Source organism: Esox lucius, chromosome 1 (genome assembly GCF_011004845.1).
Source record: "Esox lucius isolate fEsoLuc1 chromosome 1, fEsoLuc1.pri, whole genome shotgun sequence".
NCBI classification, from domain to species: Eukaryota; Metazoa; Chordata; class Actinopteri; order Esociformes; family Esocidae; genus Esox; species Esox lucius.
The window spans coordinates 22,990,215-23,048,378 of NC_047569.1; the positions used below are offsets into that span (position 1 = coordinate 22,990,215).

The 58,164-nt window shown below is 41.6% G+C and overlaps 2 protein-coding genes and 1 long non-coding RNA gene across 7 annotated transcripts; all 3 read right to left on the reverse strand.

The window, feature by feature from the left end:
• Positions 1 to 282: 282 nt before the first annotated feature.
• Positions 283 to 6,858, reverse strand: dusp14 (dual specificity phosphatase 14). Of its 4 annotated transcripts, none has more exons than XM_020051329.2 (4): positions 6,841 to 6,858; positions 6,371 to 6,457; positions 2,871 to 2,939; positions 283 to 2,118 (listed from the first exon to the last, which is right to left on the reverse strand). In XM_020051329.2, exons 3-4 carry the CDS (start codon positions 2,878 to 2,880, stop codon positions 1,484 to 1,486), a joined length of 645 nt encoding a protein of 214 aa, XP_019906888.2. In that variant the 5' UTR covers positions 2,881 to 2,939; positions 6,371 to 6,457; positions 6,841 to 6,858; the 3' UTR covers positions 283 to 1,483. The 4 variants fall into 4 exon arrangements, with proteins under 4 accessions (XP_019906888.2, XP_019906881.2, XP_010892968.2 ...); XM_020051322.2 differs by lacking the exon at positions 6,841 to 6,858 and adding an exon at positions 6,652 to 6,776; XM_010894666.3 differs by lacking the exon at positions 6,841 to 6,858 and having other exon boundaries at positions 283 to 2,217; positions 6,371 to 6,638.
• A 6,860-nt stretch (positions 6,859 to 13,718) lies between these two features.
• Positions 13,719 to 28,262, reverse strand: tada2a (transcriptional adaptor 2A). Its single transcript, XM_010894865.3, has 15 exons — positions 28,069 to 28,262; positions 27,426 to 27,532; positions 27,159 to 27,218; positions 25,038 to 25,129; positions 24,710 to 24,867; positions 23,186 to 23,274; positions 21,421 to 21,493; positions 21,223 to 21,286; positions 20,075 to 20,118; positions 18,072 to 18,182; positions 17,472 to 17,543; positions 16,807 to 16,939; positions 16,322 to 16,365; positions 15,877 to 15,956; positions 13,719 to 14,297 (listed from the first exon to the last, which is right to left on the reverse strand). Exons 1-15 carry the CDS (start codon positions 28,094 to 28,096, stop codon positions 14,112 to 14,114), a joined length of 1,341 nt encoding a protein of 446 aa, XP_010893167.1. The 5' UTR covers positions 28,097 to 28,262; the 3' UTR covers positions 13,719 to 14,111.
• Positions 28,263 to 30,245: 1,983 nt separating this feature from the next.
• On the reverse strand, positions 30,246 to 34,060 carry LOC105024776. 2 transcript variants are annotated; one of them, XR_829082.3, is made up of 5 exons: positions 33,858 to 34,060; positions 33,182 to 33,250; positions 32,940 to 33,049; positions 31,317 to 31,393; positions 30,246 to 30,347 (listed from the first exon to the last, which is right to left on the reverse strand). It is a non-coding gene; the product is annotated as an uncharacterized LOC105024776 (long non-coding RNA). The 2 variants fall into 2 exon arrangements; XR_829084.3 differs by lacking the exon at positions 32,940 to 33,049.
• Positions 34,061 to 58,164: the final 24,104 nt, after the last annotated feature.

A 58,164-nucleotide genomic window follows, 5' to 3' on the forward strand; every position in this document is an offset into this window, starting at 1 on the left:
ATGGCTACTTCCTCGAATCATTTCAAACTGGTTTCTTGAACATGACAATGAGTTCACTGTACTGAAATGGCCCCCACAGTTACCAGATCTCAACCTAATAGAGCATCTTTGGGATGTGGTGGAACGGGAGCTTCGTGCCCTGGATGTGCATCCCACACATCACCATCAACTGCAAGATGCTATCCTATCAATATGGGCCAACATTTCTAAAGAATGCTTTCAGCACCTTGTTGAATCAATGCCACATAGAATTAAGGCAGTTCTGAAGGCGAAAGGGGGTCAAACACATTATTAGTATGGTGTTCCTAATAATCCTTTAGGTGAGTGTATATCACAGGTGTTTTTTTAATTAATTTTAACAGTTCTAATTGCATTAGTAACCAGTTCATGATCGCAATAAAGAAACTCAACATTGTGTTATTGCCAGTGTACTGTGTAATGGCTAAGGGTTGTATCAATGCAGTTCACATTGCATTGTGCCTAAGAACAGCCCTTAGCCATTCTCTAGTGCCTTATAGCTTAAATTTGCCAAGGGTATGACAACAGTTCTTGTGTACTGCCATAATCACATTAGAAGTTTATAGTAGCAATAAGGTACTTCATGGGTTATTGGTATATGACCGATACAGAATGGCAAAGTGCTGTATCCTGTCAATTGACGTGGTGTAGTGCTTCAGAACAGTCCTTAGCTGCGGTGCATTGGTATTTTACCACATCCCTCAGGCCCCTCAGAAATATTTAGTTATTTTACAGCTGCACAATCATCCCTCAATAATAAGGGATTTTACATTAGAAATTAAGCCTCAGAATTCTTTAAATGTGTGTAAACTAACACTTTACTTGTGCACCATATCTTTACATTTTATTGATTTTAAGAGCCTCATTAATGTTAAAAAAAATTATTCTGTGCAGTTAAGAATTTTAAATGCTACCATAAATGAAGATCAGAACAGCTGCTTGGTTCTCACATTTAAGACAACAGCAATACTGCCACAATACCATCACATGACACTACATCGGGAAAGGACTTCAGTGAGTCACACCGCTGCCTGTCAGAATTGCTGAGTCTCAAGCACCGCCTACACCTGCCCAGAATGCTCCAGTTCTGTTGAGTCAGGGGGAGTTGAGCCAGCAGACATTCAGGAGCGTCGCAGCCCCGTTCAGTCTTCGTTGGTTGTGGTTCGGTCACCCCTTTGGTCCTGAGGACTCTGAACTAGGCTTGGATGCGGTGCAGTGTAGCATCACTCCAGTATCCAGTCTGCAGTATACTGACTACTTCGACTCCATCCCAAGGCACCAGCATTTATTAATTAAACGTCACAAAGACATTCACACGCACCGTCTGCATTCTGCATCTCTGGCTGGGGGAACATGCATGAACTGGCCTCCATGGAGAACTGGAGGGGAAAAGAGTCTGCCATCCACCCTGCTCACTCCCCTCAGAGTCTCCGGGCCTCCCCCATAGCGAGGGCCCAGCCATCCTCTAAAGGCCCCAGTAGGGTGCCAGGTTCCTGCGCTCCCGCTCATAGACGTCAGGTATCACGCCGTAGGGCGTCTGGACCATTTTCACAGAGTTTCTGCCGAAGAGCTTCCTCTCGTAGTCGATGAGCTGACGCCAGAAGCCCCCGTTGGGGCGGATGACGGGCCGCCGGGCCTTGACCCAGGCGTGGGCCTCGGCCAGGGACACGCGGTGATACTTCATCAGGTAGGCCAGGCACAGGGAGGCTGAGCGGCTCACCCCGGCGGCACAGTGCACCAACACGGCCCCCCGCTTCCTCCCCACACTGTGGATCTTATCGGCTATACTGTCGAAGTACAGGGAGAGGGGCGAGTGGGGCATGTCTGCCAGGGGGACCTTCACATACTCCACGTTGGGCCAGTTGAAGTTGGGCAATTCTATGGTGGCGTTGACCACGCAGGTGATGCCCTTGGACAGCAGCAGGCTGCGGTTAGACGCCACGTTGCCGCGGCTCAGGAAGAGGGTGGGGGTGATCTGGGCGATGCCCCCAAGCAGACTGCTGCTCTCCTGAAGCAGCCTGGGCACAGCTGTAGGCACCATCGAACTGCGGTGGTGGTGGAAAAAGCTGCCTTGACTGCGGGAACCCATTGGAGAATAGTCTAGAAGAGGAGAGATACTTAGAGAGCAGGAAGGATCGCGAGGTCTTCAGAAGCCTGAGGACATGTTGTAACAGCAGACCCAGACAGCCGGAGATTTACCTGAAACAAAGGGACACAACATTCCAATCTTACAGCAAATATAAAAAAAATGTAATTGCATTTGAATTTTTGCTTTATTTGGTTGGTAATGAGCATTCTCAAATGGCAAAAAAAAACAAACAAGCGTTGCCATTAAAGCCATTTGCAATGACAGACTAATGTATTGGGATCTTTAGGATGACATCGTGACAGAACAGTTCTGTTTCTGGTAAAGGCCAGAAGAGAGATGGGTGGGTGGCTCACAAATGTAACAAAATGTAATTATACGGGCTGAGGGACTTCCTGTAACAGGGCACCCAGTGGTCTGGTAAGCAAACTGTCCGTTGACCTCTACTGCCTCATATTCCTGCCTCCCCGTCTCCCCCTAGTCTTCCTCTCCCTGCACCATATGGACACGAGGCCCCTGGAGGCAGACACACCTCCATTTACTCCACAGCTGAAAATAGTGCACATTGCTTCAGTCTCAGATGGTTATAATCCTACAGCTATCTGCATTTATACTGATGTCACTTTTCGGAAGAAAGCACAGAGCTTAAGGCAGCAACATAAAAATCCTTTCTGGCCTCAGCCTCTGCAAAAGTCTGGTTAACAAACCACATAGATCAATTCAAACATTAGATATGAATTAAACGCTCCGTCTGTGCTGAAAATACCTGTCAACATGGTTATTCCCTTGGTTTCCTTCTCCACCTCAACGTGGCTGTTCCCTAAAGCTCAGTTTTCTGACACACACACACACACACACACACACACACACACCCACATCAGAATTCCACTTACCACAGTGCATGTTCTGTTTCTAGGACCCTGAGTTGTTCTCTACTGTGTATCTGAACTATTTCAGAGCTAAGACAAGCTAGCACTAATTCAGACTTTCACTATCAGAGAGCGCTTTTATTGAGACAAGTAAAGCCAAAGGCATTTGATCATCTATTTAATTATTTTTTGACGTAGTGAAGTGATCCAGCAAATGCAAGTAAAATCAAAATAGGAGACAGGCTTCTATAGTTCAATACCAAGCTCGTAATGTTTGCAGGACCACATTGGGGCCAAAAGTGTGATAGCATTATTGAATGCTTGTCCTGGCTGGGTCTTAGGCATAGTTTGGTTTCCATGATCTGATGAGTAATTGTTTTATACCTACGCTCAATTTTGCATTTTTATGAAAACAATTCCAAAAAAAGAGGGGCATCAGTTCTACAGTTAGCCCATACAAAGAAATGGATTGTATTGCAGATGCACCTCATTTTTTCCCCTAAATATTAAAACCATCAATAACTAAATTTGAGAATTTATTGTATACAGTGTTATTGTTTTTCAAATATCAATTAAGGAAAATGGTTGTGCTATGCCTCCAAAACATTAACTGTGGCTAAAACTCAACTAGGACAAAATCAAAAGACTAAAATCTTTTGGTGAGGTTGCCAGGTTTCTAAAAACATTGATCAGTATTATTACAAGGGGTACTTTTTGTATTATTATGTTTTTCCCCCTGCTCATTTCAAATAAAGTTAATAACCTTTGTGTGGTCAAATCAACTTTGCATTGCATAACAAGGATATCCTTCTGATATAGTGCATAGCAGAGGAATGCAATTGTCCCTGTCGGCTAAGGCTGCTTACCCATAAATAAAAGGATGTCCCAGTTTGAAAACGTTATCCCCCTGCCTGGATACACGGCCGGCTATGCAATTCCACCCGGACGCCTTATTCCCAAGCTGCCAATCACTCGTCTTCACTTTGCCTTTTTACACAAATTGTTGCCATGGAACATACTAAGGTGCAGCTGACTTCACAGCCTTCCTCACTGTTGCCATTGGTGAGGAACAACAAATCCCTGCAGTAGCAGCAACAAGAGTTTCAAAATGACTTGAATTACTAATCTAAACATGAGATGAGGTGGAATGCACACCGTACCCACAGGAACAGCCTTGACATTCACCCTGGACATCTGTGAAGTCTGAAGTGAGGACAAACACAAGGTTCGCCTGCTGCAGTGACCTGGTGACCGCAGCTAGACAGTACACGATTGCCAAAAGAGCAGGGTGTAGGAGGAAATGAAAGGACTGGAGCAAAGCACAAACTCCCAGCCAGGCTCTTCCTAAGTGCTGATGTGCCCTGGCACTGGCTTTGCCAGCATTTACTCCATCCACATGGCTATTTATAACTGGCCTGAGTTGAGCAGGAAAGACGATGATGCAGAGTTGAGAAGAGCAGAGTAGATGTAGGGTAGAAGGTTATGCAGAGGTTGTCACTCGGATTAACCTATAGTCTTGTTGGCAGAGAGATATCTCTGCTGTGTTCTCTCTCTGGCTCTATTCACCAGAATAAAAAAGGGAGATGGATGGAGCTGATAGAGACACATTCACAAGCCCCATTTACAAGTGGTAACCCCTTCCACCATGTTAACACATCGGTCCATTTGCCTTTTAGGCACATCAAGCACAAATGTAAGGCCTGCCACGTTGTTGGTGGTTGGCTCTATCAGACATGGCGAAAATACATTCTACATCTGCTTAGAGAACTAGTCACCCATCAGTAAGTATGCATATCAGGGCGAGTCAACACCAGGGCCATCAGAGATTTTCGGATGCACATCTCTGCTCTCACTCTGTGCATGGGAAGATTCATGTGGTCCAGTTCCACCTCCAGTAGCACAAATGGAGAACTTGAGCCATATTGCAGAGAAATCAGAGACTCCTAAAGTGGCCCTACTCCCACACAAAATGGGGACCTTCGAAACCAGATCTGATTTAGACAAGTGCGGCTAGCTTATTAGCCCATCACACCCAGGAGACGGATATAGTTGAAAACGGTAAACATTTCAGAATTAGCATGTGTCCTGCCTGCCTGGATTGAAAATGGATGTAGGCAGCAATGTGCCAGTCTCGGCATTCTACCAGACTATCATGGGGGTTGTGATTTATTTTTGTTTAAATATTTAAATACACTGTACACATTTGGGAAATGGCGTTGTAAATGTTCAGACCTAAACCCATTTGGGGTGTTGTGGGAGGATCTGTAAATAGCAGTCCAGGTTCAATAACGCACAAATGTTGCTGAGTTAAAGAAACTGCATGGAAAAATGCTCCTAAATTAAACGTTTGCTTGCAGTCTTTGCAATTAAAATTGGCACAACAAGCTAACCAATGTCTGTGAAAGCTGCCATGTTACATTTCTAGAAAGGAAGTGAACCCTTGGGGGTTCCTTTCAATCTTTTACACAGATTTTAGCAGAGACAGCTTAAGTGCTTAGATAACATATGAAGGAAAATATAATTAGGCATAATGATTACAGCTTTAGATTGCTGAAAAAAGCATTCTCCTACTTCAGAAGGATGTGCAGCCACATCTCCATCCCACCCACCCATCCATCCATCCATCCATCCATCCATCCATCCTCCTAATGCACTTTGTGCCTCCTCCAAAATAATAGGTTCCCTGGGTGGGACGAAGCGGGTGAGTGAGTGTAGTACTGTTGCCAATTAACTATTTTATATGTCTTTTTGTAGTATTACCTGGGATGATTAGTGCATGTTGTATTACCTGTAGGACTGTGAATGTGTAGCACTCAACATAGGATGTATGATTTTGTACAGTATAAAAACAGGTTGAATAGGTGAAAATGTTGTACAATTGTGAGAATAATACACAGTATAATGACACTAGGAGATAGATAACGTTTGAATTAATGGGAGTTAGTTCTGTTGAGTATTCCCTTGCTTTTCCCTCTGATAGTGGCAAACTCAATGTTACTGAATGATTATTGTATTCAAATGAATCCTATCTTTATGTGGCGTATCAGCATAGGGTCGTGTGTATGACGTGTTGAACATAATTCCAGGAGACTATAGTAAATCTAGAACTTGTGATTTATTGGATGCCTTTTTGCCTTATAAATCAATCTCTAGAACGGTTTATTTGATTCTCGTAAACTAGCTTAACAGAGTTAGACAACAGGTTTTCCTCTCTTGTCTAGACTAATGGCATTTTCATCTGTCACAGTAGCATACCAAGCTTCCCTGCCTTCTATAAGATATTGCAAAAGAAAAATAAACACATTAGGCATTACATTGTGAGTTACGTAAATTACCCGCACTAAAATAAGGCAACATATTTGTTTAGTGGGCTAAATAAAGGAGAAAACCAACTTACCAAACCACTTTACTTTGCCAGAGGATTTTCCAAGCGTGTATCTCGCACCACTTCAAGCATGCGGTTGCAGATCTGATGAGTCAAACTCTGAACATCAGGTAAAGAAGATAAATCACACAAACGTAGTTTTGTACGAATACAATATTAATGAGTAAGTACGTAACAATATCACTAAAATGTCAGAGGCAGTAGAGAGAACTCCGTGCATGAAGGGGCTTCAAACTGCTTTTCCAACGCTCACGCAGCAACTGTGTAGCTAAGGAAAATATTCAGTAACCTACGCGAGTAGATTGAAGCGCCTCCCCTCTGAACAACGCAATATGAGTCAATATCAGATAAAGAGAGATGCTACACATTTACCACACTGAAATAAATGTTTGGATTGTTGTGGGAATAATTTGTAAAAGTGTTTCTTTTCTATCGTTAAATAGATCAGAAATATGTTAATTGATGGGGTGAAAATGTCTCACTTAGCTAAATAATCTTGTTCGATAAAGGGACAGTTCGAAATGTACGGGGGCGCTCACTCCTGTATAACGTTACAAACGCCGGCTGCAGGCAATGATCTGCCAGGGTGAATGTTCAACAGTGTGTATACAATCATAAAAAATATACGCAACAAATATTTTGGTCAAGACCACAAACCAAGCATAACTGCCTACCAATAAGAAGGTAAGGTAACATATGTGCTTTCCTACATTACTATGTATTTCATTCATATTTTGGTTGATATACAAATTGCCAGTAATGCTTGACACTTATAATGTAGAATAATTATTATTAAAAGGGATATCACTAATTTAGCTGTAGTTTGCTGAACTGTTGCCAGTATTGCATAAGAAACATACAACCGCTGTCAAAATAATTTATTTTCAAAATTTCCCAATATAGCAAACATACAAAAACATGTTTCTCTTAAGAGACATTTTAAGCCAACCTTTCTTTCACCAGCTTACTACATAGGTAGGCCTACTATATGTTAATAATATCTGTGAACACATTGATGGAGAATGAAAAGCTAACGGAAATGTATTCGCCATTGTTTGCTAACAAAAAGTGAATTGATTGAACTCAACTCAATCAATCAAATTTATTTATAAAGCCCTTTTTACAACAGCAGTTGTCACAAAGTGCTTTCCAGAGACACCAGGCCTTAAACCCCAAGGAGTAAACAACAGTAGTGTTGAATTAAAGTGGCTAGGAAAAACTCCCTAAGAAGGACGAATTTTAGGAAGAAACCTAGAGAGGACCCAGGCTCAGAGGGGTGACCAGTCCTCTTCTGGCTGTGCCGGGTGAACTCAAGCCCCTGAACTCATTTGGGAAGGAGAAGCGTTCACAGCTAGTAGTAGTAGGCCAGATGTGAGTAGGCTACGATGCATATATGCAGTATAGACAGAAGGGCTAGACAGTAGAAAGGGATGTTGCAGCCTTTATTTAAACTCGCTCTCAGTTTTAATGTGCTTCATGGTCAAAACAATAAACAAGCCCAAATAAGCATGTACATGTTGGAAACAAGCCCAAGAAAAACAGCAACCAATAACAGACAATAATTACAAGTGATTTTCTGAAAAAGAAGCCCAAAGTCGCAATAAGCAGACATGGCAACCCAACGTTAGGCTTGAGTGATTCATAAAACTGCAAGGGGCAAGCATACAGAACTTGACTTTCTGAACCAAGACACTATATTAAAGCCATAAAATAATGTTATAAGTAAACTAAGACAGCCCACACCTGTTATGTCCCACAGAAAGCCGATGAAGCCGGGTGTGCAGAACCTAGGAAAGTATGTGGGCAATATTTGAATCAAGCACCAACTACCAAGATCTTGTTGGGAAATATTTACACGTTGTAGCATGTTTTTCTTAGGAAACACTGACTCTGAATTGATTATGCAATAACTTATTTCACCTTCGATCACACTTAAAAAATAAATGAATAAAGGTTTGTCAAAGGCTAACATCTGAAAACATTTTTCACTATGTAACATCTACATTTGTGGGCGCTCCCAAATGGCAACCTAATGTTTCACATATATGCATCTGATGGGCTACCTGGCATCCCATCTACAGTATGATGCTAGGGTTTGTTGCTTGTCAGAACAGCTAGCAGTGGCAACTATGTCGCAGGATCACGTTTCTGTAAAGCTACTGTTTACACAGTCCACACTACATTATAGATGCCATTATCAGGGACACTGATAACCAAGTCTCCCAAGTGCCATCCTGTCTCACATATAGTACACTACTTTTGAAAGTAGTCAATAGAGTGCCTGGAGGAATAAGCAGTGGGGATACAAACCCGGAATCAGAGTTGTTTCCAAAAATGGTGACTTATTTACTATGCATAATATTTTTTGACCAAGTCTTATAAGGGTGCAATTTGGACCCTGTGCAAAAGTAGTGCATGTATAGATTAGGGTAGGCCTACATTTTGGGATTGAAAAGCTTGTGTCACTGTTCCACTATCTAAAATATATTTCAATGTTATATTGGAAAGGAGAGTGTCAGTGTTTATCAAAGAGTCGTATGGAAAATGCGTGAGGAGTGGAGCATATTGTGATAGCGTAGTAAAATAGTACTGTCTACAAAAGAGATAAAAACCAACTGAAGAAAAAAAAAAAAGCGGGAGAGAGACTGGGTATGCATCCCTAATGGCACATTAGTGCACTATACGGGGAATAGGGTATCATTTATGAAACAGACGGAGCTGTACAAAGGGGAGAGTATGTGCCAGCGCTGAAGCCTGTAGGGAGAGGGACTCGATTGAGATGGAAATGTCAGATGACTCACAGGCATTCCAGTGAGATGATGAGGTGGTTTAGTTAGGATGGTTCTTAAGCTTCCTGCGATAGATCTGAAAAAATTCATATGTAAGCCCATTACTGTCATAAAATACATTGTTGATATAAGATAAGCGCTGCAAAATAAACTAAAATAATATATTTTTTGTTGGACAAGCTGCTTTTCTGTTTGACAATTTGTTTTCTGCATAATAGCAGTGAAGGCACAGTCTAGGAAAAAACATCAAGGGATTTCATTTTTCCTGGACTGGGCTTCATCTGTGTACTTGAAGTTGTCCCTTTATCATCATATAAATGATCTATGGGAGCCCCATCTTAAACACCAGTCCATATGGTACCTTCCAAAAGGAAAAATAAGGCCAAAGACTTAAATGAGTTTGAACTTGTCTTAAGGAAGTCTTCATGGTCAGAAATAATGTGCAATATAACAAATCTGGACCTCACTGACCAGAGATGTAGGAGATGCAAAGCTATGTCGGTTTGCTTATTCAACCAACTGAAAGGAAATCTCTCTCTTTTTACAGAATAACACTGTGATCCAATCCTGGTCAAAATCGATACATAAGGGAATGTGTCAGTGGGTAAGAGAGGAGAATAAAACTGTTTTGTATACCAAGATAATTGTCTTTTAGCAATCACACCTTTTAGTAAACATCTGAGTTTTTCTCTTTTACAAAGTCAATATGTTGACTGTAGGATAATATGTTGATCGTTTTGTTCCCTGTTGCTCAGGTGAGCAAGGAGGATGCAAGAAAATGCCACAACTTATAGCAGATTTCTGAGTGAGGAAGCAAAGCTTTAAGCGCAGACAAATATACCTGACCAACCATTGGAGTGTCAAACATTTCATTAACAAATACACATTAATGACTACACTGGTTCTTAGAAATGGTTCTTGGAGTATCCCTTACTTTGAAACTGTGAGGCAACCCCTTTAATTACGAAGCACTATTTATTCCTGTTAGTCAAAGAACCATATGAAAAACTTACCTTCAAAAATCTATCCTGAAAGGTTCTTCAAATGGTTCTTTGAGGAACCACAATTTATTTTTTTGAAGAAACCTTTTATTGGATTGTTCTTAGAAGAACGTATAGTCGTTTTCCCAGTTTCAATGTGAAGAACCTCTAAAGACTAGAATAACCTTTTCTTTTTGGTGTACTAGCGGACATATACTGTAACTGCTGGACAACAATCCAGTATGTTATCATTATCTTGTCAGAGGAGCCCATAAGAACCTTGAATTACATTATTCAATCAAGAACATTAAAACAAATTATGTAATTCAGGAAAAACGTCTGACGTAATAGCTAACCTATTTCAGTGTCCCAGTGAGAGGGAGCTAATGCGGAAATAGAAGTGTTGCACCAGAAATGTTGACTGGCCAGAGAAAGGAGACTGGCTTTAAGTGTGGGGGTCAGCCAGGGAGCTTCAGTTGTTTAGGCAGGCATGTCTAGATAGTATGGCATATTTCCGCCAAATTATATATTTTTGATACAGTACAGTCTTTATAGTGGAATAAAAGGCTTATGTAATGACAGCTTAGTAGGAATAAATTGAGGCTGTGGTAATTATGATCAATGAGAAAGTAAACAAAATTTTGCAATCTGTTTCAACCTAGTCTTACCCTAACATAGCCACGATACCAACCTAAAGAGACACTTCTAGATTTACTGTCATTCAGTTTCAGGGCTGCCACTGACCCATTCTCCCTTTGGCAGGGAGGTGGTAATACTAGGACAAGGCATATGGTGGAACGAGTTTTGTGGTCCGTGATGGAATGGAGATGTGCTGGACCTGTGTTTGAGGTCTAAATTAAGGCTTGGATGCCACTGATCCCTCAGGCACCCCTTTGCCTGCATCGTTCCAGCTGTGAATGGAGTAAATAGACCACAGTTCGTAAGTGTTTGCTGTGGCAACTTGCAAGCAGAAGAGGCTGGGCTCAGCATGGTGTCTCCCTGTCAATGGGATTTGGAATACGCCCACATCAAACAACACATTTAGCTGCTGCTAGCTATTGCCCTTTAACATAAAAAAAGATTGCATTCAGAATTCAGTATAAATGTGGTATGATGCAACTACTGCATCCATAATAACCATTTCTTTTCATGCATTCATTTTGTAGTGTAACTACAGTAACTGCAGTTAAACTGCAATACTCTGAAGTTCTTTCTGCAATTACTGTTTAAAATATCAACACTGACTGCAATTACTGCACTTTGACTGCAATTTCAAAACTGTGGAAATTTGGTATATGAGGGTAACCATGAGGGAACTGTAAGGCCAGATATTTAAAAGGCTCAAAAGGAAGCGGTTGAACACTTTTCTGGACAAATCTGGTCGAGTAAACATTTACTGAATAGCTTATAAAAACACTCTCCCACACTGTCAATGTTGGTCCTCATATGACTAGGATCTGACTAACAGAGAATAATGATGTCATTTGGGAGTAAATATCTGCAATAAGCATGCTCCATCAATTGAAAAATGCTGTTTTATTGTGTTAAATAGAAAATAGAACGCAGCTGCTTGCGCTTCGGCTTTTGTTCATTACCGTGACTCAGTGAGGAGCAGCACGTACAGCGATGGGTGGAGAGGAGCGTGGAGGAGAGAGGGGAGTAGAAGGGTCTGAGTGCTACAGCAGACTCCCATTTCTGAGCTCTGCTCTGGTTAGTCACGACTAGCAACAGGATGAGAAAAGAAAGAGTGTGCATCCGTGTATGTGCGCAAGTCTGAGGCTGGCTGGTGGACACAGCTCACATAGCCCCTCCTTCCCCCAGCAGATCTTCTTTTCAGACTTCAGTTCTAGAATGCCTGAGACCAGGTTGCCAAGGGAACCCAGCATGTTGACAATGGCAGATGAGTTCATCTCTTTGTTAATCGCTACCTAGCAATAATGTCTGATAGGGGGCCGGCGAAAAGGGAGGTTGTCGCTTCAACTGGAGCCGTGACAGGTGTCTCCCAAAAGGCTCCCTGTTCCCTATAGAGGAATGCTATAATGAAAAAAGGACCCTCTAAGTCTTTGTCAGAAGCAGTGTGCTATATCCTGTACATAATAAGGTACCATTTGGTAGACATGGACCCCACTGACCAGAGATATGGGAGACATAAGCTAACTCTGGTTGCATATTCAACCCACGGGATGGTAAAATCTATCTTTTTAACAAATAGCACAGCAATTGTGAAGATCAATATAGAAGAACACAAGGGAGGACAATATTTCCATTTCTCCATGTAAAATGGGTCTTTCGGTTCAACACTGACAGCTGCCCAGAAAGAGAACGGACTGGCACATGAGCCTCTGCAATGAGCAACAACAACAAAACCTTCTGTCCTGTGCATGATCACTGCAGTGAATTGACTTCACAGTCAATGGTTCACAGATTGTATGGTTTACTGCATACAATCTGTGAGTCTTCACTCAAGTGCATCTGAACAGATGGAGTGTGGATGTGAAGAGAAACAGCAGCTCTGCCCACACAGTACACTTGTATGTCCTCTGGCTGGCTGCAGCCAGTCTCTGTGGCCCGTCTCTGCAGCTAAGCCCAGACGCATGCATGCTTTTTCACCCCCCCCCCCATGACTAGCAACAGATCTTGTTGTACTTGCAACTAACTGAATTCTTTTGTTAAATCAAAATCTAGGCCTAAACACTATTTCCTAAAAAAAAAAACATTGTGTAAACACTCTGTAACATTGTTTAAAGTGAATTCTGTAATAAATAATTTGAAAAGAATTATGGCCAAGACCCTGGTGTTGAAAAGAAAGTCTCTGAAGTTCTTTACGCCTGATAAACCTGACCCTAACTTCCTCTTGACAGTTCTATGCATCCCAAACGGTGCCCTGCTCCCTTTGTTAATGCACTACTTTTCACCAAGCCCCTACGGCTGGTCATTATGTGGGGAATGATCGTAAGCCCATCCATTGTAGCTGTTAGGCAAAGGATTTAGCAACATGTCCCGGGGCATCTTTTTCAGACTCTCACATTACACCTAGTGCCTCACAAGCTGCCTTGTATTGCATTGTTCTTACCAAGATGCTAAATGTTCTAAGTACTTGTGGAATTAATTGGTTGAGGTGAAAGATGTGAGTTATGAACCACAGAATCAGACACTGTTCCTGAACTACTGTCAGAAATAGCATCAATAGGCTGTAAAATATTTGACTTCTCATCTTATTGCTGTAAGGTGAGCACATTCCCAGACCTCCATTACAGGAAACAGCCACCTCCATATCAAAGGTGGGATCTGGAGCTGTAACCAGACTTGGAGCTGACTGACAGACACTGCTGCTCCACACTGCTCTGATAAGACTATCAGAGCAAACGAGGAGGCCGGCAGGTGGTTGGTTGATTCCACCTCCCTCCCACCTCACCCTGCAGTCCTGGATTGTCTTGGTCTTGACTCTCATTCAGATGCTTTATGAATAACAACACAGTTAATGCGTGGAACGGGCCACCCAAGACTGATGGCCACCATGTGGTTACATAACAGGTGACTGTGATATCACACCTTGATAAATCACTACACAGTTTTTACATAAAACATTTTATTCAAGGAGAAATAAATACAGTATCAATTTGTTGTCTGCTCCTTGATAACCGACAAAGTATTGTACAAAGAAAAAAGTGGGTTTGTTTAGAAGACATTTTGAACCTGAAGTCAATTACACATTTAAAGTTTGAATAGAAAAACAACCATTCAAACAAATGAGGAGCATTAAAATGTCGATCTTGCATGACATTACAGCGTCATTTCACCAAGATAACATGAGCAGAACACATACCAGTTATCTGTGTCCAGTCAGCTGTAACAGTCCCCATATGTCCCAAATAACACCCGATTTCCAATACAATGCACTCGTTTTGACTGGACCTGGTCAAAAGCAGTGTGCTCTACAGGGACAAGGGGTGTGCCACTTGGGACAGTCCAACCTAGGCTGATCTAGGCCTTGTTGATGTAGCCCTCTTTGATGAGGAAGTCGTAGATTTTGCGTGTCTTGTTGACGTCAATCTTAATGAGAGCCCGGGCCTGGGCCAACCGTAAACCCCCCTGCCGCCGGCACTCGTTCAGCAGGGCCTGCTTGTACTCCAGGTAGGCCCCCGGCACCAGACGGACCACCTGGCACAGCTGCACGTGGCCCCGGGAGACAGACAGACACGTTCCATCAACACCAGGTTCCACAGACTGTTCAACCCTGTGATGTGCCCCCTATGTCCATATACAGTACCCTAAACTATTATTTGGCACCCCTAGTAATGATGAGTAAAAAAGGGTTATAGAAAAGGGTTATCTTCTTTTGGTGAATTAGCTTAACGTCACACTGGATTTGTTTTTGAAATATCCAACCTTTAATTGAAGGTTGTCATCAAAAAATCTGTTATCAAGAATACAGAGCAAGGAATCTGAGACCATTCTTCTGAACAGAATCTCTCCAGATCATCTAGGGTCCTTGGTCCTCTCTTATGGACTCTCCTCTTCATGTCAGCCCACAGGTTTTCCATGGAGTTTAAGTCAGGGGACTGAGATGGCCATGGCAGAAGCTTGATTTTGGGTTCAGTGAACCATTTTTGGATGTATGTTTAGGAACATTGTCTTGATGGAAGATGCAATGACAACCCAGTTTTAGTTTCCTGGCAGAAGCAGCCAAATTCAGATTTAAAATGCCCGGGTATTTAATGGAGTTCATGATGCCATGTACCCCAAAAAGGTTCCCAAGGGCTTTGGAGGAAAAACAACCCCGCTTCACAGAACCTCCAACATACTTAACAGTGGGGATCAGGCTATTTTCGGTATAGCCATCCATCCGTTTACATCAAACCCTCCTTGAGTGTTTGTTGCCAAAAAGCTAAATTTTTATTTCACCTGATCATAGCACTCGGCTCCAGTCAAAGTTCCAGTAGGGTTAAGATTACTCCAGGTTTTACTCTAACGATTTGTGGGGTAATGACTGGCATGCCCTCCAAATCATTTGTTAGCATAGAGGTGGCTTCTAATGGTTGTTTAGGAATTTACTTGACCCCAAGACGCTAACTCTCCTCTGTAAATCTCCAACAGTGATCTTTGGTGCATGATGGCAAAATAAACTTGGCTCTTTTTCCAGGCAAGTTTGTAACACTTCCCGTTGCTCTGATGTTTTTTAGTATTGCCCCAATGGTCATTTTGGGCATTTTCAGATGAGTAGCAATTTTTTAATAGCCATTCCCTGACTTATGAAGCTCAACACACTTTTCCCTCATTTGGTTTGGGAGTTCTATCTTTCCCATGTTGATCTAAGAATAAGGGAAAATTGCCTCTGTGTCACGTCATTATATCCAGGTAAAACAGGAAGTCCTAGATTACTGCTTGAAAGTTCCTAAAGAATCTTATCAACTTAAAAAAGTTAAATCTAAATGGAAAAATCGCTTCAGTTACAGTTTGTTCACAAGAATGTCTAGGGGTGCCAACAATTGTGGCACATGTGGTTTTGTTAGAAATAATTATTTCTTGACGACAGATTTTTGTTTCTCTCAGAATAAATATATTTCAGTTAAAAGTTGGTTGTTTCAAATTTTTCCAGGGTGACACTAAGCTAATTCATCACAAGGTGAAGTGTTTATAACCCTTTTTTACTCATCTTCACTAGGAGTGCCAATAATTGTGCAGGGCACTGCACATCCTATTGCATAGATGGTTATATGGGAAAGGTTATTTGTCACTTCATGCCTACCTCTTTCTCCCTGTCGTTCAGCTTCTCTGTCCCAGGCAAGCCAGTCAGGTTGAGAGGAGGGGCGCTTCTCCTGCCTGTTGCTGTAGAACAACAACCCTGTTAAAAAGCTGTACACATCTGACTGTTCTCTGCGGTTTTAAAGGAATCACTGACCATTGGTTTCATTTGAAAAGACAAAGGCAGCATAGTAACGAGTGTAAATATAGCCATGTGGGCATAAAGGACTGTAGCAGATGTCGCCGAGGGCACTGGGGGTTCCTGAATGGCAACCGAAATGGGTAAGAAACAGCCAGAGATAAATATGCATTGTGGTCCTGTTTGTCGAGGGCATTTCAGAGAATACATTAACGTGGCTGAGCCTGAGGCTACGCCAAGATAACAGAGAGAGGACGAGAGGGAGGGAGGAGAGAGGAAGGAGAGAATGGGAGAGGAGGACAGTCATTACCTGATGTGGTGATGGTGGTGACAACAGGAGTGATGCCAGCGTCACTGTGAAGAGAGAACTGTGTCACTACGGGCAGGTACACACACACACACACACACACACGTCTCACTTCACGCTTGTCTACAAAGACAATAAATCACCACATAACAGCACTTCTGCTTTTTCTATGAAGGATAATTATTGGAATTTGGCGAACACCCAAGAGCTGGGCTTAGGATACAAAAACAACAAGAACAAATCTACTGAAAGGACAACAATCAAGAGCTGCGTTTTGCAGATAAAGCCAAGCAAGCAGAGTAAACTGCAAAAGAGATGGGATCTCACTTATTGCCTGGCAGCACCATGGATTCAAACCGCCAAACCCCTGGCCCTTGATTAGTTTAATCAGGTGCGCTTGTGTTAGACTGGAACATAAAGGTGCAACCACATGCTCCAGGCGAATGGACAGGGAAACACTGGACTGAATGTTAAGGGGAAGGGATTACATGGCAGCTTGTTTGCTGAGCCACTGCTGGCAGGCCCGACCATCCTGGATGTACTGCAGCACGTCCACCAGCATGGTCCTCTTCCTCCGCTCCTCCTCCCTCACACGCTTCACACGCTCGTACACCTTGGCACCTGGACAGGGTCAAAGGCAGGACAGGTGTGTTACTGTGCAGTCAGCACCCCTGGCCAACATTAAGGCTGCGTTCCAAAGGGAACTCTAAAACCTTGGAGATTCAGTAAGCAGAGGGTTGCTGGTTCAAATATCAGGTCTGGCAGAAAAAAACTATATCTACAAACATTTGAGGAAAAAGTGACTACATGACAATACCGGCTTTTGTGATTGTGAGTTGTCACCCACTAGTACTACTTACTATTAATGCTACTACTATTACTACCAGTAAAACCAGAATGTGGATGGCTGACTCTCAGAGGGGTCAGTCATCCACATACTGGACAGTGATGGCAAATTGCTCTGCTGGTCCCCGGGCCAATCCGAGTGCACGATTTGAACCCTGGTCATGGATTGGCGTGGCCAACTGTGAAGCAGTGAACTGTTAGCGACTTTGCTGCACAGTTTATACCCTACATTGCATCCGCTATAGACAGCCTGAGGGGTGCTGCCTGTCAGTGGGTGGGCATGGTAAGATGGCTTGACTGGACTTACTGCAGAAAGACTGGATCCCTGCTCTCCTGTACTCCTGTAGCCTGCAGATCTCTCTCCTCAGCTCAAACTCCACTGAAAGACAACAGCATGAGATTGCAGGTCATCTCAACTTTTCTGCAGACAGGCAGCCAGACAGACAGACGGCCAAAGAGACAGGCAGAAGGAGACAAAAGTTTTACCCCTCGGACAGAGAAAGATACACACACACACACACACCCCCCCCACCTCATATTTGTGCTTCCCCACATCGGCACTGAGCATCAGAGCAGTAGCCTGGCTGTACCGCAGGCCCTCTGACACTACAAAGGAGTATGTGAGCGGAGACCCTTTAAGTATCGCCAGGCTATCCCGAAGCTCCAGCCCTTTAATCAGACAGAGATTATTCCCCAGCCCAGACATACCCAGACACACACGTGACCTCCAGCAGGCCTGCCGTCGGGGTCTGCCGCTGTGTGAGGACAGAAGATAATCTGACAGGCTCACTACCCAGGCCAGGGGCTCAGAGGTCCCTCCCCCCCACAATTGAAGGCAGGGGACAGCAGGGTGCACAGACCACAGGGACAGGGACTTACATCCACATAATAAAATAACGTCACTCACGCGCATGACTCTCAATGAACTTGTCATGTTCGATGGGGCCCACCACCCTGGCGAAGCGTCTCATGGCATCATACAGGTCCTGTACCTCCTTAGGGTAACGGCGCTCCAGGACTGAAAGACAGGAACAGTACTGCAGTGTGAATACAGTGTTGTACAGCCACACCTCCAAAACCCGTCCCTTGGGACACGGGGAATGAATGAACGACGTCCTCCGTGACACGCGTTTTGTGATCGATGCGTTCGATGACTCGGTAGGAGTCTTAGGAACCAGGGATCCTCGTACATCGTTGCATTGCACAACTCTATTAACCGCCTATGGAGCTCTGCCCCAATAAACCGTTAGATGGGATTAGCACGTTGTGAGTTGTGACCGATTGACTATTTTGTATCGTGTTTAGGGAAGCCTGGTTTCCACAAGGTACCGTGAGAATGTTGCCTGTCACTGTTGAGCGATGACAGACCCTCCTGGAGATCTACTGTCCAGCAGGTCCGGTCCAAACCAAAGCTTATCGCTATTATTCAGATCGTTACTATTGATCTCCAGGTGTCACTACGTTTGATGTACCCATTGTGTTAGCGAGATGCCCTGTTGTGGCCGGGGAACGGCGTAAAAGCATTCTGCCACCTAACCATTCGGCATATCCCCACTCCAAGCATGGCCAGTGTGTCAGCGTCCACCACTCCCCGTTTAGGGCACCAACGTTGGCATAGTAAATGACTGTGGGTGGTATGACAGCAGCTCAAGGCTGGCCGTCTTTACATCTGCTTCTGCAAACTGGCGGCCGAGTTCCTTGTTGATGAGGAGGCTGGAGAGTGACAGGAACTTGTAGATAGCAGCAAAACACACACAAACGCACTGATAAGAGTGAAAGTCCCGTTGAGCTGTAGATGTTAAACGCTCCCCAACAGGATTAGGGTGGTTGGCGTTCTGGAGACACTGATGTCTGTACAGGTTGGTTTATACTTACACTTTGAAGTGGGTGCCTGGTCCAAATTTGTACATGGATTGCATACATTTAGAATATTTTAGGGTGGGCTCGGTGGGGGGGGGGGGGGGGGGGGGGGTTGTGCTTCGACAGGGATTCTGTCAGCTCGGGCACATTATTTTCTAGCTTAATTTCGTTTCTCTTGAAGCTTTGACTGTGACTGGTCAGAAAGGTAATATTAACCCCACACATCTTTTTTTATTCCAAAGAAAATGTGAAATATTCAAACCCACCACGTTCCGACATGGAAAATGGTTCAACGCGCCGTGCGACAGAGGTCTGCTGGGGCCTTCAGGAGTGTGATGTTTGTCAAACTGCCCATACGCTCTGAACCACCCAGACCTGGGCTACGCTAACATTAATGTGTGACACACACACACTTTGACAGTCTCCATGACAACCAGGCTGCGGCTCCACGGCAACTATGGGTTCCCTTTTGTCTTGAAAGACTACAGCGATAAGACAGGGGAGGGGAGGGGAGGGGGGGGGGCTGGTGGGAGGTCAATAAATAAAACATAAGGGTGTCCTCTTCCACTCTTTAAACCACAGTCAATTTCATAGGGCAAAACCCTGGAGAAAGCACTCTGTGCTAAGAAAAAAGAACAACTGATTGGATAAACCTATTCATGGAGTCACTCGCCTTCCGATGAATAAAAACCTAAACCAATCAAATGGATTACATTACCAAGATAGATGGAATGCTGCGCATGGAGAGGGGATCAATAAGAGCTCATAAAGCGCCAATCGAGTTGGTCATTAGACCGGCAGTGTTCATTCCATAGACATCTATTCATAGTGGAGCAGTAAATGATGCTGCAGCTCTCTGGTAGCCATCCCACTGGTCTATTCTCAGCCTCCATCGCTCCAGCAACGCCACCGCGGTCACTGCTGATCATTACAGTAACCAAGCTTTGGTTGTTTTTACATGTAACCACGGATACATGTCTCGGGGGGGGGGGCTAGATTAACACCTGGTCTCCTGGTAGTTTTGCGACATGAGGCAAATCTGTTGCTTACTCTGGAACTTTCGCAGGTTGATCAGTCCATGGTCCCGGATGATCCTGTAAGACACATGATGTTGTCAGACACGGCTGAGACACTGCAAGCACGCCAGCATTTGAATCATAGTCTATACAGCTTGCTCTAATGTTTAGGTCCAGACAGTTGCATGTTGCTCTGACCAGTTCATAACCAACCCAAATTAACTTAAAATACCTACATAACCAAATGTACACTAATAGAGGGGGAAAAAATATAGCCTTTGAAAAACAGGGGAAATAGACGGGAAGCCAATAAATGCTCTTCTTAATAGGTGTAATCACTGAATGCTAATGAATAACAGTGCATTTGTAATTATAATCTGAAGTGATATAAATCCATGCAACCATATCAGTCTACAGGCCAGCGTGATATAGGCTAAACCACGTGCGTGTGTTTATTAAATGGTTTGTGGTCCTGAATATTATACACTGGGTCCTAAACTAGACACACACAGCGTACGTGTGGAGTGAAATAAAGACCTTCCTGTATCTTTGAGGTGAAGGGTCATTTCTTGGGTGGTAGAGGCTTTGTGAGGGGACAAGGGCAGTGGCCTCATTCATGACCAGGGCCCAGAATAAATAGTGCACTATGTAGGGGATAGGCCAGGGTGGCTTTTGGGACAGTCAGGCATGCAGAGTCCTGGGACCTCTGGCCAGCTGAAATACCACAACCCCCTCATGTGCCATTCCACAGAGTTAGGGAGCAGCAGCTCATTATGTCTGATTTAGTGCCAGATGTATTACCAAATGAAATTCCAGACCAACATCGCCAAGACCGGCGCTGACATGTCTGGAAGGGGCTGAGCATGGACTGTGACAATCCGTGAATGTCTCAAATGCAATAAAGAAGGTGGCCATTTTAAAGAATACCAACATCAGTAGTCACGTTACAGTGGAATGCATTCGAGCTACCAATGATTTTGAACCAGTGATTCGATGATGATTTTAAGTGGTATTGTGTTACTTAGTCATAGTATAGCATTTCTGATTTTGGAAAGCAATTCAACTAACCTGTGGCAATATTTAGGGAGGGTTATCGTTATCTGGCAAAAGGCACTGATTCAATGATATGTGACTCCATCTAGTGGCTGAACAAGTCCATTACATCGAAACATTTCAACTTACTTTTTCCTTCTTCCTCTCTCCTTTAGCCTTGAATGGTATATGTCAACAACAGCAATCTTGAGTGCTAACCAGAACCAGACAAATACAGTATGTCAGAAAAAGCAATATATATATTTTCACAATAAACACATTTTCTAGCCATTGAATGCAGAGTTTGATTCTTCATTAAATAATTCATTTAAGGCACTTTGAACTCACCATGTAATATGTCTGAATCATCATCCACAAAATCAATGTCTTTCAGATCCCACTCAGCATAGTTGTCAAATTCCTAGACGGTATAACAGAGGGACAAGGGAATGAGTCAGGAGCTTTTAGTCTGGGAGTACAAACATGACAGGACAACAATTAAAACAAGCAACATTAACTTCCAGAGATCTTGAATTCTTTGCTTCGACTGTTTGGTCGTGTGGATTCACAAGAACATGCGGCAAGCTGTCACGTAAAAACACTCAAGTTATTTTACTGTTTACTGCTATAACTTCTAGATTAATAAAGCACTTCATGTCTCAGAGATTTGTAGGACATTGGGATTTGTTTCACACATGACTGCCCAGAAGGAGCATGTTTTGTGCAGAACAAAACACCCGCAGTATTAATTTACTACTTAGTTTGGCTAGGTTAAGAACATAACCATTGAGATCTGTGGCTGGCATTCTATTGTAAAATACAATGCCTACTTCATTAAGACATGGATAACTACTATTGTTAAAATGGCAAATGATTTGAACCTTGCTTACTGAAAACCAAGCCTGTGGAATTGACTATTGAGATCTGTTACCTGTACAATGTATTAACAAACATAATTGCAGGCAATTTGCAGTTTTTTGAGCTACTGTCTGAAAACATCGGTGGCATCCTAAACAGAACATCCAGAATTAGTGGAAAGTTGAGAAAGCATGAGTTCTTATTTCGACTCGCAAATCTGTGTTGATGTTTGCGTTTTTACCAATTAACCATGGAAGTATAAAATTCACCTGTCAAAAAGAAACAGTAATTTCTACTGGTAAATGTGTGCTAATGTTACTGATTGTTGTTTTTTATATAAAAGACGTAAACACAAGCACACAGATTACCAGTCAGATCTGTTGTACTTATTTATGGGTGAATTACTGACATCAAGCAAATGGAGCACAAAAGAGCACTTTTCTTTTAATTAGTAAAGCCAGGCACAGAACACCAAATGGGCATGATCAATGACAGTGTTTCAAAAATAATGACAGATAAAAAATCTAAAGAATCTCCAATCACCATTTTGTTAGGAAGGCAGTATCTAAGTTCGCTATGAATTCAGGAACTTGAATATGAATCTTATGAACAGACCAATACAGAGGAAGTAAATTCTACTGTGAAATAGAAATTTTATCGTTCTAGATTGAGTGGAGGAGATCTTGTGTTTTCATGACAGAAAAATAATCAATAACATTAATAATTAGTACATTAAGTAGTTATGCTACATTTCAAACATTCACACATGCCATACTGTATACAGTTGAACTATTTAGCCCATACAAATGAAAATTGCTTGTGAACATCAGAGTAGCCCTGTGACCTCATTCACATTAAACAAGCCTCTGTGAATAGCACGTGTCCTGAGTTTGCAAGGACACTGCTCTCTAAAACATGTCTGAGACAGTTAAATCAGAGCCAAAATAATGTACATTGGCGTACACATTCCGCATTAGCGTCAGGCAGACAAACAATTACTACAATTTGCCAAGGTATGATTTCTTTTCCCCCCCCAAATACAATTTGTTTTTGGGCTTAGTTTTTGTTAAAAGATAAATATAAAATATATATAAATATGGTCCAGCCCCCCCGAGTACTGCTCTGACCAAAGTCAGTCTGTGGCGCAATTTAGTTAACAATCTACCTGGATTCTGGCTATTTTGGAGTATGTATGAGTAATGAGACTGGAACTAGTAAAAAGGTATGAATGTTTTAAGAGAGTAGATGCCCTCACCTCCATGAAGTCTGCTCTGGCTGGCATGTACCCAGCCATGTCTCGAGACAACATGGAATCAAAGGTGGGCCTGGGGGGGTCATCAGTGGCTGGAAAGAAAAAACAACATGGTACATTTATCAACTGTTTAAGGTCATCATGAAAAAGGTACATTATAAGTAATAACTGTATTATAAAGCCATTATAAATGCAGGAAAGTTGATAGTTACAGACCAGTATCCCAAGAAAACCTTTATTTGGACATAATGTATATCAGACATAAGTATTTTTCAAAATAATTTGGAGTCTATTATGTAACTATTCCCCAAGTCATGGGAATCAACAACCGTTCTCCTCAGGGCCTCAGAGAACGCTTTTGATCTTGCCATCATGTCACTACGGTTAAGCCCAATCCAAATGTCTGATCTTCAGGTACGGTTAAGCCCAATCCAAATGTCTGATCTTCAGGTACGGTTAAGCCCAATCCAAATGTCTGATCTTCAGGTACTGTTAAGCCCAATCCAAATGTCTGATCTTCAGGTACTGTTAAGCCCAATCCAAATGTCTGATCTTCAGGTACTGTTAAGCCCAATCCAAATGTCTGATCTTCAGGTACTGTTAAGCCCAATCCAAATGTCTGATCTTCAGGTACTGTTAAGCCCAATCCAAATGTCTGATCTTCAGGTACTGTTAAGCCCAATCCAAATGTCTGATCTTCAGGTACTGTTAAACCCAATCCAAATGTCTGATCTTCAGGTACGGTTAAGCCCAATCCAAATGTCTGATCTTCAGGTACGGTTAAGCTCAATCCAAATGTCTGATCTTCAGGTACGGTTAAGCCCAATCCAAATGTCTGATCTTCAGGTACGGTTAAGCCCAATCCAAATGTCTGATCTTCAGGTACGGTTAAACCCAATCCAAATGTCTGATCTTCAGGTACGGTTAAACCCAATCCAAATGTCTGATCTTCAGGTACGGTTAAACCCAATCCAAATGTCTGATCTTCAGGTACGGTTAAGCCCAATCCAAATGTCTGATCTTCAGGTACGGTTAAGCTCAATCCAAATGTCTGATCTTCAGGTACGGTAGGATCTTTGTAATTATTTTGAACAGTTGTGGTGCTCCAGATTCAGATTAACACTATTTAAATGGGGGGGGGGGGGGGGGGGGGCAAATGTTTTCCATACAAGGAAACTGCATGTCTTCATTTTCAATGCATAAATGACTGCAAAATGTTGTTTGTTAAATTATTCTACCTTTACCTCTCAATATTGAAATGAAGATAAAATATCCAGATGTTCAAATGTCAAAAACACTTTCCAATGAAGCTACAGTTCGAACCTCCTCACAGCACTACAGTGGCATATCAGATTGTGAATGACAAAAGCCCCCTACCCGTTTTCAGCACGGCATAAAAACAATTGCTTTATTTTGTTAGAATCTTATATATATTTGTTATATGGCTTCAGATTTCAATGACAACGTATGACAAACTGTCCTTGTGACAATGAATGCAGATGAATGGTTTTCTTTGCATGTACTGACGTTTGAAAGGAATGGCTGTGTCTGCAGTACGAGCCTCCTCCATCTGTCGAAGGCTGAGCAGGGTGGAGGAGAACAGCGGATTGTTGATGAAGTTCTTCATGTAGTGGCCCTCACATTCTTCTTTGCTTTTGGTACGCATTTGATAAGCCACATCCTGCCTGAGAAGAGTACAATGGGAAAGAGTACAATGTCTTCTTCACTCATTTGAATATGATAATATATTGATATTGGCAGACATGTACCAGTGAGGGCTGCTATAAAATATATCACAATATAAATGCCCCATAGCCTACACATTTAAAGTGTGTCTTTGTGTGCGCATGCCTACCAGTTTCCAAAGCCACAGTCCATGACTGCCTCCAGCAAAGCAATCTCCTCCTGCGCTGTCCATCCAGGCTCCAGCACAGGGAAGTCTGATGTCTGTGTGAAAGAGGAAATATTAGAATTTACCATGGTCACTGCTGTTTATTACAGAGCTTTTCAATATAGCATCCCTGGAATCCAAAGTGGTCAGCTGGGAAACACCAGGGAGTCCTCAAAAATAAATGGTCAAAAAAATAAACATCAGCTCATTGGCTACTTATCCACTAATTTTGAAAACTGGTTTTAGTATATGCCTAGCTGTAGAACAAGCTAGGTAACATGATCAATATTTACATGTCTCTCACCCCAACTGACCTGTCATATTTTGCACTAATTATTCCTTTCTTTTGTTTCCCTCAGTTTAAATTGATGGGTGCCAATATTGGGGTCTGTGGCGCTTGCTACAGTAAAACCATGTGTCATGCTTTTAAACAACTCATTTTTGCAATTTAACACTCTTTACAAAAAGCAAAGTAAAAGCCAACATTAAATGATGTTTTTCTCATAATAACCACACATGGTTTTATAGTGCAACACCCATTAATTGCCACAAACCTAACTGACACTTCAGGAAACCTAACAGAGCTTATACAGACAGGTGACAAATGAAACAAAAAATATTAATAAATGAGTGGAGAAACATAAAGAATGAGGCTGCAGACGCTTCCATCTGGCATACTGCATGATAAAATTAAGGAATTAACATCCTTCTCTGGGGCATGTATAAAAAAGCTGAGCAGGCCCAGTTGACCTCGACTTTGAATCAAGATGGCTGAAAGAGGGTTCATTATTGGGTCTTTTTCAGGATAACCATGCCCCCATCCACTGGGCATGAGGGGTCACTGAATGGTTAGATGACCTTGTAAATGAAGTGAATTAAATGGCATGCTCTTATTAATCACCTGATCTCAACACAATTGAAGTCGGACATGTTAGACAGCACTCACCACCGCCATAATTAAAAACACAGAAGAGGGAATATTTTTTCAAAGAATGGAGCTCCATCCCCAGCAGTAGAGACTCCAGTTCCAGAGACTCTTTAAAGCTATACCATGGAGCATTGAAGCTGTTCTGATGGCTCATGGTGGCCCAACACCTTACTCAGACACCTTACTCAATCCCCAGATAAATATATTGGATCAGGAGAATTAATACATTTAAAAAAATAAATAAAAAGAAGTCAAGTGCTTTTCAAGAACACATTTCTGGAAATGTCTTCATTTCATTAGTTGCTTTTCTGAAAAACCATATCAATTACTTTGAGGAGATCAGGTGCTCTATATAAACCCAGAAAAAGCAATTTACAGTTAAGCCCAAAAGTATTCATACCCACGCCAAATTTTGAGCCATAGTGAATTTCTATTTGAGCAATAGGTTTCTTCTGGCTGGAAATGACATTAACAAGTGACAAAACACAGTAAGACATTGTGCTGGAGATACAAATGAATAACAGAACTATTTCAGTTTTTTTCACATTTTTATGAAAAATGCCATGTCCAACATTATTCATACACCTTGAAATTGTTGCCAATTTTGAGAAAATTCAAATTTCTATACCATTTAAAATGGTCTTGTAATTTCCACCATGAGAGCATTCTAATCACCCATAAATTGAGAACAGCTGAACAGCAGTAGTTCTCCAGTCAGTTATAGTCAACTGCAAGTCATGGCTAAAAACAGAAATAGTCCCGTTATTCATTTGTTTCTCCAGCACAATGTCTTACCATGTTATGTCACTTGTTTATGTCATTTCCAGCCAGAAGAAACCTACTGCTCAAATAAAAATTCAATGTGGCTAAAAATTTGGCATGGGTATGGGTACATAGCTTAAGACTCATACATAAAACCGTATTTAAAATACCAACACTACCCACTAGACCATCAGGATGAATGATACAGGATGAAAATACACTACACAGCAGTCGGTCACAAGCCCTGGTTAATCCAAATGATGACTAAAAATAATATTCATACGTTGGGCAAATAATGCTAATAGTTCATACGTTGGGCATATTAATTGTTAATATTACAATTGATATGCATTAATCAGAACAGATATATTATTGATTATTGTGCTCTTTCTTACCATGATTTCATATTTGTGATCACTCTCATGTTTCTTGTACTCAAACCCTCTGGTAAAACACTGTAAAATAAGAGGAAAGAATTGTAGCAGGTTACCCAAACCTTTCCTTGTCCCCTTCACAACAGTCAACTAATCATTGAGCTCTACAGTAACTTGTTCTAGTTTACGGTTAAAACAAGCATGTGAATGTGTAATCAAGCATGTGTAATCAAACTAGGCCAACATTTTTTAACAGAATGATGCGTCTCCAGCAGGTACGCCCCTCACCTGGAGACATAGAAGGAAAGATGACGGTCCACACTCAGCGCATTTGATGTAGGGTTCCACCAGGTTAGATGAACAACCTCGACATGGGGGCTTGTCAGAAGGATCGTCTGAAAATAAGACCCTTGTGTTGCAAAACGTACCAATTGTACCTATCATAACAGACGCTAGAAAATAACGTTACTACTGTGCTGTTATTATTAGCCAGAAGTATAGGTTAGCAAAAGCTAGCTAACGTTGAACAACAATACACACGTTGTTCTGCAGCAAACAGCTGGCGTAACTAGCTACAGTAAGTACTGTACTTCACATTGGAAGTTAGCTGACAATCATTAGATGGATTATGTAGTTAGGTGGTTGGTTGAATCGACTCCATGAACGCATATTAATCAAGCTGTTTGACTAGCTAAATGGTTTAACTGCTAAATCTAGGCTAATTGTTAGCCCTATACCTATTAGCCCTTAGCTGCAAGCAAGCTAACGTTAGTTATGCTAACGCTATCTACAGTAGTAGATGGTGCTACAAACTAAGCAGATACAGTAACAGTTCAATAGTAAATGGATAACGATATCTCGTGCAAGTCGTTTTTAATCTGTCCTCGCGTACACTGTTTTCAACTGTCCAATCTGGGTAGCTATCACTTACTTCCAAAAGATGCCAAACGGTCCATCATCACAAAAACCAAACCGCTAAACCCCAAATGTGTTGTTTGTTGCCACTTGCCAATGTATTGCTCTGAGTTCGATTCAGCCTGTCTGAAAACGCAGCATTTGCGCCACTCTACATTCTCTGGCTTCTATCATTGTACTGACGAGTCAAACATTCGCGCAGGGTTCATGCTCAAACGTAACGCCGGGAAGCCAAATTCATCTATACAAAATTAATACTGTGTGATTCACAAACACTGAGGTTTTACTTTCAAGGTGAGGACCGGCAATGTGATGCCATTAAAATAACTGTTTTCCCTAATCCTAAAATAAACCCTAAACCAAACATTAACCCCAATAACTTTAACGTTATGCCTTAACATAACCTTACCCTAATTCTGAACTTAACCCGAACTCAGATCAAGCCTTTTTGTCAAAGTGAGGACTGGCCTCACTGAGAGATTTTAATTTTTTTACCATAGCAATGAGGACTCAACTTCGTTTCTCTATCCTTATGGGAAACAGAAATGTATCCTTCATGTCCCCTAAACCGACCATCAACCTCAGTAACCATAACTGTATAACCCTAATCCTTAATGATGTAATGTTAAAGTCCAATTCTGACACTAACTCAATTTGTACATTAACTGTGAACAAGGAATATCCGTTTTCTTAGTGGGGACTATATTTGAAAATGATGAATCAGTTAAAAAGGTTTATTTTGAGCTATTGGGCTGTGATGGGAACAGCATTTATCAAATCAGGTCACAAATACAACTGCATGGCCTACTGTTGATGAAAACCCTTTAAAAATGCAGCATGTACATCTTCAAATTATTTGTACTGTATTTTAAAGCTAAACTAACATCCTATTGTTTTATTGGAAACGTTGTGGTAGACTAGTTTAATTATAAGCCAATTCCTATTCAAGTCTTTTCTTTTTAAACATATGTCACCTTTTCTGTTATGCGACCACAGACACACTGTATACACTGACAGCAGCTTCCTACCGTTTATCAAAATAGAAAATGACAACAGAATGTTCTGTGCAATACTGCATGTTTGCTTGCTAATATATAGGTGCTGCTAGCCTGCTACGCTTATTCAAGTGTTTGTTTGGGTCCGTCGGAAGGATGTTGTTACACTTTCTAATGACATTCTACTGTGTGCATTGTCCCTGGGCTGTGCGATCTGTGATTTCCGTGAATCTGATTCATGGAAACACCCACAGAGCCTGCTACATCACTTCAATATACAGGACAGAAAAATTGTTCCCATGTACACAGTCATGAGATAAATCGGTCTAGAAACCAGCATTTTACTCCTCTATAATAAATGGTGTGTCTTCCACACCTGTTTGAAAGGTACGTTGGCAAATGCTGCCTTGCCAGAGTCACACGGTTTTGTCAGCTCACTAACCTGTTTGTTTTCTATACTTGGTGGGACCTGAATCCTAACAATCATGAGCCCCAACCCTAACCTTAACCTAGTCCTACCGTTAACCTCATTAACCAAAAATATATGCCTAAACCAAACCTAGCCCTATCCCCTAACCCTAACTTGTAATGCATAAACCTAAAGGTCCCCCCAATATGTTTTACCCAAAGTCAGAAATTCCATGTTCCCCAGTGGGGCCTTATTTTTCAGATTTTACTGTATTTGTGGGAAAGTCAGCTCCTCAAATTTACACACACACAGAGGAGAGCTAAGACAGAGTGGGACTACCAAAACCATTTTAGGGCTTATTTAAAATGGTTCTTGGAGAGAATAAATTTTGCATTTGCATAACCTTTGAATTCACACAGGCATGTTTGAGACATACTATGCAGAAATGAGCATGTCAATCTAGGGAACATTAAGCGATATGCATGGGTACCTGGGTAATGTACAGAGACGTGATACAGTTCTGACACATTATTGTCTTCGCACTTGCAAACATATGGGTGTCTCAATTTAAAATGTGTCACTCGCTACCTCAGAAGGTTACAAGGTTACAAGGTTACACAACAAAATAATCTAGTGTCCCAAGACTTCTTTGATATGTCTTGGAAAATGTAGTGTAGTGTAAATAAGCCCTTATTATTTGTATGAATTTGAAACGACAATGCAAGTTCAATGCTTAATATATGTGTTTATTTTTTGAGTGTAACAACAACATTCTTTCATAATTTTTCAGCTATTTGCTAAACACAATAGCAGACACGTTAGCAGCAAAAATAGCAGCAATTTTTTCCTTTGTTCTCTTCTTCCAGGTCTATTGATGTTTTTTGACTACTGCTGCAACAAGAGAGATCAAAAGTGCACTCATTAGATGACAGCAGTTTGAGCTGAGTTAACGATTACAAATATGGTAAACACCACCAGTTTTATCTCAGTTATGATGTCTCGTAAGATGGTGTTATTCCTGCATGGTATAATTTCATTTAGTAGTACTGTAGCAGTGTACACAAACCTTTTGATGAACAATTGTGATGGCACTTAAGTGTGACATGTTTATTATGCTAAAGCAAATCTCAATCTTATTGTCTTATTGTATAAGTCTTATTGTAGTGAGATTTGAATCTTCCAGGTCAGTGGTCTGGCCAAAGCGCTGCACGCTTGTGTTTCGCTTTACGGCACAGCAAGAGTAACTTGTTACTAATGTGATTCTATAGTTTATGCTTATGTTATTTAAATGGAATTCTGTTCCATAAACCACTGTAGCATGAAAACATCTTAATGAAATTATTGTATTGCAAATTGTCCCTTGGTACAATTTCAATGAAGTAAAAGAGCAAACCTCAGAAAGGTACTGGATTTTTTTGGATATAGATAAGTACTTTAAATGCAAACGTCTCAATAATAATGGAAACTTCTGCAGAGACACTGCAGAATGTGCTAACAATAATTCCAAGGTGCCTTTGAGATGGACTTTGGGAGTGTCTATGTTTGAGTATTATTTTGTTTCTGACATACTCAGACTGTTATTTCGTATTAATTATCTTTACAGTGGAAAAGGGAGCAGAATGTTCTGTTTTCTCTTTCATAAACCCCTTTTTTGACAAATTTAACTCAGATGAGATACAAAATAACCCGATAAACAAAGATCACCTGTCTCAAACCTAATTGCCTCTAACCTCCATTCAATATAGACAAAAGTGTTAAATATATATATATATATATATATTTGGCTATAATAATAGAATAGTGATCTAAGGCAACAAAAGTAAGACTTTTTAAAAGGGGGTGGTGACTTTCTATACCTACAGTAGTAGTATTCTAATTCCACAGCTTAGCAAGTACTGTTCTTTTCAGGCACAGTCAAATCCATGTTGTTTTGACATCTAAAAAGAAAAACACAAAATGTGAATTTGTTGAATCAGTTATTCAAATTATAATATTACATCTTAATATTAAGCAACTGGCCTTTTAGGATTTCAGATGAGCTTGCATCTATAATTAAGGTAATACAAAATACCAACTATAAAACACAATCCTGGGGTATCCCTTAGTGTGGCCTTGGCAATAAGCACACCAGAGTGGCCCAGCTTGGATTAACGAATAATGTGCCTTCAAGTGGGCACTTTTGATTCCTGTACAGTTTCTGACACCATCACCTTATGCCAGGAGCATACTCAGATTCTCTTTCAGTCTGACCTCCGGTGCAACATGCCACACTCCTTCACCAGCATGCACTACCTGAAAACAAACTTCAGTCATGACTTTTACAGTCAAACTAGTGGAGTCAACCCATGATCCCTGTAATTAAAGCCTGGATAAAGCTTAACCTCATTCATTTCACCACTTTCTCAGGACTGAACGGAACATATCACATTATTTTCTTTAGATGAGAAACACATTTTATCTTTCCTTGGAACACTCATTTGCTACCAGTTCCAAGGAACAGGATTTTCCTGCCACTGGATTTAGCTTTTGGCTAAATGGTGTGGTCCCATTTTCCCAGATCTGCTGGATGAACTAAAAGCCCCTGGGCTCGCCCATATTCCTCCAGGTTGACCAGGGTAGGGAGGAGGTTGGGCTGCTCCATACTCCTCAATGTTGCCTGTTTTCTAGTGCTAAGTCCATTTGTCACTTCCAGGCACTGTTGTTTTTTTTGGTAGACCATCTCCACATTTCCTCAGCAGCCTCACCATACCAGGGAGCTATTGGCAAAACTCAGCCAAGGTTAGATGCTGATGGCCCGTATTCGGAAAGGAGATCCAGTCTACGGGTGACATTTTTTTGGTTTATCATGAGCAGAGTTTGTAGCGCTCAGGAAGAGTAAGTTGCAACCATGGTAGCAACGCGTCACCTTTGGTTGACCCACTTACACCATCCTGGGGAGGGAAATATGTTGGACAGGTCAATCCCTGAACGTTGTGTTTTGTGATGCGTTGCAAACCTGCATGCTTGTCTAGATGAAAGAGAAACAATAGGAAGGCTTTAAAGTAAGGCGTTTTGAGCAGGCCTTCCTTGCTTTGCCTTTTGTGACACCCTCAACCTGTTGATGTGCAAGTGACACAGATGGCATAATGTTAACAAGTAGGAGCGCCCTGTTCCCTTTTCCTGTTGGCAGTGGTTGGGTCCCTGCTGACATGGTAGGATGTTGAAAAAGGAAATGAGGCACAACATTCAAAGGCCCAATAATGTTTGAGCTGTGGTGAAGAGTGAACCTGAATCACTGTGGTTGGGGTCAGGCCAGACTATTGTCTCCCAAAAGGCAGGGTCCTGAGTCAACTTGACACTGGCTTGGTCTTCAGAGGGCTGCGTTCACATAGAGCTCCTGGGACATCCTACCTCCTTGCCTTCTATAGGGAACCAAGGTTATATTCATGACCCCACATCAGAGATGGCTCTGCTCAGTATCCGTAAAGAAATTGCACTACTCACATCTCCATGACGTTCATTGCAGTAGGCACGCATCTCCAAGGTAAGAACTGATTTTCATAATACACATTGGTTTTAAAACCAAATGGGTCTTCTTTACATTGTTCAGGGTTCTAAAAAAAAGTCATAGCAAGATTCTCGATGGTATAAACAAATTGATTCACAAATTTATCTGTTCTTGTAACATTTCAAATTCAGTAAATAGTAGTTGGACAGGTCACCAGTTTAGTTGTAGAAGCCCATACCATCAATAGTTGGTTAGGGTCCCGATTCTCAACATTAGAGGGAGTGGCCCCTGGATGGTCCTCATTAGTCTGCAACATCACAACATCCCATCATTAATAACCGCTCAACTGAATGAAACATAATGTATGTAAAGAGTCAGTCTCAAACACATGCTTCCTATAATATAATATAAATATGTTATATTTTACGAAATTATCAATTATTTGAGTAAAATTATAGCAAAAATGCATAATAGTTTCGTTATTAGCTTGTTGTTCTTCAGCAGTATAGCACACAGAAAATGCTGTTGACCCTTTTCAAAGCTTTCTATTTAAACTTGTGAATGTAGTTTAATGTTTCTTTCCCGCGATATATATAAAGCAATATGTTGAAATGCTATTTCAACTAAACAATACCTTTTTGGCACACAAACCGCTGTTCCCCATGTTTTTATTTTGTGCAGATACAAAAAGGGACTTCCCACAAAAAAGGCACGTCTTCATCATACGTCATACGTTGGGCTTATGTCACTGCGTTATTTCTTTTCTTACTCATTACTCATTTTTTTATGACTAACAAGTGATAAATGTGTTAAAATCTGTTATTAATCATTTTACTTAAAACCTGTGTTCATATTTGAAGAAAGGTTACAGTTTTTTTTACTGGTCACTAAAACTTAGTAATACATTTCCTTACCGTGTAGTGATTTCCAACTGAAAAGCTTCACGGTTCAAGCTTCGAGTCTGGTTGACCTGAATATTTGTAAGTTATTTATAGTGCAATTATCCTAATGTAAACTGTCGTAAAATATAAAAAGTTTGTTAATTATCTTATTCCAGGTCATGTAAAGGCTGAACAAGTTGTCTGGAGCCGTTGAAAATGTATTCTGCCAACGTAAAGCTATTTTGTAAAAAGTAGTGTCCTCTGAAACTAAACAAATTAACACAGGAACACACTGATGGGAATTGCAAATGTCTGTGTAATTACTCACTTCCATTCCGGCCAAACAAGTTCTCTCCCGCCAAATATGTTTCTTAAAATTGACTGTGGTTGGTTCCCGTTTGTGTCATGACCACATTCAATCTGTAGCTAGTTGTCTTACAAAATAAAAAAATGAAGATGTTATGCCAAAGTTATCTTAGTCATTGTTATTTTGAAACACTAAGCAACACTTTTTCGTATAGACAATGTGATTCTGCAACCAGAAAATACGTTTGGATAGTTGATAATCATTCATACTTCATTTATTTGTATACAGTTTATATAGTATAAAATTAAACTATAATTGTATATAGTTTAAGATTATACTAACATGCTAGCATCACTGCAACCTAAAATAACTAACATAACCGCAACCGTGGCTTAAAAATATTTGTCTGCACTTCTCTGACCATTATTAATCTCACCTCAAGGTGGGGATCTCATATCACTCCAGAGGTTGAATGAGAAAATGGCCGCTTTCCCCTGAAGTTGTACAGTGGGCTAACTGTAACATTGTATTAGGCCTGAGTCTTTGATAGTCAACTATCATTATTAGCAAACATTTCTGTCAGGTCACTCTGTGTCAAATTCCCCATGTTTACCATGACACTAGTAGCAAGGATTGGAACAATATCTAAACAGTACCTAGACCAGCTACTACTTGACCCCTCTGACATAAAAAACTGCAGACTTTCCTTTCCAATACACTTGAGTGTGCTGTCTCTCTAACTCTCATGTTATTTCTCTCAGAACATTCTCCTTGACCCTATCCACACAGGCTTCAAGACGAGCCACTTGACCTAGACTTCTCTCCTATACTGTATGTAAGAGAAGCTCTTTGCAATGCTCAAGCAAACTCTCATCTGTTCTTATCCCCTAGATCTATTCGCTGCCTTCACCACTGGGTGCCATCAGATCCACCCTCTCTTTTCTGGGAGTCTCGGGCTCAGGACAGTTTTGAATTGCATTCCTACTTGGCAGACCATTCCTACCAGGTGATGTGGAGGGGATCTGTGTCTGACAACTGGGGTCCTCTCTTCTCTCTATATTCAGTCACTTGGCTCTGTCATATCCTCACATGGTCTGTCCTATCATTGCTATCTAGATGACACAAGACAGAGCTGCTCTTCTTCCATGGGAGGGGCTCTCAGCTCCCAAACATGTCCATCATGGTTGGCACCTCCACAGTGTCCCCTCCCAGACTGCAAATTACCTTTTGTGGGGTCCCCATCCTAGAGTGCTGCTCACTTTTGGTAGGGATTCCGGGATTTGCCACCAAATCCCTGCAACTTATCCAGACTCCTGCGGCCTGTCTGGTGTTCAACCTGTAAACTAGCTACAAATGTGCTTTTGGATGTTTACTTATGAATAAATATCAGCAATGTGTTATTAGAGGTGTTGAGTAGAAAGATCAACTGGGTTTTTAGAGACAGCTATCCCAAGATGCCAGAGGAATTAAACAAGACTAGATAAGAATCAAACATAGTCTTTATTAACATATATATATTTATTTAGCGTGCTGGTGCCCGAACTACCACAAGGAGTCATAAGAGTGCAATGACATGGCAGTCCTTAACTTGTTCAATTCTCCAAGTAGTCGTGGATATAATACGAACACAAACACACACGCTAAATTTGCAGGTCCATCCACTCTCATGGCACTGTCATAGGATGCCACCTTTGCCACAAGTCAGTTTGTGAAATTTCTGCCCTACTAGACCTGCCCCGGTCAACTGTAAGTGCTATAATTGTGAAGTGAATGCGTCTAGGAGCAACAACAGCCCAGCCACAGTCGTAGACCAAGCAAACTCAGTGCGGGACCACTGAGTGTTGAACCGTGTAGTGTGTATAAATCGTCTGTAATCTGTTATATCACTCACCACAGTGACAAACTGCCTCTGGAAGCAACATCACCATGGGACTGTACATGGGGAGGTTCTCTAAATGGGTTTCCATGGCTGAGCAGCTGTATGTATGCCTCACATCAACATGTGCAATGCCAAGCGTCGGCTGGAGTGGTGTAAAGCACGCTGCCACTGGACTCTGGAGTAGTGGAAACGTGTTCTATGGAGTGTATCCGCATACTTTTGGTCACAATGTATCACAAATAAGCAAAATGTTGGTAAATGTTGGTTACTTACCTAGGTTTAGCTAGCTAGATATCTGCATTTAGATAGCTGTAAAGTCAGTACAAGTATTTGAAATAACAATGAAGGTAGGTAACTATGTAAATCCTCAACAAAGATATTACCATTTGGACCAGTGTCATGTCTTCCTATGAAATTTTACAGAATTTATGAAAGTAGTGGCTTCTCCACCTCTTTAATGATCCTCCTGTGCGTGGAGGCAAAATACACCATGCTCCTCTCTTTGGCAGGGTTATTACAGCTTTAATTGCTACAACTTTCTTAGTTATTGCCCTAACAGTAGAGATGGATATATTCAGGCCCGTAATTGAGTTTGAATAGCCTGAGTTTGCATTACCTAATTTATGAAGGTTAACAAGCTTTTTTGTCTCATTTGATTTGTGTGCTCTGACCTCCCTATGTTGAAAGATGACTAAGGTTTGGCATGTTTGGCATGTGTCACCTCAGTTATTCCCAAGCAAAACAAATTGTAATAATTAATATATGTATGTGGGCTGTGTCCAGAGTTTGTAAAACATTGTCCCTCTGGTGATGCTGCTGACTTGGATTATGTTTTACAGACTCTGGACATAGCCCACATGCATATATTTACTAAAATGTTCACCCAACATAGCCAGAAGAAGACTAGCCACCCCTCAGAGCCTGGTTCCTCTCTAGGTTTCATCCTAATTTTCAATCGTATTAGGGAGTATTTCCTAGCCACAGTGCATCAACCCTATTGTTGCTTACTCTTTGGGGTTTCAAGGCTGGGTGTTTTTTAAAAGCACTATGTGACAACTGCTGATGTAGCTAATAATCATGAAAAATATTTTTTAAAAATATTTATCGTTGTACTGCTGATCTGTAATTATTCCTCTCCCATTTAAGGAAGGTCCAGAAAAGGTGATGCCCCATGTTCAATTATGCCCTTAAGTTAAGAACCCCTGCACTACCGAAATAAAGTATTTCCAAATATCAGCTTGTTTAAAGGTGTTTACAATATTACAGTGCACTCTGCAGTGCTACATTCTCCCCACTGTGATTTAAATATATTGAGAACATTGTTCACATCCACCCTGCCTTGTCAATCCCTTGGACTCGAAACTGAAAAGCTGTGGGCCACTTGGTTTCTTTAATTATTTAGAGACATTTAAATACTAGAGACCCATATCCTAACCCAAGAGTTCTTTCAGGCCATCCTCTTTCTTACCACAAGGTGATGATATTGCACAATATTTTTTTGATGGTGCTCCCTCTCTCTCCCTCTCTCTAATTGCCCATAGAATCTACTCCAGTAACTGCTATAATCCCATCAAGTTGGGCGCAGTGTGGCTGTCAAGGAGGAGGAAACAAAGGCAGAACAAAGGCCTATGTTTGGAAGCTCCTCTGCTTTCCCTGAAATCAGTCCTGAGGCCTAGTAGGCTGTCCAAAACTGACAAGTGCAACCAATACCTCTGGAGGGGACTGGTAAGGATGATGAAGTGAATCCTCAGACTGACTGACACGTGTTTTAGCGTTTAGGTCTCTGGTGTACCATCACCGCCATGGGCAGACATCATGCCATCTATCCATCCATGGGCCGTCGCAACTAGCCTGTGCCTCCCACCTCCTGCCTCCCAACCCCAAGGAAGGGTCTGACAGACAGAGACCTTTGCCCTCACCTCGGCCCCAGCCTGCGTAGATGAAAGGACGCAGAGCCTTGGGGTCCAGTGCAAAGAAGTGTGCCAGATTACGCGCCAGCCAAACAAATGCCCCCCTCTGTCTGCCTTTTCCATTCACCCAACCGCACTCCCCATCCCCCCATGCCTACCATCTTCACTCCCCCTCACCCCTGCACTCCCCAGCTGCTGTGATTTGAATATGAGGGCCCCATGAAGAAAGGAGGGCATCTGTCACACGCCCCAGAGCTTCTCCTCAGAAAAAAAAATGCAGTTAAAGCTCCTTTTCATGTAGATGTACTGTAAGTTCATTGAAAAAGCAAAGTGGTTGAAAACAGAATGAATGAGATGGCAGATACAGAAACGGCAGCAAAAGAAACACTGGGAGATCATCATCATCAGTACTTTCTATCAGTATTTGGTGTATTTTTCCCCTCAGAAAAACTATTCTAACAGCCTTTCTCAAACCCGAGTATGTGGACCAGAGCCAGTCTGTGGCAGATCCCTCATGAAAATGTCCTACTGAATAGAACCTGAAAGCACAATTAAACACCAGTGTCCAGAACTTAGCAGTCGGCAGATACAGAGCTCTTTCTGTTCTTTTTCTACTAATTGGTTGTACTTATTTAATCACCCCATATATTAAATGAGTCTTCTGTTTCCCTCTACGTCGCTACGAATAACTTGGAACAACAGTGTCACTTAAAGTGATCGTCTCCAACCTGAGTCAAAATCTCTCATCGAAATGAGTTTAGCTCAGGATATGTAAGCAACTGTGGAATCACTCTTAAAAAGCTACATTCACATATAATTAAGATACCTGCCCCCATCTGGCCATTGGCTCTGATTAGCACACAGCGGCTTCTTGTGAAGTAGCATGTGTCCATGGGGAGATGGTCCCCCACACACACTCACCCACACATTCACTCTCCCACTGCATGACTGGCTGGATATGTATACCCATTTCTCTCTTTCTGTGTGTCTCCTGTTCTATATAACGCTCTCAACCTCCCTAACTGCTTTTCCTCAAGCGCCTTGACCAACCAGCAACAGTGTCAGAGGGTTTTTACATACACTACCATTCAAAAGTTTCGTAACACTTAGAAATGTCCTTGTTTTCCATGAAAACATACATAAAAGGGGTTTGAATAGGAAGTATAGCAAAATTAATAGGAAAAACAGTAATTGACAAGGATAGAAAAAAATATTTTTAATTGAAATTAAAATTGGATCCTTCAAACTTTGCTTTCTTCAAAGAATCCTCCATTTGCAGCAATTACAGCCTTGCAGACCTTTGGCGTTCTAGTTATCAATTTAGTGAGGTAATCTGAAGAGATTTCACTCCATGCTTCCTGAAGCACCTGCCACAATTTGAATTGGCTTGATGGGCACTTCTTACGTACCACACGGTCAAGCTGCTCCCACAACACCTCAGTAGGGTTGAGATCCGGTCACTTTGCTGGCCACTCCATTATAGACCGAATACCAGCTGACTGGTTCTTCCCTAAATAATGATTGCATAGTTTGGAGCTGTGCTTTGGGTCATTGTCCTGTTGTAGCAGGAAATTGTCTCTAATCAAGTGCCATACACAGGGTATGGCATGGTAATGCAAAATGGAACAATAGCCTTCTTCCTTCAAGGTCCCCTTTACCCTGTACAAATCTCCCACTTTACCACCACCAAACCACCCCCAAACCATCACATGACAGGATCTCAACCCTGACAGGTAGGATCTCAACCCTGACAGGATCTCAACCTTGACAGGTAGCGCCAAGAACTCTTCCTGTGTTCTTTGGCCCATCTTAATCTTTTCTTTTTATTGGACAGTCTGAGATACGGCATCTCTGCCTAGAAGACCAGCATCCGGGAGTTGCTTCTTCAGTCTTGACGTTGAAACTAATGTTTTGTGGGTAATATTTATTTAAGCTGCTACTTGAGGACATGTGAGGCATCTGTTTCTCAAACTAGACACTCTAATGTATTTGTCCTCTTGCTCAGTTGTGCACTGTGGCCTTTCACTCCTCTTTCTATTCTGGTTAGAGCCAGTTTGAGCCGTTGTATGAGGTGTTCGGTTTTTTGGCAATTTCTCGCATGTAATAGCCTTCATTTCTCAGAACAAGAACACACTGATGAGTTTCAGAAGAAACTTCTTTGTTTCTAGACATTTTTAACCTGTAATTGAACCCACAATTGCTGATGCTGGTCTAAAGAATGCCAGTTTTATTGCTTCTTTAACGAGCACAACAGTTTTCAGTTACGCAAAAATAATTGTAAAAGGGTTTTCTAATGATGAATTAGCCTTTTAAAATGATAAACCTGGATTAGAAAACACAACGTGCCATTGGAACACAAGAGTAATTGGAACATAGGAGCGTTTCCAGCTACAATAGTAGACTTTAACAATGTCTACACTGTATTTCTGAATTATTTTTATGGACAAAAAATAAGCTTTTCTTTCGACATTTCTAAGTGACCCCAAACTTTTGAATGGTAGTGTAATTGCAAAAGGGTTTTCTAATGATCAATTAGCCTTTTACAATGATAAACTTGGATTAGCAAATACAACGTGCCATTGGAATATAGGGCCTCTGTACACCTATATGGATATTCCATAAAAAATCTGCCGTTTCCAGCAACAATAGTCATTTACAACATTGACAATGTTTACCCAGTGTTTTTGATCAATTTTATTTTATTTTAATGGACAGAAAATGTGCTTTGCTTTTAAGAACAAGGACATTTCAAAGTGACACAAACTTTTGAACGGTAGTGTATTTCTCTTTGGACTGTCACATGAGACATATAGCTTGTGTTGATTTAGAAAATCCACCTATCTATTGGATTCCTCATGCATCATTCATATGTTGATAATATCAAAAAGTTAGTGTAAATAAAGTTCAATTATGAAAATAAAGTAGGCCATTCATCAAAACACATAAAACAAATATTTGCAATGAAAAGTCAATACTTCCTTAGGAAAAGCAGCATACTAACTGGGGTACCAGTATGATCTTCATGGCTTGAGGAAAATCAAAATTATCAGGGCCCTGGTTCAAAGTAGTGCACTATAAGGGGAATAGGTTGCAATTTGGGATGCATGCTGGGTAACTTTGTTCCAAATGTTTTAGACAAAACACAGTCAAGGCTTCTTGGAAAGAGGCTGACATTCCCACACTGACCTTAACCTGACATGAAGAAGCATCACACCATACTCAACAGTCTCAAAGGGCACTAGCATTACTATGAACTAACAGAGGTTCGTGTGACCAGGGTCTTATTAATTAGTGCACAATGTAGCAAAATGTTGATGAAAATCTGACAATGGAGGAAGTCCTTCCCCTATACAACCTGTTAGCTTTTGATTGTTTCAGAGAAAATAGGATCCAGGGATAACAGGATCCTATTGTTTCACTTCATCACTTTCACTTCATGTCTTTATCTTTGCATTGGGTATGTCCTTCCTCTGAAGCAGCTGGATCTGGTTTAAATAAATATTTTGTAAGTTTTCAACCGCTTTCACACAATTGAGGAATACACAGATTGATATGGACCTGAAAAGCTAGGTGTTTGCCATATTCATCCTCAGCGTTTTTTTTGGTTATAGTTATATCACTGGCAGGATAGGCAATGAAAACAGGAATTCCAAACCAGAAACTGTAAAACGCTAGCTAGAATGTCAAACTAGCTAGTTGTTATCTAGTTAACTGCTAAGGCTATTGTTGTTGTTGTTTCTGATATTTTCCTTGTTGATGCTAGAGGGCTGAACTTACAAATGTCTCCTTTAATTGACTTGAAGAAAAAATATTTCACTTGCTGCTCTAATTAACCCCTGAAAGCCTGGAAGGGGGTTTAAAAGCCCCTTAATGTCATGTCATTTTATTTATATATGTATGACTTGAAACAGATTGCAGGAGAGGTACCTTCTGGCAAAGCTACCACATTGCAATGTTAATATCATTATCTTTCCCCTGTCATGATCTTTCCTCTGTCAATCTCCTTTTTACGCCCACAGACAGTGTGAAGTTACTGCAGGCGTTGTTATATCCGGATGTTATATCCACAGCAAACTAAACACACAGGCTACCACACAGATGTTGTGTTGAGTCGATTTTTTTGGCTGTGCCAGGGGGGTTTCTCCATAGCATATGGTGAACCCTGAGAGCTGAGCGCTAGCCAAGACCCTGAGGATTATACGTGAGTCGGCGCAGTGAGAGCGAGAGTTCAGAAAGGTCAACAAGTGGGTGTGGAATGTGCATGTTTCCCACGCGGTGAGCACCTCCACACACACAGCCTTTGAGAAAACAACATGTGCTGCTCGGCCCTCGGCCAGGACATGGGAAGGCCAGGGGCCACAGTGTCTGAAGAGCCACAGGGCTGCATGAAACACATAATGGAAACTGAAGAACAGAATGAGAGACCAAGAAGTGGGTGAAGAATAGGGAGTGAGAAAATGTGCTTCGGGTGGAAAAATGTGCTTCTGGAATGAGGAATCATTCCTTTTTTTCCTTTTTTTTCTCATGCATAGACACACACTAACACAACTACAGCCCGGCTGTGATTCCTCTGTACCTCTCACGGCAGAGCTGCTCTGCTACAACAATGTCTGACCGTATCAGCAGAGGAGGCCCTGATCGCTCCCAAACCCCATCCTACCTCATAGCTACGCCGGGACACCCCAGACAGTCTGACTTGTTGCTTTAGGTTCACCAGCCCATTGAGCCTCACTTGGGCTCTGTCCCAAAAGTTTTATATTTATGATGCACTACTACTACTCCTGCAAAGAGACTAGGGAATAGTGTGCCAACTGGGAATAGGGGCTCAGCCACAGAGCTCACACAATATGCCTGAAACACTAAGCTGAGATAAGAACGGGTATATGCAATCGGCTTTATCTTTGCTGGAGTCCGACTGAGTGCACAGTAAAAACAGTCAGTGCTCATTTAGGATAATGTTTAGTATGTCTAGCTTTAAAACATCAAGAACAACAATGACTTTTTGCAACAAGAGGGGAAATGTTTTGCATCGTCCGACTATGAGTTCTTCTCTCAGGCGGAATGCAACCTGTCACCAAAGGGAAGGTATTCTTAGGGGCCACCTGCTCTTGAAGTCAATACTGTATAGAGTGCTGAAGACTATGAGTGAGCGATGAAAGCGGCTCAGGGTCAGAGATGGAATACCAGCATAGGCAAGAGTTGGCTCAGTGGGTCAGAGAGGAGTGTCATAATGATATCCTGTTCCCTATACGTCTCTATTGGCAAATGTGTTGCACTATTAAGGGAATAGAGTGCCATTTGGTACACTGTCTGTCTCCCACAAAATTACACATGCATGCATACAGCTTTAACCTGACCAGCAGAAAGAGACATGCCTCATCGCTCTCCCGTTTTCCCACAGGGCCACCAGTTAGGGGTCATGACCTGTCCACCTTATCACTTTCTACCACGCAGCAGAAATGTGCAACACTAGCACGGGGTCCCAGGCGCAGCAGTCCCCCTGCAGGGTATGTCCATAGTGGGCTGAGTGGATGTAAGGAGAGGGCATCCTGAGGTGGAGGGAGAGATTGGGTGGTTGCCAGAGTGGAGGTGGTGGTGGGGGATGGGGCTTTGACCAGCTGACAGTTCACTAGTGTAAAAATAGTTCTTTGGGTAGTTAGCAGCGGTGAATGAGCCCTGCATTAAATGACATAAGTGTTAGTTAAAGTGGTTGCAAGGCTTTACAGGCCGACAGTCTGCATCCGCGGACACTGATATCTCTGTCCAGACGGAGAGAGGGGACCAGGATGTCTAAACAGGCAGATTACAGGGGAGCTGCCAATAAGGTGATATAAGCCTGCACTATCGGCGGGTTATAATCGACATTGCTAAATACTGAAGCAAATGAAATAAAGATTTTGCATGGAAATTTGAATGATTTGAGGAGAAAGGTATAACAGAGAGAGAGAAGTGGGTATACTATAGTGCTGATAAAATCAAAGCATTGTTCAGAAAGAAGAGGTTATATAAGGATAAACAGATGAACGGAAGTGAGAGATGGAGAGAGTTGTTTGCTGAGTGAAGAGGAGGTTGTGAAGTCCGAACAGATTTGGATTTAACATGCCCAGTCTCATGCTCACATATCTGACAGGGTACAATATTGACACAGCCAACTGCATAAAAAGATGTTCCTTTTATTCTCCTTCTGACGACTGAGAAATCTGCCTAGGGAGGAAAAAAACACTGACACCCTGAAATATGACTATATCCTCACTGACAGATGCACAATTTAAAAGCTATCAGATATCAGATCTTTTAACAGCTCCATGACTGTCTCTCTGTCTCTCTCACTCTATGTCTGTCTCTCTCTTTCTCTCCCTTTCTTTTTCTCTGCTGACAAAATTTATCACCAGGCTGTCTCTCATTGCATTCTCTGTGGAGACATGAGTTTAACCCCGTCAAGGGTGTTAAAAGAGCTGGAGTCAAACCTATTTATATGAATTGCCACGTACCACACCTGTAAACCACTCTCAAGGGAAAAACTCTCACTGCAAGGCTAATAATGAGAACCTGAACTATTTACACAAAAACCCAAGAAAATCCAATATGACAATAAAGCAGGCAGGCCAATAACAGAGAAGGGCAGACCCACAACTGCTTGAGAATGTAATGAATATGTGGGCATTGTTAGAGATTGACAACACTATTCCTTTGGGACTTTTGAACAGGGCCAGACACTGACTGGGGTTGGTTAACAGACAAAGAGCAAGACAGACAGACAAAAAACAGACAGACAGCCAGAGAGACAGACAGATGGACAAGAGAGACAGACAGAAAGAGAGACAGACATGTGGTATGACTGATGTGGAAAACAGTGGAGAGATTAATCATTGTGTATTTGTCCTTTAACTGACTGCATTTTCACACACAAGCAGATCAGAAACACGTGTCGATGGGATTTTTATCTCAGGGGCTGTAAAGGACATTTCAAATCTGCAGAACATCTAGTACACTGTTCCCTTAAAATGTGCACTACTTTAAATAAGCCAGGGTATAGATGAGATACAGTTTTGCCATTTGGGACACAGTCCTGAATCACAGAGCGACACATGGTCATTACTGTCTGCACATGTCTTTCACATGGCTCTACAGAAGTAACACATGGGTTTGATTCACCAGACTGGACTGATCAGGTATTGTACGGTAGAAGACTGGGGCTTCCTATAACTCTGACAATGTAATTGTTTGCTGGTTGGGATTTTCGGCTGGCCGTCAGAATAATGAACTTCGTACCAATATCTGAAAAGGGCTTCATAGCCTGAACGCTATGGCTACTTTGGCAAATATTGCAAACACAGTAAGACATAAATTATACATGAACAGTAGCCATAGCGTTCAGGCTATGAAGCCCTTTTCAGATATTGGTACAAATGCATTATTCTGACGCCCAGCCGAAAATCCCAACCAGCAAACAATTACATTGCAAAGAAAAACATGCAAGAGATTTTTGGTGACTCCTTAGGTGTGAATCTAAATGCCAGTTGGCTTTTCATAACAGAGCATGCAAAAAAGACACTGTGGTTATAGAGGGTGCAAAAACTCAAATGTAAATGTCAGTTGGCATTTTATATGAGGGGATATGAGGTGAAGATAAAAATAGCAAAGTGACCAGGTGGTACATAGGCACAGCAGGGCTCCTCATGCAGAATCTGGATCAGCAACATGCCCAGGTAAACTTTGGATAGGGACATCATCCTGAGCTCTGAGATACTGTAAGAGGCAAAGTCCTAGCCTCAGGTCCTCCTTGAAGTGAGTGAGCGATTGTAATTGAGAGAGAGAAAGAGAGAGATAGAAGAGGGAAGATTTCGAGTTAGCGTCCCTCAGATCCTACTGACACCACATCAGATAGAAGATATTAAAACTGGAAAGACTGACCCACCTAATGAAGCGTAAATACTGGGGATTGGAACTGGAGGCCCAGGGACCCTAAGGCCTCATCCAAAAAGCCAGTGTTAACCCGGAAGGAAATAGATCCGCTCACTTTTGTGTTGCATAGCTCCAGATATCAATGAATTGCAGGGAGTGTAGCAACATTGTAATCAGTCTCCAATCTAACATTGTATTAATGATTGTAGTCCTTCCCTCCATCCCTACCTGGCCTGTCGACTCCTGTACAATAGAAGACACCACCCAATGGTGACAGATACAGAAGCTTGGGGACATAAACGGAGGCCAATTCTTTCTGCTGCTCCTTTGATTCTAGAATGTCTCTCTGTGTTTTCAAGTATTTAATAATGAACTGCAATAATGTAGTATAAACCAGAACCCAGCTCAGTAATATTCTGGTATGGTCTAGATTTGCAGACCAATCATTATTGTGGTATGGTCCAGTTTGCCAACCAATCATTATGTTAATATCATCTAGACTCCTAGACCAAACATTATTTTTGGTTCATTTTACTCAAGGGCAATCCTTATTCTGGTTTGGTCCAATCTCCTGACTTATAATTTTGGTTTGGTACAGTCAACAGACCAATCATTCTAGTTTGGTCCAGGCCAAGTCACACCTTAAACCCGTTGTTGTGTTCCTCAAACCATTTCCTGAACCATTTTTGCTTCATGGCAGGGTGCATTATCTTGCTGAAAGCGGCCAATGCCATCAGGGAATACCGTTGCTAAGAAAGGGTACATATGGTCTGCAACAATGCTCAGGTAGGTGGTACATGTCAATGTAACATCCACATGAATGGCCGGACCCAAGGTTTCCCAGTAGAACATTGCCCAAAGCATCACACTGCCTCTGCCGGCTTGCCTCCTTCCCATAGTGCATCCTGGTGCCATGTGTTCTCCAGGTAAGTGATGCACACGCACCCGGTCATCCATGTGATGTAAAAGGAAACATGGTTCATCACACCAGCCCACCTTCTTCCATTGTTCCGTGGTCCAGTTCTGATTCTCACGTGCCCATTGTAGGCACTTTCGGCAGTGGACAGGGGTCAGCATGGGCACCCTGACTGGTCTGTGGCTATGCAGACCCAAACGCAACAAACTGTGATGCACTGTGTTCTTACACCTTTCTATCAGTAACAGCATTAACTTTTTCAGCAATCTGAGCTACAGTAGCTTGTCTGTTGGATTGGACCACACAGGCCAATCTTCGCTCCCCACATGCATCAATGAGCTTTGGACGCCCATGACCCTGTCTCCAGTTCACCGCTTTTCCTTCCTTGGACCACTTATAGGTACTGACCACTGCAGACTGGGAACACCCGCACAAGGGCTGGAGTTTTGGAGACGCTCTGACCCAGTCGTCTAGCCATCACAATTTGGCCCTAGTCAAAGTCACTCAGATCCTTACGCTTGCCCATTTTTCCGGCTTCTAACACATCAACTTTGAGGACAGAATGTTCACTTGCTGCCTAATATATCCCACCCACTGACAGGAGCCATGACAACGAGATTATCAGTGTTATTCTCTTCACCTGTCAGTGGTCATCATGTTATGGCTGATCGGTGTATCAGTGTTATTCTCTTCACCTGTCAGTGGTCATCATGTTATGGCTGATCGGTGTATCAGTGTTATTCTCTTCACCTGTCAGTGGTCATCATGTTATGGCTGATCGGTGTATCATTGTTATTCACTTCACCTGTCAGTGGTCATCATGTTATGGCTGATCGGTGTATCAGTGTTATTCTCTTCACCTGTCAGTGGTCTTAATGTTATGGCTGATCGGTGTATCAGTGTTATTCTCTTCACCTGTCAGTGGTCATCATGTTATGGCTGATCGGTGTATCAGTGTTATTCTCTTCACCTGTCAGTGGTCTTAATGTTATGGCTGATCGGTGTATCAGTGTTATTCTCTTCACCTGTCAGTGGTCATCATGTTATGGCTGATCGGTGTATCAGTGTTATTCTCTTCACCTGTCAGTGGTCATCATGTTATGGCTGATCGGTGTATCAGTGTTATTCTCTTCACCTGTCAGTGGTCATCATGTTATGGCTGATCGGTGTATCAGTGTTATTCTCTTCACCTGTCAGTGGTCATCATGTTATGGCTGATTGGTGTATAGGCCCCGGTCAAAAGTAGTAGACTATAAAGGGAACTGAAGGAAGACGGTGTAAAGCTTGTGGCAAGGCTATTGTTCTTCCAGTGCTAGTGGAATGGACTCTGGAAGGTGTGAAGGGTCAGAGGGGCAGAATTCTCCCAGTGGCGTTAATGTGTTGGCAGTAAGTGGAGCCACTATTTTAGAGACACTACATCTGTGTCTCTTAAATAGAGACAGAGAGAGAGATTGAGAGAGAGAAACAGAGAGACTTATTCAAACAAAGAGAGATTTACATGTCAAACCAGAGACGTCTAATAAAAAATGTTATTTTAAACTACAACACTGTTACCAAAAAAGTTGGGATGCTGCGTGTAATACAAATAAAAACAGAATGCAATGGTGTGCAAATCAGTTATTCCTGTATTTAATTGAAAATAGTACAAAGACAACATATCAAATGTTAAAACTGAGTACAAATTGTATTTGTAGAAATACATGCTCATTTAGAATTTGATACCAGTAACATGTTTAAAAAAAATTGAGACATGGACATGTTTGCCACTGTGTTGCATAACCTCTTATTTTAACAACACTCTGTAAGCGTTTGGGAACTGAGGAGGACAATTGTTGTAGTTTTGAAAGTGAAATGTTTTCCCATTATTGCTTGATACAGGATTTCAGCTGCTCAACAGTTCAGGGTCTCCTTTGTCGTATTTTTCATTTCATAATGCTCCAAATGTTTTCAATGGGTGACAGGTCTGGACTGCAGGCAGGCCAGTTTAGCACCTAGACTCTTTGACTATGGAGCCATGCTGTTGTGATACGTGCAGAATGTGGTTTGGCATTGTCTTGCTGAAGGAAGGCCATCCTTGAAAAAGACAGTTTGGATGGCAGCATATGTTGCTCCAAAACCTATATATATTGTTGAGCATTAATGGTGTCTTCACAGATGTGCAAGTCACCCATGCACCCCCATACTATCACAGATGCTGGCTTTTGAACGGTGTGCTGATAACAAGCCGGATGGTTCCTCTACTCTTAATTCTGGAGGACACGGCATCCATGATTCCCAGAAATAATTTCACATTTTGATTCGTCAGACCACAGGACAGTTTTTCACTTCGCCTCAGTCCATCTTAATTGAGCTCTAGCCCTGAGAAGGCAGCTGCAATTCTGGATCTTGTTTATGCATGGTTTCTTCTTACCATGGTAGAGTTTAAACTTGCATTTGTGGATGCAGTGACATACTGTGCTCACAGGCAATGGTTTTCGGAAGTGTTCCTGAGCCCATTAAGTGATTTCCACCACATAATCGTGTCGGTTTTTAATGCAGTGGGGGACTGAAGAGAATGGCCATCCAATATTGGTTTTCGGCCTTGTCCCTTAAGTACAGAGATTATTCAGGAGTCTCTGAAACTTGTGATGATATTATGTACTGTAGATGATGAGATCCCCAAACCCTTTGAAATTTTAAGTTGAGAAAAGTTATTCTTAAGTTGTTGCACTTTTTGCCCACGCAGTCTTTCACAGAGTGGTGAACCCCTCCCAATCCTCACTTCTGACAGACCTATCCTCTCTGGAATGATCTTTCAATACTCAATCATGTTACTGACCTGTTGCCAATTGACCTAATTAGTTATGTGATATTCCACCAGGTTTAGTTTTTTAACATTACACAGCTTCTTTTGTCATCAAGTGTTGCAGGCATCAAATTCAAAGTGGGCATATAGTTTTCAAGAATTAATATAATGTCTGAGTTTCAACATTTGTTATGTTGTCTTTGTACTATTTTCTATTGAATACAGGGTTTAAATTATTTGCACATCATTGCATTCTGTATTTATTTACATTTTACTCAGCGTCCCAACTTTTTTGGAAATGGGTTTGTATTTAAACCAACCTGGTCGGGTAAAGATAATGTTACAACATAGCCTGTGTAGAACTGTACCTTTGGAAAGTATTCAGACCCCTTCAATTACCACCATTGGGTTATGGGTTCCATTTTTACTTAATAAAAAAAACGTATCAATCTACTGAATGTCTAAGTGAAAATATGTCTCATGTCTGTCTCATCTTCCTCCACTTATCCGTTATCGGGTCGCGGGCACAGCAGCTCCAGCAGGGGACCCCAAACTTCCCTTTCCCGATCCACATTTGCCAGCTCTGACTGGGAGATCCCGAGGCGTTCCCAGGCCAGTGTTGAAATATAATCTCTCCACCTAGTCCTGGGCCTGCCCCGAGGTCTCCTCCCAGCTGAATGTGCCTGGAACACCACCCTAGGGAGACGTCCTGGGGGCATCCTTACCAGATGCCCAAACCACCTCAACTGGCTCCTTTCAATGCAAAGGAGCAGTGGCTCTACTCAGAGTTCCTCACAGATGACCCTGTCTCTAAGTGAAAATATATTTTTTGAAATGTGTGCCAATTAATCAAACCTTTAAAAAATATATACCATGAAGTCAGACCCTTTATTCAGCACTTTAAAAAAGCACCTTTGACAGCTTTGATACTTTTTGGGTATGCCTCTACAGGGTGGATTGTTGTCCCACTAAAAGATAAATCTTCAACCCAGTCCAATGTAATCTTACACGCTCTGGATCAAGTTTTTATCAAGAACCTCACCTTCCCTTGGTTCAGCCTTCCCTTAATCCTGACCAGTTTCCCAGTACCTTCTGGTGAGAAACATCCCCATAGCATGATGCTTCCACCACCATCCTTCACGATAGAGATCATATTAGACAGTCACTCAGTCTACATACTCTAACATAAAGGTTGATGGGAGGGCTCAAGAGATGATTGTCCTTTTGGATGGTTTTCCCATCTCTATAGGAATAATCCTGTTAGAGGGAAGCTGGGTTCTTGGTCACAGCTTGGTCACAGTTTGGCTAGATGGACAGCTTTTTGGAAATGTATACATATCTTTTTGGCTAAGTTATTGCTTTTTCATAATGGGGTTTTGTGTGTAGATAAATCACAAAGAAAATATACATCTATTATATATTGATTAAATGAATTTGTAACATAACATTTTGAGAAATGGGTCAAAAATAATTTCCGAAAAGCACTGAATAGTTTACAAAATAAACACACATAAACAATCTACAAAATATTAACCAGAATATCCAACAGTGATTCAAAGAAGCCATCTGTACAATTTGTACCCCACCAACACTGAAAACTGGTAATTATAATATAAAGGTATTAGGGAAAGATGTTATTTGAAATGGAATATTTTATTGTTGGTGTACTCATGCTCATAGAGTTGAAGTCTTTCAGATGATGTCATTTTGTGTTGCCAGTCTCAAAGAAATTGGGATGAAGTTCACTTTCAAACAATGGAGAAATACACAGGCTTATATAGACCTGAAAATGTAACTGCCATATTTCTACACTAGGTAAGCTCTCAATAGAAGCAAGTTAGTGATTTAGACCTAGTAGCAAGCTCTGTCTGTTCTGTGCCACTACCTAGACACGTTGCTATTCAAAAAACATTACATTTATTTGGTTATCATTATACCACAGGCAGGATAGGCTAAAAAAACAGTAATTCCACAGTAATTGCTATATAGTTTGCTGCTAAAGCTATCTAGAGTTGTAAATGCATTGTTTCTGCTATTTCCCTTGTCGACGCTAGAAGGAGGAACTTTCTCATTGAATATTCAGTATTTTATCAGTCTAATACAAAGGAATGATCATGAAAAGACATGATCAAAGAAAGTATTATTTAACATTAAACTATATAACGCAAACATTTTAGTTTTCATATTCATTATAGGACATACAGCTTAAATCGAGTGGCATGGTTACAAGAGTTTTCGTACTACTTTAAATGTAATTTGAATGTCAACTGAAACATCATTTAAATGATGGCACCTTTTTTTGTCTCCCATTTACTCACCACTCCGTAGTGTAAAAAGCCCCTCGGGGGGTCACAGCGCGTGTGTAATGCGCTAAATGGCTAGGCTGAACACAACAGATAAATCCATGGGTCAATAAACCATTCGTAAAACGTAGTTAATAGTTCAGCCTAAACAGATGCATATTCAAAAGTCTACTCAGAGAAACCATTTCCGAAAAAAAACAAAATATGTTAATGGTTAAAAAGACTGAAGCCAATTATTTGGCTTCTGTAATGACTCTGCTACATGGAGCTTCCCTTGGAATTGACAAAAGTTGCTTTTGGTTGGTTTCTGGTGTGCAAGGTAGAACATCACATTGACATGATGCTGATGGCAACAACACGAAGCGTGTAGTGGCATTCTTAAACCCTGGTATATCCAACTGCATATATATGGGGTTTAAAGCCGGGTGTCTCTGTAAAGCACTTTGTGACCACTGCTGTTGTAAAAAGGGCATTATAAATAAATTTGATATATATACACACACACACGGCATTCCTACATTTACAGGGAGAATAGCAGCTTTCATTGATTTCAGGGGGAGAGTTTTCTCAGTTGGTGATGGCTGTAGGGTAGAGCCATAATATAGTGAGACTATTTTTGTCCTCTTAGCCCAGGGGAGTTAAACAGCCCTGAAAGTATTTTGTGCTTCAGGGGCCATTTGTAACACTGAGGCGACAAGTTTCGTCCAGGATTACACACACATGTGCATGTACACAGATTTGGGGTTGTGAATTGGTGCAGTTTCTGGAATATACAGATAATCCTTTCACCATAGTTTCTTTTGGCAGTGTGTCTGTAACAATGGCAATGGTTAGACTGTTGTTTTGCTACGTAATCCATTAGCTGGCTTTGCGAAACAGATGTTGACTTCTGATTACAGAACACAGCAGCGTGAGCCCATGCTTTCTTCAACTTATATGATGGCTTCCTTCAACTATAGTTTAGATGTTAGTGTGACATAACATCTGCGTAAATGCTGCTTAGAGTAAGGAAAACCAAGATCTGCATAGACTGCAGTGTTGGAAATGTGTGTATAAATTCTTGCAAGTTACTCTGCATGGTGTAGATACAGTGATTATATAGATATGAAGTGCAACTGTGGGGTCCAATAGGCAGCCAGCCAACCAGCCTGTCCCTCAGCCAGTCAGCAAGCAAACCAGCCAGCCTCCAAGCGAGATAGAAAGCAAACCAGCCAGCCTCCAAACCAGACTGCAAGCAAACCAGCCAGCCACAGAGCCACTCAGCAAGCAAACCAGCTAGTCACCCTGCCAGTCAGCAACCCAACCAGTCAGCCACTCAGCCAATCAGCAAGCCAACCAGCCAGCCACTCAGTCAGTCAAGCCTACAGTTATAGTGTGTCAGTCTGATTAGCAGCTATGGACTGCTGGTATAAACTGCTGCTTATTAAGGGAATAGTAAATGGCTTACCATGAAACATTAAGCTCTTTAGCAATAAGCTCCACTAGCTGCCTTTCACACAGACAGACAGACAATGCCAGACAGACAGTGATGAACAGTGACAGACCAGTGTTTCCCCTATTTTTCCCCCCAACAGTTTTCCCGAATAGGGTTGTGGGCCGACACGCTGGCATTAACGACACAAAAGGCTCAATGTGTGAAATGCTAAAATGTCCTCCCTGTACACCTGTCAGAATGGGTGTCGTTGTGGTGTGCGTAGAATGAAGGAGTCAAACGCAGGGAGGCGGTTAACGTAACTTATATTAATACTTAAATGGCACGCAGAAAATCAAACGCTCAAGTGCAACAACAAGCGTGCAAAGTTTCACCACACCAGACATAGAACAATACCTAACAAAGACGCCCAGAAACACAGGAACTAATATAGGTAACCTAATGAGGGAATGGACACCAGGTGTGTGCAATAACAAGACATGACAGTGCCGTGGCAGGAGGAGCGGCATGACTAGAAGGCCGGCGATGACGCACGCCGAATACCACGTCGGGAGGGATGGCACGCATCTTCCACGCGTGTCCGCGTTACAACACCAGTCTCTCTTGCTTGTCAACTTTTTTTTCTCAACATTATTTGACAATACTGTCTTAACATTTTCCCCTAATAATAACCTAACTATTCACCATACACAGTGGACGGATGGAAAATACAGTGTGGTTGAAATCTATAACACAATCCCTCTCCAAAACAAAATATGTGAAAAAATTGAAATAAAAAGAGAATGCAAAGATGTGCAAATTATTTAAACCCTATATTCAATACGAAATACTACAAATACAACATATCAAATGATAAAACTGAATACTTTTACTGTTCCTTGAAAAATATATGTCCATTTTGAATTTGATGCCAGCAACACGTTTCAAAAATTCTGGGACACGGGCAACAAAAGACTGGAAAAGTTGTGTAATACAAACCTAGAACATGGTGGAACCTAAAATTGCAAAGAGTTTGGGGATCTCATCATCTACATAATATAATTAAAAGAATCAGAGTATCTGGAGAAATCTTGCTGCGCAAAGGTACAAGACCGAAAACCAATATTGGATTGGTTCTCTTTGGGCCCTCAGGCGGCACTGCATTAAAAACAGACACGATTCTGTAGTGGAAATCACTGCATGGGTTTAGGAACACTTTCGAAAGCCATTGACTCTGAACACTGTATGTCACTGCATCTACAAATGCAAACGTTGGCACCTTCTCTGCGCCCAAGCTCATTTAAATGGACTGAGGTGAAGTGGAAAACCGTCCTGTGGTCTGACAAATCAAAATTTGGAAATCATAGACGCTGCGTCCTCCGGGCTAAAGAGGAGTGGGACCTTCCATCTGGTTATTGGTAGACAGAGCAAAAACCAGCATCTGTGATGGTATGGGGGTGCATTAGTGCACAGGGCATGGGTGTCTTGCATTTCTATGAAGGCACCATTAATGCTGAACAATATATATAAGTTTTGGAGCAACATATAATGTTCTGTGAAAGGAGTAGTGCAGAGCATTATACAAGATTTTCAGTTTCTTGGCAATTTCTCACATGGAATAGCTTTCATTTCTTGGGAACAAGAAGTTCTTTGTTTCTGGACATTTTGAGACTGTAATCAAACCCACAATTGCTAATCCTCCAGATACTCAACTAGTCTAAAAAGGACAGTTTTATAGATTTTTTTTATCAGTACAACCATTTTACAGCTGTGCAAACATAACTGCAAAAGGATTTTGTAATGATCAAGTAGCCTTTTAAAATGATTAACTTGGATTAGCAAACACAATGTGCCATTGGAACACAGGACTGATTGTTGCTGATAATGGGCCTCTATACACCTATTTTGATATTCAATAAAAAATCAGCTGTTTCAATGTATAATAGTCATTTACAACATTAACAATATGTACACTGTACTTATTTTAATGTTCAAAATATTTTCTCTTCTTTTGAAAATAAGTACATTTCTATGTGATCCCAAACATTTGAACGATAGTGTACAGATCTATTTTTTCAATTTTACCAAAATCCAGCAGCAAGTTTAGTAGCCTCATTTGCCAACTGAGTAGCTGATGTCATGGATCAAATTACATATCTACCTGTCTATAATCCATTTATAAGCATGTTTCAATTGTGTAACTCCCTGTGTACTGAGAGAATTATGGTGAAATTATTTCAAAATTAAAGTTCTTGGTTATCAGTTTAATACATTGTAATTCAGATCTTTCAGATTCTGAAGCATTATTTTGGGGTCTTTTTAATTGTAGAAAGTATTAGACACAAGTATGGAACAATCATAAGATGTTTTGCCAAATAAGGTATCACTAATACTCTACCTAAGTCTGAATCTTGGTCAGTAAACAGTGTATAATGTCAAGTAAGCGCTACAATATGTGTATTTTTCACTGCAGTACACACTTGTGAACACTAAGGAATAATTATCCATGTATTTGGCACATCTTTTCTTGCCATGGAAAAACAAAGCATGCATGGCATCTCCCTAGTCAAGTCATCAGTTAACTGGGGTTAGAGGGCAAAAAGCATCCTCTTCCCTATATAGTGCAGTACTTCTGAGAGGAAATAAGGCACCTTTTGGGATGCAGACTGGATTTTTGTTAAGGCAGATCCCCGGAACTGCCTTTAGATCTTCTGTCCTATCAGCAGCAGCCGCTTCAGATAAATGTGACGACAGCAACCGACAGAGGCACCTGTCTCTGCCGAGTAGCGCAGGTTGCCATGACTTAAGGATTCAACCACTGTGGTGTAGCAAACTATTACAGGTCTGGGCAGTGTCCACAAGCAGGTTTGACTGAGTTGGAATTAACGGTCTGGATCTATGAACCCAATCACCACAAGGCCGTTCAAACTCTCTGATGACGACACTCAAAATGATCACTCCGGCCGAAGGGCTGAGCTTGCTTAGTGATGTGCACTAAGTAAAGGTTTCAATGGACTAAAGAGTACAAATACTTAATGTCAGTTTTCCAATAACTAAGTGTTCTGCAATAATCAGTTGACTGAAAATGAAAGTTGTCCTGACTTTCAAAAGAAGTCAAATTAACAAATTGGTAACAGTGTGCCTGAGGTGTGGCTGACCTTCTGTCTTCCCCCATGCACAACAGGGCTTAATGATGGGATGTGTCTGAGTGACTGGGAAATGCAGTGTTTACTTTCTCAGCAGTGAATCCCAAATGCCACCCTATTCTCTATAACCTGCTAATTTTGGCATGGACGGAAATAGTGGACTATAGTATACAAGGAATAGTTTGGGACCCAAGTGCTATCTTTCTATCATAGATAGCCTGTAGTAAATCACTCACTTCCTGTTCCCTCAATCAAAGAGTGGTTTGCACACTTCCTGCATGTGGCCTCAGACTTCCTGCCTACAAGGCCCCCTTTGTTGCAGCAATTGTCTGAACAACACACTTATCTCAGTCAACACACAGCAAGGTGTCTGCACATCTATGGTGCAATTGACTTATCTCACTCAACACACAGCAAGGTGTCTGCACATCCATTGGGCTATTGACTTATCTCACTCAACACACAGCAGGACACACAGAAAGGTATCTGCACATCCATGAGGCTATTTACTTCAGTTTCTAGCACACACGTACAGTTATGGAGCCTTGACACTGTAGTGTTTCATCAAGATGGTGAGATGTCAAGGGATTTAATTAAACCAAAACCACTAGGCCTCTTGCCCCATATACAGAATGAAGCAAGTACAGATCTACTAAAGAGCGTTGTTCTCTTGTAGTCTATTAACAGGAAAACTTTGAGGACTGAGTAAAGCCTTTTGCCAATGCTGCTGGCATGGGCTCAGATTGCATTTAATAAGAGCACATTGGTCATGCTGTTGTCTTGCAGCGAGAAGAGCTTTCTCAAAACACCTACTGAAATCTGTGTCCCTATGGGCCCTGGTCAAAAGTAGTATACTATTTAGGGTACTGGATGTCAATTGGAACACATTACTATGCTAAGACTCTGAGGACTGCCCGGCAACCAGTGCCAACCGTCTTAGGGACACCCAGCACTGTAATAATTTAAATGGACCTGCAATAGGGATGTCAAATAATGACATAGTTTTCCCATTGTCTTTTAACCTTAGATGCTGATACTCAAAGGTAGGTGGATTTATACAGAACATTCCAGATACTAGACACGCGTGGAATGCAAAACTTAGCAGCAATGTTAAATCCCCCTTGAAATACAAATGTACCAACCTAGACATGATTATGGACAAATCTGGGACACTCAATTTAGTATGATATTTAACATTTAATAAAGCTTCTAAACCCAGTAGTGAGTGCTTTTACATTTAAATATAATTATATAAGCCGCAGACTCTTTCTCCAGAGGTTGTGAATTTGAATCCATGAAGAGACAACAAAATTGTCAGATTGTTTCTTTTTCCAGGGGGGGCAAAGTTAATCATACCTTTGCCATTAGGAATGAATATTTACTGTAATGGTTTTTCAAATTAGTATCATATCATGCATTTTGCTTATTCTAATATAATATCACCTAACGTGAATGCAATGTCCCAAATATACGTATACTATGTTATGTCTACCACTTTGACCAGGTTGACCATAATATTGATGGTAGTTGGGTTCTGTGTTAATTAGTCTCTGTACTGCCTAAGAGCAACAACCCTAGAAGGGCAAACTACAAATGTAACCCCTCCAAACAGAATACTCTACTCTTTCTCACCGGACCATGTGTGGCTTGCCTCTCCTCACCTCCAGAGACACAAAAGTAGTGCGCTAGAAGGAATACGGGGCTATTTGTATATAACCTACAGCTCCGGGTTCTCAGTTGGTGGGCAGTGACATAATACCTCCCAGATGAAAAACCTC

Excerpts from the sequence above, each read along its gene's own strand:
- tada2a (XM_010894865.3), bottom strand. The coding sequence starts at position 28,096 with ATGATGGACCGTTTGGCATCTTTTGGAA. Across the intron at positions 27,533-28,068 it reads CCGTTTGGCATCTTTTGGAA|ACGATCCTTCTGACAAGCCC; the intron begins GTAAGTGATAGC and ends TCTTATTTTCAG. Across the intron at positions 23,275-24,709 it reads CACAGCCATTCCTTTCAAAC|CCACTGATGACCCCCCCAGG; the intron begins GTCAGTACATGC and ends TTTTCTTTCCAG.